The sequence below is a fragment of the Vulpes vulpes genome, chromosome 4 (genome assembly GCF_048418805.1).
Source record: "Vulpes vulpes isolate BD-2025 chromosome 4, VulVul3, whole genome shotgun sequence".
In the NCBI taxonomy this organism is placed as follows: Eukaryota; Metazoa; Chordata; class Mammalia; order Carnivora; family Canidae; genus Vulpes; species Vulpes vulpes.
In genome coordinates, this window is record NC_132783.1 from 125,472,519 (window position 1) to 125,544,607 (window position 72,089).

Here is a 72,089-nt window from a genome sequence, read left to right on the forward strand (position 1 = left end):
GACTAAGCCACCCAGGCATCCCTTATCTCTTCCTTTCACCTTCTTCAATAGACATAAGCGGACTGGGTCTAAAATGAGTTTCTAGAGAAGTGACATCAGCATCATGGTGGAATAAGATTTTCCCTCCTTTTCATCTGCCCCCTCAACAACGTTAATTTAACATCCATCCACAAACAAAAGTGTGGGAGCTGTGGGATGAAGCACCATACACTAATGGACCCAGGAGAAGTCTTGTTCACCTTTGTGTCAGGTAATAGGCGTATATATACCTTGGTCCTGACTGTGAACCCTACAATGGTCCATGAACCAGCTCCAGCCCCTCTCAGCTGTGGTCCTGGAGCCCCTGGAAAACACTGTCTTAGATAATCACCAACAGATGGAAAAGAGCCTCTGTGAAAGTCCAGGTTTCTGAAGATGTTCTAGCGTGATGTGATGCACTGGAGAGAGTAAGAAAACAGCTTGATTTTATCTTCATCTTCCCTCCCCTAGGAGAGCTCAGCTTGGGGAGGAGGCCTTGGCCTGTGAGTTCTCTGGAGTGGGGGTGGGAAGCAAGAGCGAGCAAGCACTGCCCCCCCCCCCCCAGCTGTGCTGGATGCTGACCAGGAGGCCCTCTCCCTACTGTGGAGCAAGAACAAGCCTTGACAGATGGCTAGTGTACATGCACTGAAAGCCCGCCCGAACCTGCAAGCCAGAGACCCTCAACTTGAGCTTTAGTGCCACCTTCACCTTGGGGGGGCGGAGGGGGGAACAAAGGAGAAGCTGTCAGCACTGGGCCAGTTCACTGCAGGATCTGAAGAAGGCATACAAACTTAAGAATCCTGCCACAAGAGGGAGCAAGAAGCATGAAGCAGGTGGACCCTTAGGAGGTTCAGAGAGCTTCAGACTCTCCAGCAGAGCTAACAAGGCATGTTTCTCCCAAGAGCAGGTAGTGAAGACTGGAGAAGGTGAATGCCACTTCAAATGGGAAGACAGCAGTGCAAAACATGAAGGACATGAAAAATAAAGAAAACATGATGTCACCAAAGGATCGCAGTAATCCTTCAATAACTAACCCCATAGACATGGAGATCTGTGATTTACCTGATTAAGAATTCAAAACAGCTATTTTAAGGAAGCTCAATGAGCTACAAGAAAACACAGAGACAATTCAAGGAAATCAGGAAAACGATGCGTGACCAAGCAAGAAGTGTAATAAAGAGATAAAAAACATAAAATAGAACAAAGCAGAAATTCTTGAGGTAAAGAATGTAGCAAATAAAATGAAAAAATGCAACAGAGAGCACCACCAGCAGAATGAATCAAGCAGAGAAGAAAATCTGTGTGGTAGAAAACAGGAGACATTCAGAGGAGGACAGAGGCAGAAGAATTAAAGTGTGAAGAAAGCTTTCTCTTGGTAGAAGAGAAGTAATCTGCAAGTTATTGGAGAACCAGAAGGGGCAGAAAGTTTATTTAAAGAAACAATGGGGGATCACTGGGTGGCGCAGCAGTTTGGCGCCTGCCTTTGGCCCAGGGCGCAATCCTGGAGACCCGGGATCGAATCCCACGTTGGGCTCCCGGTGCATGGAGCCTGCTTCTCCCTCTGCCTATGTCTCTGCCTCTCTCTCTCTCTCTCTCTCTCTCTGTGTGTGACTATCATAAATAAATAAAAAATTTTTTTAAATTTAAAGAAATAATGGCCTAGAACTCCCAAATCTGGAGGAGGGATTTGTCCATCCAAGTTCAAGAAGCTCATAGGAGGGACACCTGGGTGGCTTAGCGGTTGAGCGTCTGCCTTCAGCTCAGGGCATAATCCTGGGGTCTGGGGTTGAGTTCTACATTGGACTCCTTGCTTGGAGCCTGCTTCTCCCTCTGCCTGCCTCTCTCTGTGTGTCTCTCATTAATAAATAAATAAAATGTTAAAAAGAGGAAGCTCATAGGACCCCAAACAAGTTCAACCTAAAAAGATGTTCTCCAAGATGCATTAGAATAAATACACCAAAAATCAAAGACAGAGAATCTTCAAAGCAATAAGAGAAATGAAACATGGCTTACAAGAGAACCCCTGTAGGCTCTTAGCAGATTTCTCAGCAGAAACATTATAGGAGAGAGTGGGATGATATGTTCAAAGTTCTGAAAGAGAAAACTGCCAGTCAAGCATATCTGGTAAAGTTATCCTTTAGAAATGAGAGATAAAGATATTCCCAGGTGAACAAAAGCTGAGGGAGTGCATCGCCACTTGGCCTGCCTTAAAAGAAATGCTGAAAGGAGTTCTTCAAGCCAAAATGAAAGGGTGCTAATGAGTAACATGAAAATGTATGAAAATACACACACACACTGTCAACTTCAGAAAACTCTAAAACTGTAATAGGGTGGTGTGTCAGCATCTTAACTCCAGTGTAGATGCTGAGCATATGAAAAATAACCGTAGCTAAATGCAGGCATGCCGCAGGTTCAGGGCCAGATCGCCACAATCAAGCAAGTATCACAATAAAACAAGTCAAAGTTTTTGGTTTCCCAGCGCATATAAAGGGTATGTTTACACTCTATGGGGGTCTATTAAGTGTGCAATAGCATATATTTAAAAAGCAAAAAAAAAAAAAAAAAATTTTATTGCTAAAAAATGCTACCCATCATCTAAGCTTTCAGCAAATCAGAAAAACTGACCATAGATGACCAGACCATAGAAATGTAATAATAATGAAAAAGTTTGAGATGTTGTGAAGATGTTTTCACACAAAAATGTGAAGTGGGCAAAGCTGTTGGAAAAATGACAACAGACTTGCTCAAGATAGGATTGCCACAAACCTTCAATTTGTAGAAAGCACAGTATCTGTGCAGCACAATAAAGTGAAGTGCAACAACATGAGGTATGGTTGTAATTTGTTAATGAACACAGCATAAAAAGAAGTAAATTGTGACGTCAAAAACATAAAACGGAATAAATGGGTGGAGTTTTTGTATGTGAATAAAGTTAACTTGTCATCATAAAATACTGTTATAGCCATACAACGTCTTACATAAGCCTCATGGTAACCAGAATGCAAAAATCTATAGTAGATTCACAAAAGATAAAGAGAAGGGAGTCCAAGCATAGCACTACAGAAAGTCATCAATTCACGAAGGCAGCAAGAGAGAAAGACGAGAACAAGGGAACTATAAAAATGTCAGAAAACAATTAGATTGCATTGGCAAATTCTTGCCTATCAATTATTACTCATGTAAATGGATCAAATTCTCCAATCAAAAGGTATAGAGAGGGCAGCCCTGGTAGATCAGTGGTTTAGCGCCACCTTCAGCCCAGGGTGTGATCCTGGAGACCAGGGATGGAGTCCCATGTCTTCTTCCCTCTCTCCCCTCCTTTCCCTCCTCCCCACTTCCCTCTGGCTGGCCCACCCCTGCACCCCTTCTCATCGCTGCCACCACCACCATCACCTGTCTCTTCTCCAGCTGACGTGCCCTCTTGCCCCCTGCACAGCACCATCCCTGCATTCCACAGGGGACTTGGGCAAGGGTGCCGAAGGTAGGCGAGAGGCACACAGAAACAAACCAACTGGCAGCCAGGCAGCCCCTGAGGAGAGACATTCAGAGGAAAGTCTCCCTGCCCCCCATTCCTTCCATGATCAGAAAAACTTGTCACCCCACCTCCACAATGATGCTGGGGAGGTGGGAGGAAGAAGTGGGAATTCCCCTTCCCAGTACCCCAAGAATGAGCATTCAATGTTGAATTTTTTTTCTTTATTAAAATGTACTTTTATCTTATAAAATCAACCAATCCAAAATGAAAAAAAAAAAAAACAAAACAAAACTAATTGAGCCTGCTTATCCCTCTGGCTGTGTCTCTGCCTCTCTCTCTGTGTCTCTCATGAATAAATAAAATCTTTAAAACAAAACAAACCACAAAAGGTATAGAGAGGTTGGATGGATAAAAAACAAAACAAAACAAAAAACAAGGCTCAACTATATGCTACCTACCAGAGACTCACTTCAGCTTTAAAGATTCACATAGGCTCAAAGTGAAGGATTGATAAAGATATTCCATGCAAGTGGAAATCAAAAGAGAGCAGGACTAGCTATACTTACATCAGACAAAATAGACTTTAAGCTAAATGGTAACAAGACACAAAGAAGAGCAGTATATAATCTTAAAGGAATCAATTCATCAGGAAGCTATAACAACTATATATCTTATATCCAACATTAAGCACCTAAATATATTAATCAAATACTAACAGATCTAAAGATAGAAACTGACAACAATTCAGTAATAGGAGGGGACTTCAATACTCCACTTTCAACAATGGATCATCCAGACAGAAAATCACTAAGGAAACATTAGACTTCAACTATATTTTTAGACCAAATGAACCTTATACATACAGAGAACATTCCAGCCAACACTCTTCTCAAGCACATGTGGCATGTTTTTCAGGGCAGACCAGATGATATGTCACAAAACAAGTCTTAGCACACTTTAATAAGACTGAAATCATAACTAAATCTCTTTCCCAACCACAATGGTATGAAACTAGAAATCAGTAACAGGATGAAAGCTGGAAAATTAACAAATACGTGGAGGTTAAACCTTACACAACTAAACAACCAATGGATCAAAGAGGAAATTAAGAAGGAAACTTTTTAAAAATCTTGAAACAAACAAAAACGAAACACAACATACAAAAACTTGTAGAATGCAGCAAAAGTAGTTCTAAGGGGAAGTGTGTAAGTCATCAATGCCTACATTAAGAAAAAAGAAATATCTCAGTAAGCAATCTAACTCACACCTTCAGGAAGGAGAAAAACCAACTTAGCTCATGCTAGCAAAGGAAGGAAAGAACAGAACAGAGCAGAAAAAAATGAAACAGAGATCAGAAAAAACAACAAAAGGGATCAATGAAATTGAGAGCTGATCTTGTTTTTAAAGATATGGAACTACAAAAGATCCTACGTAACCAAAGCAATCCTGGGAAAGAAAAACAAAAAGTTAGAGGTATCACACATCCTGGTTTCAAACTATACTACAAAGATAAAGTAATCAAAAATAGTGTGGTACTGGCACAAAAATGGACCAGTGGAGCAGAATTGAGAGCCCAGAAATAAACTCAAGCATATACAGCCAACTAATATTTGAAAAAGCTTCCAGGAATTCTTAATGGGGAAAGGACAGTCTCTTCAATAAACAGTGTTGGGAAAACTGGGTAACCACATTCAGAAGAATGAACTTGGATCTCTCTCTTATGCCACTCACAAAAATTAACTCAAAGTAGATGAAAGACTTAAACATAACACTTGAAGTATTAGCAAATTATATGTCTTATAAGAGGATAATATCCAAATATATAAGAACTCATACAACACAGTAAAAAAAAATTCAATTAAAAAAATGGTCAGGGGGCAGCCCCGGTGGCCCAGCGGTTTAGCGCCACCTTCAGCCTGGGGTGTGATCCTGGAGACCCAGGATCGAGTCCCATGTCAGGCTCCCTGCATGGAGCCTGCTTCTCCCTCTGCCTGTGTCTCTGGCTCTCTCTCTCTCCCTCTCTCTGTCATGAATAAATAAATAAAAAGTTAAAAAAAATGGTCAGAGGAATTCAATAGACATTTTTCTAAAGAAGACACAAATGGCCATTAGGTGTGTGAAAAGATACTCCACTACTAATCATCAGGGAAACGCAAACCAAAACCATAATGAGCTATCCCCTCACACATGTTAGAATGGATATCATCAAAAAACAAGAGGTAAGTGTTGGTGAGGGTTTGGATGTGCACTCTTGGTGGGAATGTAAATTGGTACAGCCACTATAGAAAATGGTATGGAGATTCCTCAAAAAAATCAAAACTAGAAGAACTATCATATGATTTATCAATCTCACTTCTGGGTATATATATCCAAAGGAAGTGAAATCAGGACCTCCAAAAGATATCTGCACTCCTATGTTCACTGCAACATTATTCACAACAGCCGAGCTACAGGAATAACCAAAATGTCCATCAACAGATCAGTGGATAAAGACAAGGTGTATGTATTATGTAGGAATATGATTCAGTCATGAAAAAAAAAAGGGGGGAAATCCTGCCATTTGCAACATGGATGGAGCTCGAGAGGATTATATTAGATGAAATAAGTGAGGTGGAGAAAGATAAATATTGTATGGTCTTACATGTAGAATCTAAAACAAAACCACCAGAGTAGAATGATGATTGCCAGGAGCTGTGGGGCCTCAGAGAAATACAGAGATGGCAGTCAGAAGCTACAAACTTCCAGTTAGAAATGAAAAAGTTCTGGGGATCTAATGTTCAGCATGGGGACTACAGGTAACAGCACTGTACTGTATACTGAAAGTTGCCAAGAGAGTAAATCTTAAATGTTCTCGCCACGAAAAAGAAATGGTAATTATGTGAGGCAATGGGAATGTTAGCTAAAGCTATGGTAGCAATCATTTTGCAATATATAAATCAAAGCAATATCTTGTGCACCTTAAACTCACACAATGTCATAAAGCAATCACAGCTCAATAAAGCTGGAAAAGACAAAAGGAGTTTTCAAATTCCACTCTTCGGGAGGAAGGCAGTGTCGCCTCCTAGTGGCGGTATCTAGAAAGGCGGTGTTGGTCAATCCGCAGGACCGGGTGCAACGTTAGGCACCTGCAGGTTGCAGGCTCGTCTCGGAGCCTCCAGGTCCTGCGGAAGCTCGGCGTGTTGCTGCCCCCCAGCGGTGAGCGAGCCGGCGCGGCTTCCCGGCTTCCCTCCCAGGCTGAAATTGGCGGGTTATTGAAGGGAACGAGGGGCGGTGGAAGGGGAGGGGGGCGGGGGTGGGGGTGAATGGGTGACGGGCACTGAGGGGGGCACTTGACGGGATGAGCACTGGGTGTTATTCTGTATGTTGGCAAGTTGAACACCAATAAAAAATAAATTTATTATTAAAAAAAAAAAAAATGAAACGAGCCGCGGGCTCTCGTCCTGCCTTCCAGCCTCCGGAAATAATGCAGGAGGCAGGAGGGATGTCAGGCCCTGCGCTAGGAGGCCTGCACTGGGATGTCCCTCAGCCGAGAGTCAGGATCCCAGCACTTTCCCCGTCAATGCCATTCCCCTACTGTGGACGCAAAATGAACACAACGAGGAAAAGAGGATAGAGTGGGACTTTCAGCAGCAACCCAGGGCCAAGTTGTCTTTAAAAAATAATAATAATAAATGAGTTTAGGTGACCCATGGTTTGGGGGAGAGGGGTGGGTGTCTAGTAGACAAAGGGTGACATGTCCATCACAGTTGAGTTCCTCTTTTAATTCTACAGGTGTTTTGGTTGGTTGTTTTAGTTTTGGGTGTTTTGCTTGTTTTTTTGTTTCCCAACCCAAGGTTTTGAAAAAGGAGTTCCTCAACCCCCATTTTGGCCTCAGTCTGCACTTTCTAGTTGAGGGAGTTCTTCTTTCCAGCTTATCTCTTAACTCAGACAAAAGACTCTGGAGAAAGCACCCTGTGATAGGAACTGAAATTCTACCCCCAAGCAATAAGGTGTTTTTCCGCCCAATGACCTCTGCCTCACATTTTCCTTATATAAATCTAGAAGTATTTTCAGCACTTTGGACACAGTCTTTGTGATGTTAGTCCACTGTCTTCTCACTGTTGGCTTCACTGATATAATATTCCTTTGGATTTTGTCTGAGGAGAGTAGCCAAATCTGGTCCGTTTGGGACCGCCAGATCCAGATGCTCTTGGACCCCTTTGCCCTGGTTACAGTTTCCTTTTCTCTCTCTCTCTCTCTCTCTCTCTTTTTTTCTCTCTTTCACCTTATTTTTCTCCCTGGATTCACCTGCTCTGATGCTCTAAACCTCTGTGTCATCGGGCAGCCCGGTGGTTCAGTGGTTTAGCGCCGCCTTCAGCCCAGGGCCTGATCCTGGAGACCCGGAATCAAGTCCCATGTCAGGCTCCCTGAATGGAGGGAGCTTCTCTCTCTCTCTCTCTCTCTCTCTCTCTTAAAAATAAAGAAAAATCTTAAAAAAAAAAAAAAAAAAAACCTCTGTGTCATCGTCTTTCCAAGTCTAGAACCAAGACTCATGCAGCCTTGGAGGACTGTGGCATAAATACCAGTGTATTTAAAATGAGCCCATATTGGGGCACCTGGGTGGCTCAGATGGTTGGGCATCTGCCTTTGGCTCAGGTCGAGATCTCAGGGTCCTGGGATCTAGTCCTGTATCAAGCCCCTCAACTTAGCTTCCACCTCAGGCTCCCTGCTCAGCAGAGTCGCTTCTCCCTCTCCCTCTGCTGCTCCCCCTGCATGTGCGCTCACTCTCGCTCGCTCTCTTTCTCTCTCAAATAAATAAAATAAAAAAATCTTTAAAATAAAATGAGCTCATATTCTCCCTTGTTCTTTTCATCATTCCTCTCTGCTTCTCACAGATACACCCAAGTCCATTGTCATGGAAGTGAATAGTTTCAGTGATATAAATGGAGAGGGATGACCAACCAACAGAAGACAAGATTGAGCCTAAAAGCAACTCTGTAGAGTATGGAAGCCATGATGTCTCAAAGGCTATATAAACACCACTATTTGTGATACATATCCTGATTCTCAGTATGTTAAAATAAGAAAAATTTTAGAGTCCCTCTGCATATATATAACCAATGCCCAATCTTCTATGGCACTCCCAGTCCTTCCCAGCCCAGTGGACTTCATATCCTATTGCTCTCCATGAATGGATGTTCTTTTCATATCACTTGGGATTAGAACCTTGCTCATTGGGCAGGAGCCTTTAAAGTGGCCCCTAATCATCACTGCCTTCTAGTATTCATGTCTCTCTTGTAATCTTCTGTTAAGTGCAGGCTGGACCTGGTGATTTCCTTCCAAATATAGCCGGGTGGAGTCAAAAGCTGAGTCAGGCTTTGCTGAAGCTGAGGCCTGGAGGCTGTCAGATAACTATGCTCCTCATAGCTGGGCATCAAGTCCTTTTATTCAAGGGAGAACTAAACGGTTAGTATCAAACAAATCAAATATACCAAAAAGCCAGTGTTCATGCCAAATACTTAAAAACTAACAAAATCTTTATTAATCACCATTGGATGTTGCTAGGGCATACCTTTTCTCTGCAAATTGACAAATGGCAAGAATTAAACATTTATTCAGTCATTGCCATATGAATGCATGGTAGTCTAAGAAAACAATTACCTAAAGTACATACTTATGGTAGACATCTAATGATAAATGAAGAGAAATGGTAGGATGAAGTGATCATCATTTTGCAACCCCCAAATGATATAATGGATCTAGGTGATAATCATTAACAGATGCTAATGCCACCAAGTAATACATTAATGTGAGCAAATGCAACAGAAGAAGGATCAAACCTATATCACTTAAATCCAGTTACAATTTTTTTTTTAAGATTTTGTTTATTTATTCATGAGAGACATAGAGAGAGACAGACAGAGACACAGGCAGAAGGAGAAGCAGGCTCCATGCAGGGAGCCTGATGTGAGACTTGATCCCAGGACTCCAGGATCACGCCCTGGCCTGAAGGTGGCGCTAAACCACTGAGCCACTGGGACTGCCCTCCAGTTACAATGATTAATCTCACCATAAGATATTATGTGCCTTTTAATTAACAGTGAGACACAGCATCACATATGAAGTATTTTTGCCTATAAAATTCAAACTAGGGGATCCCTGGGTGGCTCAGCAGTTTGGTGCCTGCCTTCGGCCTAGGGGGTGATCCTGGAGTCCTGGGATTGAGTCTAACATCAGGCTCCCTGCATGGAGCCTGCTTCTCCCTGGGTCTGTGTCTCTGCCTCTCTTTCTCTCTCTGTGTGTGTCTCTCATGAATAGATTTTTTAAATCTTTAAAAATAAAACAAAATTCAAACTAAATCTAACAAACATCTAGATCCTATGTTCACAGAGCTATGAGTAATGAAAGAATAATTAAACAGCAGGAAGTGATCAGTCAAATCCAAAAAATGGAAAATTCTACAGGGTAAATTACCTACATTTTTCAACAATAAAAGGCAAGAAAAAGGGCCTTGGTAAATTGCTACAAATAAAAGGGATGCTGGGTGGCTCAGTGGCTCAGGGTTTGGGATCCAGTCCCACATGGGGCTCCTTGCATGGAGCCTACTTCTCCCTCTGCCTATGTCTCTGCCTCTCTCTCTCTCTCTATCTCTCATGAATACATAAAATCTTTAAGAAAATTATGAGGCAAATCAACCAGATGCAATGTGTAGATCTTCTCTGAATCCTGATTTTAAAAAATCTACTGAAAAAAGGGCATTTTTAAGACTGGGGGCAATTTGGGACCCCTAGGTGACTTACTGGGTGAGCATCTGCCTTTGGCTCAGGGCCTGATCCCGCCCGGTCTGGGGATCAAGTCCCACATTGGGCTCCTTGCGAGGAGCCTGCTTCTCCCTCTGTCTATGTCTCTGCCTCTCTCTCAATGTCTCTCATGAATAAATAAATAAAATCTTAAAAAAAATAGACTGGGGGCAATTTGAACATATACTTATTATTATTATTATATAATACTAAAATTATTGTTAAAACATAAGATATAATAATGGCAATATGATTATTGGGAAAAGTCCTGGTGTGTTATATAGATGCTGTAGAATTGAGAGTGGATGATACAATGTCTATTATTTGCTTTAGAATACTCTGGGTGGGGCACCTGGGTGGCTCAGTTGGTTAAGCATCTGCCTTGGGTCCTGATCTCAGGGTCCTGGGATCAAGCTCCACAGCAGCATCAGGCTCTCCACTCAGTGGGGAGTCTGTTTCTCCCTATTCCTCTGCTGCAGTTGTGTGTTCTCTCTTTCTCTCTGTCAAATGGGTAAATAAAATCTTAAAAAAAAAAATACTCTGAGGGTAAAAAATAAAAAGGCTAGAAGAAACAAAATTGCCAAATGTTGTAAAGTTAAAATTTGGTGGATGGATACAATAAGGTTCAATAAACTATCTTCCTCTGTGGATACACTTGTATTTTCTTTTCTTTTTTTCTAAAGATTTTATTTACTCATTCATGAGAGACACAGAGAGAGGCAGAGACTTAGGCAGAGGGAGAAGCAGCCTGCCTGCTGGGAGCAGGATGAGGGACTCAATCCCAGGATCCTGGGATCATGACCTGAGCCAAAGGCAGACACTCAACCACTGAGCCACCCAGCCATCCCTAGTTGTATTTTTCCAGAACAAATTTTAAAAATAAAAATAGAACTGAATCAAAAGGTGTCCCACACATATGAATATAAGTCAGTCAAAACTTGATGATAGTTTACCTGTGTATATATAAAATATACATTCCAAATATGTTTAAAAATCAGTTGAGGGGCACCTGGGTTGCTCAGTTGGTTAAGCGTCTGCCTTCAGCTCAGGTCATGATCCCAGGGTCCTGGGATTGAGCTCCATGTTGGCCTCCCTGCTCAGTGGGGAGCCTTCTTCTCCTTCTCCCTCTGCCCCTCCCCTAGCTCATGTGTGCACTCCCACAGCATGCTGTTAAGTAATTAAATCATTTAAAAAAATCAGTTGAGCTCCTAATGTCAGATTCAGCAAATATCTGACATGAAATGTGCTTAATGTCATATGCATTTACTATACATCAGGATTTTCTCTGAACTTCAGAGCCTTAGCTAATCCAAGGGGGAGATTTGGTCAATGTTTACAACCACGTATGAGGGCCGATATACCTCTTTGTTCTCACCCTGAAACATTATCATATATTTTGCCATTGTACCTTGTTGATAATGGATGCTGAGCATCTGCAGATGCACCCCATTGCTGATTTTCCCTGTAGCAACTTCTTTCTGGTGCACCCACAACACAGGCTAGCTGTTCTTCCCCTCTCCCTTAGATTTCAGCTGTGACTAGGTTCAAACAATTCTGAGTTGGCCTCACCCCACTAACAACCCAGGCAGGGCTCTTCTATTTGTGAATCCTTTTCAGATCTTCAATTCAGCTGTGAGAATCCTAAATTGCTCCCATAATACCTTTCTTTTTTTTTTTTTCCATAATACCTTTCAACTAACTAGAGCTTTCAATCATCTGCCATCTTTACTATTGTTCAATTTTTCTATTTTGCTATTTCTCATTTATTATTTCTACTGTAGTCTATTTTTCCCCCTACAGTTAAGCAAATAATAAAAATCTGGCTTTGAAGGGAGGTATCACATTTAAAATATTTCTTTCTGGTCATCAAATCATCTCTGGCAATGCTCACAGCTCGGCTGTGCTCTGAATGGTTGGTCCCTTGACTGTGTCTTTGCTCTCTCCCTAGGACGTAAGGTCTGAAAGCTATAGGCAGTTTCTTCATCTCTGTGTGGCGTGGCTCCCAGTACAACACCTGGAACATGGAAAGGTATCAAGATGTGCTTCCTCAGTGTTGGGGATAACTAGATAAATGTTTAGCGGAGAAAATCCATAACGTATCCACGGGTTCTTCTGTCAATAGGTTGCTTGACACAGATGAGGAGGGATGTATCACAATGCAATACACTATAGATTATGTATTTACTCAGGAAAAAAGATAATTCATTTAGAGAAAAAAACTCCCCCCAAAAGCAGTATTTAACATTTGTTCTCATTAAGATTATCGTTCTATCCATGATAATATTGAGAATAATGATAATCACAGTAACAATTGAGCAAATTAAAGTCATGAAACCTTGGGACGCCTGGGTGGCTCAGCGGTTTAGCGCCTGCCTTCCACCAGGGGCATGATCCTAGGGCCCCGGGATCGAGTCCCACGGGGGGGGGGGGGGGCTCCCTGGGGGGCTCCCTGCATGGAGCCTGCTTCTCCCTCTGCCTGTGTCCCTGCCTCTCTCTCTTTCTCACTCTCTCTCATGAATAAAGTCTTTAAAAATAAATAAATTGACGAAAGCTACCTAGTAATGAGGAAATGATCTGCCCCCCATTTCAGAGACGACATAGAGAGGTGAGATAATCTGCGGAGGGTCACTCATCTAGAAAAGGGTGGGACTTCCCCCTTGACCCAAGCAGTCCCTTTCTGGAGCTTCTGGCAGTAACACACACTGGTTCAAACACTGTCTGAAGTCTTGAATTAAGCAATTCGTCAGGAGAAGGCAACAGCGGGAAAGTGAAAGTCCATTTTAAGAACTGGTCCCCCGGCAGCCCCGGTGGCGCAGCGGTTTAGCGCCACCTGCAGCCCAGGGCCGGTTTAGCGCCACCTGCAGCCCAGGGCCGGTTTAGCGCCACCTGCAGCCCAGGGCCGGTTTAGCGCCACCTGCAGCCCAGGGCCGGTTTAGCGCCACCTGCAGCCCAGGGCCGGTTTAGCGCCACCTGCAGCCCAGGGCCTGATCCTGGAGCCCGAGGATCGAGTCCCACGTCAGGCTCCTGCATGGAGCCTGCTTCTCCCTCCTCCAGGGTCTCTGCCTCTCTCTCTCTATGTCTATCATAAATAAATAAATAAATCTTAAAAAAAAAAAAAAACTGGGTCACCACCCCTGCAACCTCCTTCGTATCACAAATGATCTTTTGTCCCTCCTCCCATTCATCGCTCTGCTTGGAGACCTGGGTTTGTGTTCCCGTTACAACACCACAACCCAGTGTCCCCCAAACAGTTTTCTTTTCCAGATGCACTAATACTTATTATTTTCAATCAACCACGAAGGGAATTTGACCCTGGATATGTTCATCCGAGGTGACTGGTTTTCATTGGCATATCATCGGGTCTTCGGACGCAACTATGGGCGTGAGCTGGCCGCTACACCGCAGCCCTCCCCGGCCGTGGGCAGGGGCCCCGCCGCCGGCCCCGAGCTCCGCGCCTCCGCGGAGGCCGCCCCCTTCGCTCGGGACCCACCGCCCAGACTCCAACTGGGAAAGGCTTTCCCGTCCCGACCGGTGACCGACGCGGGGAGCCTGCAGACCCGAAGCCCGGCGCCCCCCGCATCAGGGGACCCACGAGGCAGCCGAGGCGCCCCCAGGCCAGCGGGACGCCCCTGGGGAGCCTGCAGCCACCTGCCCCCACCCCCGGAGCCTCCCTCCAGGGCCACCGAGGCCGGGGCTCTCCGGAGGGCCGCCACCGCGGGTCCGGGGCGCTGTGGCCCAGACGGCCCTGGCCACCAGGGAGCCCTGCGGTGTCCGCTGAGACCTTCCCGGCGCAGCATCCTCGGCGAGCGACGGCTCTGCGTGTGCACCAGAACCGCGGAAGCAATTTTGTCATCTGAGTCCTTAGACGGTTTCATCCCGCTGCCCGGGGGCCGAGAACAAGGCCCCAGTCCCGTGTTCCCCCGGGCGCCCGCGGTCTGTCTGCCGGGGAAGGGCGCGGCGCGGCGCGGTGGGGGCCGCCGGGGAGCCGCGTGGCCTCCATCCCGGGGGCGCCTCCATCCCGGGGGCACCCCCGCCCGGTCTCCGCCTTCCCCACCCCTCCTCCTCCTCTCCGAGCCCACCCAGAGGTCAGGGCTCCTCGGGCGCTGGCCAAATCCCAGCCAGTGCCCCCCACCTTCCGGCTCTGCGAGCTCCCTGCCCAGCGGGCCCCGCGCAAGGTCTCTAAGGTGCAGGCCCGGGGCGGCCGGACCCGCGCACGGGGCCTGGGACACCAGCTGCCCCGCGGACCCGCGGCGGAGAGCGCGGCCTGGGGTTGCCCGCGGGCTCGCTCGCGCTCCCGAGGGGCCGTGACTGCCGCCACCGAGGGACTCGAATTAGAGTACCCCCTCCCACCCGGTGTGAGAGGGCCTGCCCTTGAGAACGGATCAGGCTCAGCTTTGCGACCCCTTGGGAGTTCCCGAACCAGATGAATTCCTTTTTTTTTTTTTTTTTTTAAGATTTTATTTATTTATGAGAAAGAGAGAGAGGGAGAAGCAGGCTCCACGCAGGGAGCCCGACATGGGACTCGATCTCAGGTCTCCAGGATCACGCCCTGGGCCGAAGGCGGCCCTAAACCGCCGAGCCACGCAGGGATCCCCAACTAGATGAATTCTAAGACTAGAATCAAACGACGCATCTGGCCCCAGTGTTTCTGAGAAGCTATTGCAAACTTGTCGATTTTCTAGTTACAATACATATGCATATAAATACGTAACAGAAATGGAGCAATAGGGCAGCCCGGATGGCTCAGTGGTTTAGTGCCGCCTTCAGTCCAGGGCATGATCCTGGAGACCCCAGATCGAGTCCCACATCCGGCCCCCTGCATGGGGCCTGCTTCTCCCTCTGCCTGTGTCTCTGCCTCTCTCTCTCTCTCTCTCTCTCTGTGTTTCTCATGAATAAATAAATAAAATCTTAAAAAAAAAAAAAAAGGAGCAATAGGGACGCCTGGGTGGCTCAGCGGTTGAGCGTCTGCCTTCGGCTCAGGTCGTGGTCCCGGGATCTCGGAGTTCTGGGATGGAGTCTCCGAGTCTCCGGTCGGGCTCCTTGTGGGGAGCCTGCTTCTCCCTCTGCTTATGTCTCTGTCTCTCATCAATCAATCAATCAATCAATCATCTTTTAAAAAATAAATGCAATCATTTTTTAAATGGAGCAATAATATAATTCCCTTCTGTAGCTAGCTTTTTCATTCATTTCTTGTAGCTACAAAATGAACTTTAAAAAAAACTTTTATTTATCTATTTGACAGAGGGATAAAGCATAAGCTGGGGGAGCCACAAAGAGAGGGAGAAGCAGACCCTCAATAAGCAGGGAGGCCCGCTGTGGGGCTCCATTCCAGGACCACCCCCCCATCATGACTTGCAGAGGAAGTCATGGAAGGCGGAGGCTTAACCCACTGAACAAACGACCTACCTGCCCCCAAAATGAATTTTCTTAATTTCATTTACCCAGTAGGGGTTTGAAATGATTTATTTTAAATTTCCTGTTGTTACACTCTTTCCAGTTCCTAGTTTTGACTGTAAGCATGCTGAACCTGCGGGCATACTATGTGTGTAGGGGGAGATGTGTGCTTGTTTGTGTGCTCTGTGTAAGAGGCTGCCAATTCAGTTTTGTTTTTAGAGAATATGTGCTTTGTAAGTTTCTTTACCCCTTTATCTCACTGTATGACTACCAAATACAGCCCCACTTTTAGTATATGAAGTATATATTACCTTACAATGTGAAGGTCATTGGTAATATCGATGTACAATATCTTCAATTTGGTAGGTGAAAGATACATGCTGTGGTTTCAATTTTTTTAATTTTTAGGAATTTGAACCTTGTTTAATAAACTTAAAGAGAAATGTATGTGATATGAATGGTATTTTGCTTTCAACAAAACCGAGTAGCTAAATTTTACTAGTTTGAGATTCAGTTTAAATTCCCTGACTGATGTTTACTGGGAGCTGCCTCGAGTTCTTTGCCAAGTGGGCTTCTGCAGAGGTCAGCTAGCCGAAGGTATCCTGCATCGGCAAAGCAAGCATGAGAGAAGAGTCAGAGAGAGAGAGTATGAGTAGGCTGAGGCAGGAATCAGGTTAAGCATGAAGTCTTTTTCTTAGACAATTTTCTTGCTTGGTCTAGCTAAGGTGCTATACTTTGGTCTTTAGTTTCAGGGTCCTCTCAACCCTTCACCTCACAGCCAGCACCAGTGTCAGCCCCTAACCAAATCAGATTCTGGATGCCCCAATCTCTGGACTACTTTGTGCCCATAGATTGGAGAAGCTCCTTGCTCTGTCTCAGCAACCCTATTAACACATACAGAAAAGATTCAAATTCTTTATTAAAATGGCTTATTTAGGGGCTCCTGGGTGGCTCAGTGGCTGAGCATCTGCCTTTGGCTCAGGGCATGATCCTGGGATCCTGGGATCAAGTCCTGTTTTGGGCTACCTATGGGGAGCCTGCTTCTCCCTCTGCCTATATCTCTGCCTCTCTCTATGTCTCTCATGAATAAATAAAATCTCAAAAAAAAAAAAAGTGGCTCATTCAATTCTTGATGGGAGGATGTGTAAGAAAGGAAAGATGTAAAATTTCAAGATGGTATATTGAGAGAAATTTTTCCTCTTTTTAAGTTTATGGTCTCATCCAAAAATCATGATTAATATAAAACAAAGATTCTTTTTTAAAAAATTATTTTGTTGGAGTTCAATTTGCCAACATTTAGCATAACACCCAGTGCTCATCCCACCAAGTGCCCCCCTCAGTGCCATTAGTCACCCCACCCCACCCCCCGCCCACCTCCCCTTCCACTACCCCTTGTTCATTTCCCAGAGTTAGGTGTCTCTCATGCTTTGTCACCCTCACTGATATTTTCACTTATTTTCTCTTCTTTCCCTTTATTCCCTTTCACTAATTTTTATATTCCCCAAATGAATGAGACCATGTAATGTTTGCCCTTTTCCAACTGACTTACTTCACTCAGCATAATACCCTCCAGTTCCATCCACATTGAAGCAAATGGTGAGTATTTGTCATTTCTAATGGCTGAGTAATATTCCCTTGTATACATAAACCACATCTTCTTTATCCATTCATCTTTCGGTGGACACTGAGGCTCCTTCCACACTTTGGCTATTGTGGACATTGCTGCTAGAAACATCGGGGTGCAGGTGTTCCCGCGTTTCACTGCATCTGTATCTTTGGGGTAAATCCCCAGCACTGCAATTGCTGGGTCTAGGGCAGATCTATTTTTAACTCTTTGAGGAACCTCCACACAGTTTTCCAGAGTGGCTGCACTGGTTCACATTCCCACCAACAGTGCAAGAGGGTTCCCCTTTCTCCACATCCTCTCCAGCATTTGTGGTTTCCTGCCTGGTTAATTTTCCCCATTCTCACTGGTGTGAGGTGGTATCTCATTGTGGTTTTGATTTGTATTTCCTTGATGGCCAGTGATGCGGAGCATTTTCTCATGTGCTTGTTGGCCATGTCTATGTCTTCCTCTGTGAGATTTCTGTTCATGTCTTTTGCCCATTTCATGATTGGATTGTTTGTTTCTTTGCTGTTGAGTTTAATAAGTTCTTTATAGATCTTGGATACTAGCCCTTTATCTGATAGGTCATTTGCAAATATCTTCTCCCATTCTGTAGGTTATCTTTTAGTTTAAAACAAAGATTCTTAAAATATCCTAAAAACAGAAAGAAAAACTAAATATTTACATATTATTAAGGAAATCTAGATTCATTCTCCTAAGATTGTCAAAGGGACAAGACTGTAATAAGTTAATGTAATGTTGAATGTGATATCACTGTTATATTTCTTTTTTTTAAAGATTATTATTTTAGAGAGGGAGAGGCAGTGGGAGAGGGAGAGAATCTCAAGCAGACTCCCTGCTGAGTGGGAAGGTCTGGAGCTCAACCCTTGGGGCTAGATCTCACAACCCTGTGATCATGACCTGAGCTGAAATCAAGAGTGGAATGCTTAACCGACTGAGTCACCCAGGTGCCTCCCTGTTGTATTTCTTTTTATGCTTTTTTAGGAACAGAAATGAAATATGCTCAAATAGTGTAAGCATAACATTATTTATTAGGGGATAATTTTTTTTTAATTTCATGGAATAATGAGAACACAGATTTTTGCCTGAACATCAGGAATGGCTTTCGGTACCATGCAGCAAAGTGGCTCCCAAAGAGAAAGCAGAAAACACTGAATCCGCAGCTACCACCACTGCTGATCTTTTCAGAATCACCAAGCCCCTGGCAAATGTTAGATTATTGGGTCATTCCAAATACTTGCGGGGAATGTGCACATTGAGTAATCCTTATGCGTTATTGTCGAGGGGTGAATGTTGCATGTATCCTGAAGAAAAATATGGCATTACTCAATAAAGTTAGGCTTTTGTACTTTTTTTATGGAATAATTCTAGTCATGGGTATACAAGGGAAATTCTCTCACAAGGAGTTATCATATGTGGTGAGGGTGGGTAATGAACATTCCAAATGTCCACTGCGGGCAGCAGAGAGGTAAAATGTGGCAGGGTTCATCAGAAGGTAATATGTTAGCATTGGAAACAACATATGAAATGTACATGTAGCAGGGGCACCTGGCTGGCTCAGTCAGAAGAGCATTAGGCTCTTGATCCTGGGTCACGAGTTCGAGCCCCACCTTAGGTGTAGAGATTACTAAAAAATAAACTTTAAAAACATTTTTTAAAAGAAGTGTACAGGGGCATCTGGGTGGCTCAGTCAGTTAAGCATCTGCCTTCAGCTCTGGTCACGATCCCGGGATCCTGGGATCCAGCAGCATCAGGCTCCCTGCTCAGGGGGAGGCTGGCTTCTCCCTCTCCCTCCTGCTACTCTGGCTGCTTGTGCTTTCTTTCTCTCTCCGTCAAATAAAAAAATAAATTCCTGAAAAAAAAAAAAAAGGAATGTAGAGGTAACAATCTTAGAAACTTGCAATTGAATGGAAAATCGTACTAAATTAGATATATAATTTAATAACCATACATGAATTGAAGATATACAGACTTAAAAGAATGTCATACATTACAAGACTGCTACAAAAGCACACAAAAGGGACGCCTGGGTGGCTCAGCAGTTGAGTGTCCGCCTTTGGCTCAGGGTGTGATCCTGGGATACTGGATTCAGTCCCACATCGGGCTCCCTGTGGGGAGCCTGCTTCTCCTGCCTGTGTCTCTGCCTCTCTCTGTCTTATGAATAAATAAATAAATCTTAAAAACAGAAACACAAATAAAAAGTTTGTAATGGGAAGAATTACAATCAAAGTAGGGAGAGCAGAGAGAAAGCAATCACTAATGCCAGAATGCACATAATCACATAAAACAGGGTAGAGGTTCTGAAAAAAAAATCACTAAAAACTGTGGCATTAACTCAATCCACTTATCCAATGCATATGAAAAGCATGGAGTATTTGAAGTCTCTCTTTGACTCTCTGATTCAAATAATCGGATGAAGACAAAAATAGAAAAAATATAATTCTAAGAAAGGTGCAGGGCCTTTCCTTTTCCCATCTATACCTAATTACTTCTTTACTCATTTACCTACTTGATATGTGTACCTGAGGACCTATACTCTCCATTCAGCTCTAGCATAAACCAGTTTGGGGACCTTGTAAGGATCTAACCGTGCTGGTCTCACCTCTAAAAACCCGGCAATCTTCTCTGATGTGCCAAAAGTGTGATCTGTCCACGAGTGCCTGCAAGCACAGCAGTTTTCTCCCTTTCCCTGTCCTTCTTTTTAAGATTTTGTCTCTTTGAGAGACAGAGGTGGGGAGGAGGGAGAGAGAGAAAGCACCAATGGGGGGAGGACTGGAGGGAGAGGAACAAGCACACTCACCCTCTGAGCAGGAGGCCCGACGCCGCGTCAATCAATCCCAGGATCCCAGGACACTGGGATCAGGATCTGAGCCTAAGGCGGACCCTTAACCGACTGAGCCACCCAGGCGCCCGCAGGGGTTTTCTACGGTAAATGGCAACACCAGGAACTGCATCTCTCTCCCCAAAGACCATCTTGTTTCTCCCTGCCCTTCCCTTAATCCACTCTTGGGGAATTCTGCAAACCTTCAGCAGCGGCTCCCGGAATGACGCAATTTTCTCCTTAATCCTACGGGGCTCTGAGGCACTTTGCAAGGCAAATGAGGATCCGCCCCCCGGAATGGGACGGTCCTTCGCACGCCCCGCCCCCCAGAGCAGCGCCCCCCGACCTGAGCCGGGTGCCCCCCTCCCGCCCCCGCCCCCGCCCCAGAGGTCCAGAGCCGCTCCTGCCCCCGGGCGCCCGGGCACTGCCGGGGGCTCAGCCGCCCTCCTGCCGGCGCCCCCAGGCCTGCGGGGACGGGCGCCGCGGTGCGGCCGGGAGCCCCGGGCCCGACCTGCCGGGGCCAGAACCGCGGCCGAGCGCGCGCGTCCAGGCCCGGACGGCCACGGAGCTGCGGGCACCGCGACACAGGGACTTCCAGCACCTTGGCCCGGGCCCTGCAAGGAGCCTGCGACCCGCCCCTGGAAGTTCATCCTGCAATACAGAACGTTCCTTATTTTTCCTCTCCTGGATGACTTACAGATTCTTTTAAGTTAGGAGAAAAACGCTCTTAATGGGATCTATGATATGCCAAGGACTTTTACCTCTACTGATAGTTGTCATGGTTCTCTTACCGCATATGTATACAGCAATTGAACCCTCCTTCCTACTTTCCAGGGTGGGCTTACCTCTCAGAGGGTGGCATCAGGCGCAATAGGAATACAAGTGGCCTTGGGGCAGGAAGAGCTGGAGGTGAACTAGAACACTTTTCCGAAGTCAGAGGTATTATTGGCAGGGAGGGAACAGCAGAGGACACCTGGTCAGGGGTCTGTCTCCCTTGAAGCTGAGTGTGACCCTCCGCTGAGTGCGGAGAGCAGATGTCAGCGTTTCTTGAATGTTTTGGAGGATGCATTAGCAAGGGGGAAGGTTCCGGTTAAGTTTAGGGGGATAAATAGAAAAAGGAAGATCTTAAGCCTTGTGCTATCTGAATTGACAGCTGTGGGGTTCCAGGGCATCAGCCCCGGGTCAGACAATTCTAGCAGCTACAGAATCCGCCTCTCCCGCCTTCTCTTGGGACCTGCCTTGTACCAATATCCATATGGACTCTAGTAAAGATCCAGCAAACGTGAAGGCTCCTGAGTGCAGCCATTTGGCGTGGTGAGGCTGTGGCCTCGGAGTCTTAGGTGCTGCAGAGAGTTACTCTTTCCTGTTGGTGTCCTAAGAGAAAGATTTCTACTTCTTCAATCCTGCAGACTGCACACTACATGAAAATGGCTGGGCTAGGAGATGTGAAAAAGCTTGTAGTAAGGACACGTTTGTCTTTTAAATTTTTCTGTCCCCTCAGATGTTAGAAATCAAGACCCAGAAAATGGGCGCTGGCATTAATTTAGTCTTCCTATGAGGACATTTCTCCTTTCGCACAGACAGTTCTACATTTCAACACAAACCATTCTTGACTATGATGAGGTTATGTCCCAATAAACTTATCATAAGCTGAAAATACCAGAAGATGAAAACGCATTTTATACGTCTAACTTACCGAACATCACAGTGGAGCCAGGCCTACCTTCACTGTGCTCAGAACACTTCCATTAGGCTACAGTTGGGCAAAATCATCTAACACAAAGCCTCTTTTATAACAAAGTGTTGACCCTCTCACATAATTTATTGAATGCTATACTGAAAGTGAAAAACAGAATGCTTGTGTGCAAACACGTATGAGGACAGAATGGTTGGAAGCACATGGGTTCCTGACCCTCGTGATCATGGGAGCTGTGGGGGTCACTGCCCAGCATCACAAGAGAGAATTGTACCATGTATCACTAGCCTGGGGAGAAAATTCAAATTCATAACTCAAAGTACAATCGCTATGGAATGTGTATCACTTTAGCACCACCATAAAGTCAGAAGATCATAAGTCAAACCACCGTAAACCACAGATATCTGTGTAGAAGAGCTGAAGTCTTGCAATTGCTTCAAAAACTAAGACAAAGCCACATTTGCCTTGCCCGCCTTACAGAACTGAGTGAGCACACTCGGTCATTGGGATCAGAGAATGGAAGTAGGTGGTCAGGGGCACCTGGGTGGCTCAGTGGTTGAGTGTCTGACTTGGCTCAGGTCGTGATCATTGGGGCCTGGGATAGTCTCACATCAGGCTCCTGCTGGAGCCCTCTGCCTGTGTCTCTGCCTCTCTCTTTCTGGTGTCTCATGAATCAATAAAATCTTAAAAAAAATAGTAGATGGTCAGAGAGGAGTTGGAGTGGTTTTGTGGTTTGGATGTAAAGGGAGCTTCCCCATCTGATTGGCCTCCCTTCCTGTCCAAAAGTCTCTCTGTATGCTCTTCTTCCCCTCCCTCTCGTTCAGATTTCTTTTAACGAAAAGGAGGCAGGTTGGCCTCCACAGTATGGAAAGACATGAGTCCCATAGGGGAGGAGTGGCTTTTACCCTGCATCAGCCCTGGGACTGCCAGGTTTGAGGGCCCAACAGAATCAAGTTGTGGACAAGGATGGGAAAGATCAAAGAGGACATGAGCTCGGAAGACAGTGAAGCATGGGAATCCAGGCGCAAGAACTAGAAATTGCAAAGAAAAGAAAATCTCAGGGAAAAAAAATTGAGATGAGAGAGGAAATGATTCAGGTATAGAACAGTTTCAGAATATGACGGAGAAAGGCTGACAGAAAACAATAGAATGAGGGAAAGAAAAAACAGCACCATAAAAGGGCTATTGTTGAAAGAAATTCAACAACAGGAACTGGATCCCGTGCGTCTCTGGGATTGTAATTGTTGAAAATTAGAGTTGTATAGATCTTGTTCCCCTGCTACACCTGCTGAATTTCTGAGTTTCCACTGCCCCAGACTCGTCTACCTGACTATGTATCCCAGGGCCCAGAGCAGCTATCTGCCTTGGGCACTGAGGAAATCCCAGCCAAGGGAGCATGGGTGGCTCAGCGGTTTAGCGCCACCTTTGGCCCACGGCGTGATCCTGGGGTCCCCGGATCAAGTCCCACGTCGGGCTCCCTGCATGGAGCCTGCTTCTCCCTCTGCCTGTGTCTCTGCCTCTCTCTGTGTGTTTCTCATGAATAAATAAGTAAAATCTTTATTAAAAGAAAAAAAAAGAAATCCCAGCCAGTGTCCCTTCAGCCTCTAGCTATGGAGAACCCCAATTCCCAGTGGCCACAAGCAAGGTGACCTGCTATCAGAGCACTGAGGTGAAGTGGAAGGCAGTTGTGGCCTGGACACAGGAACACCACATCACCAAGCCTGGAAAATGTGGACGTTATGGGCTGCGATTCCAGAATTGGCATGCTTGCTTACAATCCCTATTTCCACTCTGATGAATTGTCCTCTCCACAGTGGCAATGGTGAAAGCAAGCAACTTACAACAGCGTCCAGTTCTGTGTACATGTTCTTGGGAGAGCCAGCATTTCAACTGGAATGCTTTCCAGTTTCTGCAAGCTGCCACACTGGTGCCCACACAGGAACATTTGCAGAGTGCCCAGAACACTGGAAGAGAGGACAGACATGCCAAAACCAGACAGATGACTCCAACTCCCATGGACCTCAAATCACTACCTGGAGAGTTGGCAAAGCACAGGAATCCGACAGACTCACTTCCAGGTATACTTTCCTGGCCAACCTGCTCCAGCTGGTCTACAGACAGCTTGAGAGAGTCCTCAGAACCGGGACCTTATGAGCACCTCCTTCCTCTGGGGCCAGCTAGAAGAAGACACTGCCAAGATTCCTCCATCTGCTTGGAATGGGTTGACTCCTCCTTGTCTTCCTGCTTGTGGGCAGCTGCCACCTGTCATTTGACAAACAGGCACTTTGAGATCTCAGCTTGGAAATCTTGATTGCATCTTCTTTAAAAATATTCTCAATAAAAGCTCTATTATTCTTCTTATTGGATCTTCCTCTTAAAAAATTATGGCTCAGGGCAGCCCCGGTGGCTCAGTGGTTTAGCGCCGCCTGCAGCCCAGGGCGTGATCCTGGAGACCCTGGATCGAGTCCCACGTTGGGCTCTCTGTATGATGCCTGCTTCTCCCTCTGCCTGTGTCTCTGCCTCTCTCTCTCTGTCTTTATGAATAAATAAATAAAATATTTTAAAAAATTATGGTTCAATTAAGATATCTCCAATTTGCTCAGTAATGATGTAAGAAGTTTTTGTCTTTGTTGTCTTTATAAAATTTTTGTTCTTTTTTCAATAAAACTGTACACAAATGCCAGCATCTTTTTGTGTGAGTGAGTGAGTGTGTGTGTGTGTGTGTGTGTGTGTGTGTGTGTGTGTAGGGGAACTGGACAGCTGTTGGAAAGGGATGCAATTTAGGGTCAGTGTGTAGCTCAATGGAGGTCTTATCTGGGGTCCATGACACTCTGGGTTTGAGCAGCAGGAACAACCAAAAATCACCTTTGGATAGGGACTATCAGTGAGTGATCCTGGTCATTAACTGGAGCAGCTGCCACCTTGCTGGCCTCAAAGACAGCTCTGAGATTTGGCAGATAGGACAATAGATGAGAAAAGGCGGTATTGGAAAAATACAATTAAGAGGTAGTCCTTGGGCAGCCCGGGTGACTCAGTGGTTTAGCACTGCCTTCTGACCAGGGGGTGATCCTGGAGACCTGGGATTGAGTCCCACGTCGGGCTCCCGGTGCATGGAGCCTGCTTTTCCGTCTGCCTGTGTCTCTGCCTCTCTCTCTCTCTCTCTCTCTCTGTGTGTGTGTGACTATCATAAATAAATAAAAATTAAAAAAAAATTTAAGTAATCTCTATACCAACATGGGGCTCAAACTCACAACCCCAAGAGTAAGACTCCCATGCTCCACCGACTGAGCCAGCCAGGCACCCCCTTCTTTATTTTCTAAGATATCACACCATGTTTCCCCCTGTTACAAGATTCTCTGCACCACCCTTCCTGGAGACAAGGCTATAACTTACCCAGGAAGTACTGTTTACTTGATCTTTCCACGGAGAATTGAAAAAGCGTTGTTTGTATCCACCTATTAAACCCAGGATGATATTATTTCAGTCCTGTTACTTCAGTCAATTCCAATTCCTTCGATTAGGGCTAGCCTGTAAAACATAAATCATATTACTTTGAGCAGTTGATATATGCTGGAGACACTGGTGTGCCTTTCCTTAAATACTTCAATTTTTTTGGTTTAATTTTTACTTCTAAGAAGTGCAAGTTAAAAAAAAGACAATTGTTGAAGATAAAAGATTGCCAGAAATTCCATCTTTACTTTTCACTTTTAACCTTACTGTTTATTTTCTTCTTTCCAAATTAATAACTGATCACCAGGAAAGGGGAATGAAATGTGGATAAATAGTCCCTGAATGGACGATGGTAGATAGTCTACAATCCTCCTTGCCAATGACCACAGACAGAGATGGGAGCACAACTTCTTATTAGCAGCTCTAAGGTCAAAAACTTCTTAAAACCTAGTCTTTTTATTTCACAATTCGGTCTACTAACTATGAGGCAACAAAACAGATCTGAAGTAAATATATATCAAGCTCTTTATTACAATCATCGTGAATATTTTTTTAACATCATGAATAGTAATGCTACGGTACAGAATGCTACCCCAGACCAGGATGGTCACAGTTATAATATCTCAGAATATGCACCTTCTAGTCCATCTAAAATCCTCTGCATTCTGAATCCTAAAGCAAATCTGTCCCTAATATTTCACAAATACTATTGAGGTACTATGTTTTTCCTAGTTATATATAAATTTGAAATTATATTATACATTAGGATTTTAAGATTAATCAATTTAGCTATACGTATGACTTGTTTTTCCAATTGCTACACACCGTGTTCTAGAATGAATACAGGACATTTTACAGAAATCTCACAGTTGCCTCCAACCCCCTTCCCTCACAAACAATATCAAGATGAGCAGCATCTTGTAGGAATCCTCAGGGACCCAGACGAGACCCTTTCTGTGATACGGGTCCAGGAATGGGGTTTAGAGAAACAAAGGACACGACCTTCCACAAACACTGCCATCATGCCTTTCAGACTTAACAGCAATACCACCCTTTTGACAGGCCTATTCACTTCAAATCCTTACCACCAGAGCAATGAGTCACCCACGTTTCTAACTTGTGTCTACTTGATAGTTTCATAGTTTTATTTAGTGTGTTACCTTCTCAAGAATGATTTGCAGCTTCTCTCCATGTTCACTTTAGCTATTCTATATTAGCCTTCTATTTAGTGTCATCTATCACTTTTCATGTATCCTTCAATGAATGGAAGCTTTTCTTCTTTCGATAAACTGTCCCTTTTCCCAGCCATTGTCCATAGTGAAGCATGTTGGGATTTCCACATTAAGCTACCAACCTTCTTCTCATCCTTTAGTCTTAGCTGTAGGAGGTTCTCCTACTGAAGCCGATCCTGAAGCACGGTTCTCACCCAGGAGCTTCTCTAATAATTTCTGACTCTCACTAATAGTGGGACCCACGAACAGGGGGATAGAATACAGGCTACATGGCCCCTAATTAAAAGGAAACACAGCACCACTTATGAAGTATTCTTGTCCCTAAAAATTCAGTCTAAATGCAATCACACCGCTAAATCTAACAATATACAAGAGTTATGAGGGGGACGCCTCGGTGGCTCAGTAGGTGAGTATCTGCCTTCAGCTCAGGTCATGATCTGGGATCCAGGATGGAGTCCGGCTTTGGGTTCCCCATGGGGAGCCTACTTCTCTCTCTGCCTATGTCTCTACATCTCTCTCTGTGTCTTTCATCAGTAAATAAATAAAATCTTAAAAAAAAAGAGAAAGAGTTATGAGGAATAAAAGAATAAGCAACACATAGCAATCAATCAGCCAAATCCAGAATGTGGACAATTGTACAGGATATATTACCCTGCTTTTTCAGAAATGAAAGGCAAGGGGGAAAAAAGGTGGACTGGGGATAATAAATCAAGAGTTTGAAGAGACATATATTAACTATATGCAGTGCACGAACCTCCTTTGAACCCTCATGTAAAGAACTCAAGTACAAAAAGATACTTTTGAGGCAACTGGGGAGAATTTAATGAGTACTGACTACTAGGTGATATTAAAGAATTCCTGTTAAAATTATAAGATAATGGCATTATGAACAAGGTCTGATCTGTTTTACGTGAATGCTACAGTATTGATGAGTTCAATGAAATGATGTCTCTGATCTGCTTTAAAGCATTCTACCTGAAATCTGGGACACGTGAATCAAACAAGATTGCCACAGGTTGAAAGTGGTTAAAGACTGTAGCAGCTGTATGGGCCAAGACCTATACCTACTACTTCACTGCCTTTCCTGGAAACCATGGCTCAGAGACTTGCATCATCTATATTTACAAAACTGCCCAGAAAGTAACAAACGGTGAGATAGAAGAAATAGAACACCCAGATGCCTGTGATATTTATATGCTTGCTTTGAATCAATACATCGTATTACGCCCAGCACACACTTGCCAAATTCTTTAAGCCCTCCATTCCATTATTTTTTCCTGATCCATAAATGTTCCATCCCCCAGGGTTTGAGACTTACAACCCGGGGTATTCACTCTTCAGCACTACACATGGCTAAGGGGTCTTTCATGGCTTCAGGAAAAGCAGAATACCCACCAATACCCATATTTGATGGAGTATTGTCAACATGGATAGAACTCTCCAGCACAGCGTTTCTGAAATCAGGTGGTCCCTGTAGGTTCATAACTTGGAATAAATATTCCACGCTGATGAAGGCCCTTGATATTAGGGGTAGCTATGCTAGTGTGAAGGGAGGAATACATGGGAACTCTCCCTCTTTTCTGCTTAATTTTGCTGTGCCCTAAAACGACTTTAAAGAAGAAAGTCGGGGTGCCCAGATAACTCAGTGGGTTAAGTGTCTGCTTTGGCTCAGGTCATGATCCCAGGGTCCCAGGATCAAGGTCCCCATGGGGCTCCCTGCTCAGTGAGGAGTCTGCTTCTCCCTCTCTCTATTCCTCCCCTCTCTTGCAGTCTTTCTCTCTCTGTCTCAAACAAATAAAGATAATATATTTTTTTTGAAAAGAAGATCTATCAAAATGAACAAACGTGTTTTACAGGAAAGAGTTGGGGAAAATTATGGTACATCTGAAAACCCAAAACTGTGGAGCCCTTCAAATAAAATGAAGTAAATGATTTTGAAAAGCTGTCCTCCAGTACCACGAACCCAGCACTGGGTGGGCTGCCGGCGCCAACAGCAGGGCTTGGAAGAAGTGGAAAAGCCAGGCTGGAGAGCAAAGCGCTGTGGCTAAGCCACCAGGTTCAGGTAAAAGGGGGCAAAGTTCCAGGATCCCTGCCTGAATGGACATCAGGTCACAGGACTCTCAGCTTCCACCAGCAATGACCTGTCTCAGCGTTTCTGGGTCCCATTCAGCCACATGGTCTAGAGAACTCCCTTCCCCTGGATCTGCTATGGCCCAGTTGGAAACTCAGTATCAACTCCCAGGTAAGCTTATCTAGGTGGCTTTTCAAACTGCTGGTAGTACAAAGAAAGTCTCCAGATCTCCCTTATTCTCAGCAGTCTGAGGTCTTTGGCTGAGCCTCTTCTCAGTACCTGGATGCTGCAGGCCCATGCTTCTATCATGTGCAGTGCGACAGTAACCAGGGTTCCCACCTCTTGCAGGCAGACAACCAAACCCTCTCAGCAAAACAGATGAAGCTGTCATCCATCAGGCTCCTGGATGGCAAAACAGTGTCTGGGCCAAGAGAGACAAGGAAGGAGCGGTCCTCCAGTCTAGCACTTTTAATGAGCAAAAACCCAATGCTGAAAACTGGATTGCTTCAGAAAGCCTGGCGTGGTGAGAGGTAGCAGGTAAATATGCTCTTTCTGCATGACATTAATCAGAGCAAGTTCAGGAAAGCTTTACAGGTCTAACTGATTGGGTTATAGCATTACATGGTCATAGCAAGTTTCCTTGCATCTTCTGAGAAGCAAAATGAAACAAAGGGGGATCCCTGGGTGGCGCAGCGGTTTGGCGCCTGCCTTTGGCCCAGGGCGTGATCCTGGAGACCCTGGATTGAATCCCACGTCAGGCTCCTGGTGCATGGAGCCTGCTTCTCCCTCGGCCTATGTTTCTGCCTCTCTCTCTCTCTCTTTGTGTGACTACCATAAATAAGTAAAAATTTTAAAAAAATTAAAAAAAAAAATGAAACAAAGGAACCAAGGCTTCCAAGGAAGATATCTACACCTGCCCTTCCTCTGTTGAGCCAATGCCTGGAGATTATTTTGCATACACTCCTTCCTTTTTCATTCATGAATACCTGTAAGTGCCTATATTATGCTACATGGTGATCAAGGCCCTGGAGATACAGTGATTGATAACACAGATGTGAATTATGTGCGATGTGCCTGACACATTCATGGGAGGAAACAAGCAGGAAACATGCTCACACATTAAAAAAATATATATGTGTGTATGATAAGTACTATCAAGAATATTATACAAGATAATTGGAAAGACTGTAGCTGGAGGGTGCTATCTAAGCTAGGGCAGTCAAGGAATTGTCAGATATGGCGGTGTCCTTTCAACTGAGATCTGAATAATGTAATGGAGGAAGCCATGCAGAGTCTGAGAGAGGTGTTATCAGCAAGAGGGAATATAAAGTACAAGGGCTCTGAGTCTAGAACAAGTTTAATACAATCATGAACAGATAGAAAGCAACTGGTGACCCAAGTGGGAGGTATCTGGACTGGAACCATCCTGCCCAAGAGGGCCTCTTGGCCTCCAGGCAGCCATAAGATGTGATTTGGATGAAAGATGGAAATTTCAATTCAGTTTCAATTGATTGCTGACAATAAGACTACTGAGATATATGATATTGATCCAGTAAATTATGAGATTGGCCAGAGATGTACCCAAGAGATTGGTAAGGGAGATCCAACCAATTTTGTGTAAGGGTGTGTTTTTGCGGGATCCCTGGGTGGTGCAGCGGTTTGGCGCCTGCCTTTGGCCCAGGGCGCGATCCTGGAGACCCGGGATCGAATCCCACGTCGGGCTCCCGGTGCATGGAGCCTGTTTCTCCCTCTGCCTGTGTCTCTGCCTCTCTCTCTATCTCTCTGTGACTATCATAAATAAATAAAAATTAAAAAAAAAAAAGAGTGTGTTTTTGCATTTTCTTCCTAAGTGTATCAGAATATATTACCCCATATCATTTGGGCTGCTTAGTTTCTAAATTATGACACACTAATGTCTTCCAGGACAGAATAGAAAAGAAAAAATGTGTAAGAGCAAAACATTGTAAGTGATCTTTCAAGGAAACTTTAACACTCACTGGAGACCAGTAACATTTTGATTTAAGAATAAGTGTAACTTTAGATTGTATAAATCAAGATTCCCTAATAAAATCTCCTGTCACAGTGAGTAGTTTCTGGTTTGGGGAGTTAAATGAAACCAAGGCTGCTCAGCAGGTTTCTGCATTGGTAATGTGAGTCCCCACTGCGAAACCCCACTGCTCTGGGTGTGACAGCCCCCCAGGGACCACCCACTCTGTACAATGCAAGTGAAATACACTGTTCACGCCTGGGAGATACATTTCTGCTCCTTAGCCCAGGAAATGCTGAAGCCACTTTCCTGGGGTCACCACTGGAATCCTCAGAGATCCCTTGCCATTTGGGCTTACTCTTGCTCTCAGGGTCCATCCTCCAGACACCTAGAGACCACCCCTAGGAATTCACATTGCTCAAGAGAGTTCCCATTCTTGTTTTTAGGGAAGGCTTCACACGTGCCAATGTAAGTATTTTTTGTCTCTTCTTTCTCTAGACTTGACGTGGCAGTCAATTGTGGAGGTTCATTTCTCTGATTTAGCACTCCAGGGGGTGCCTCTTTTGTTCCTGGGTTTGTTTGTGGGGGGTTTCCGGTGGAAAAAGGTGGTTTTAAAGCATGGGGCAGTGTCCTCGGGCAGAAAGAGCTGCTGCCATTGAACTCTTCTGAGGCCACATTATTTTTCCCCATATCTTACCAAAAATGTACATCAGTTTTTAATCTTCCTTAAGAGCAAATTGAATAGGTTATATATCCACTAGTAGCCACGTGATTTTGGATAAGTCTCTCCAGGTGGGAAAGTATTGGGGGTTTTTTTTGATTGTTTGTTTGTTTTTTTGTTTTTTAGATTTTATGTATTTACTTCGGCAGCCCCGGTGGCAGCGCAGCGGTTTAGCCCCGCCTGCAGCCGGGGGTGTGATCCTGGAGACCCGGATCGAGTCCCACATCGGGCTTCCTGCATGGAGCCTGCTTCTCCCTCCGCTGTGTCTCTGCCTCTCTCACACTCTCTCTGAATGAATGAATAAATAAAATCTTTGAAAAAAAAAAGATTTTATGTATTTACTTATTTGAGAGAGAGTAAGTAAGAGTGAGAGAGAGAACAGTGGGGAGAGGAGCACAGGGAGAGGGAGAAGCAGACTCCCCACTGAGCAGGGAGCCTCACGGGGCTCGATCCTGGGGCTCAATCCTCAGACTCCATCCTCAGACCCGATCCTAAGACTCCAGGATCATGACTTGAACCAAAGGCAGATGCTTAAGGGACTGAGCCACCGGAGAGCCCCTCCAGTGGGAAAGTGAATGCTTGGCCGTGGTGACTAAAACACACAGAGGTGTGGGGTGTCCCAATGGGGAGCTACATTACCAGACTAAACACTTGCTAAGCAGCCCCTCATGCAAACAAATTACTCAGATTCTGCAAAGCTACATTTCTTTACCAGTAAATTGTACATAATAATAGCTAAATAATAAATACATAAATAAGATATTTTTAAAAACTTATAATATAGTACCTATCATATATCAATTCTTCATAAATATCAGAATTCTTTAAAGTGAATAGCATTAGAATTCTTTCATTTTTTAGTTATCCTTAATATTCTATCATCAAAATAATACATATTTCTTTCCAAATGAAATAAAACAAGGGGATCCCTGGGTGGCTCAACGGTTTAGGACCTGCTTTCGGCCCAGGGCACGATCCTGGAGACCCGGGATCGAGTCCCACATCAGGCTCCCTGCATGGAGCCTGCTTCTCCCTCTGCCTATGTCTCTGCCTCTCTCTCTCTCTCTCTGTGTGTGTGTGTGTGTGTGTGTCATGAATAAATAAATAAAATATTTTAAAAAAAGAAATAAAACAGTAAAGTATAAAGTGAAAGCAGAAGTTCCATCCTCACTTTTCCTACCTCCCAAATGACAAGCAACCACAATGGATATATTTTGGAGGCTCTCTATAATTTTACACAAATGTAAACATACTATTTTTACTTCCCTCCAAAGAAATCCTATTATAACAGGAATCAACAACTTGTCACTTATCAATATTTTGGATATCTTTCTTTCTTTATTCAAAAATACTGTCTCTGGGCACAAGGTGGCTCCATAGTTGAGCATCTGCCTTTGGCTCAGGTCATGATCTCGGGGTCCTGAGATCGAGTCCTGCATCAGGCTCCCAGCAGGGAGACTGCTTCTCCCTCTGCCTGTGTTTCTGCCTCTCTCTGTGTCTCATGAATAAATAATAAATAACTTTTTTTAAAAAAAAATTGTGTCTTCTACTTAAAGCAGCATGGTAACCCAATTTATAAACTGTACTCTAAAAGACTTTCCTAGATGTAAACTGATCTAGAGAAAACAAACCTCTTTAAAATTAATTTACTTATAGGGCACAATAATGGTTCAAATTAGAACCAGAATATTTACAGGAGATTTGCTGTATGCACCACATTACACCCTTCCTGTCAGCCAGGTGGAACCACAGCTGCCACCTACTTGTGCTACCAGGGTGAGAAAAACAACTGTGGTTTTCCTCTTATGAAACCTGCATTTTATCTGATCTCTTTCTCAAAAACAAAAGATTAGCAGTAAGAAGGCTGTCAGTCAGCAAGACCTTCTCACCAAAGCTGTCACCTAAGATCCGAGAGATAGGACAACATGATGGGAAGAGCAAGAGGGGCAAAAAGTCAATCAAGAAACAAATGTTCATATGGTTTCATTCATATGCAGAATATAAGAAATAGTGAAGAGGACTATCAGGGAAAGGAGGGAAACTCAGTAGGGAACAATTAGAAAAGGAGACAAATCATGAGAGACTCCTAACTCTGGGAAACAAACTGAGGGTTGCAGAAGGGGAGGCAGGTGGAAGGATGGGGTGACTGGGTGATGGGCATTGAGGGCATTTGATGAGATGAGCTCTGGATGTTATACTGTATGTTGGCAAATTGAATTTAAATTAAAAAAAGAAAGAATTAAAATTTAAAAATTAAATAAAGTTTACTTAGAACAGAACCACAAAGGCAGCCCGGGTGGCTCAGCGGTTTAGCGCCGCCTTCGGCCAAGGGCCTGATCCTGGAGACCCAGGATCGAGTCCCACGTCAGGCTCTGTGCATGGAGCCTGCTTCTCCCTCTGCCTGTGTCTCTGCCTCTCCCTCTCTCTCTTTCTCTCTGTGTCTCTCATGAATAAATAAAATTAAAAAAAAAAAAAAGGAACAGAGCCACAGAAAAGAAAGAAAAATAAACGTTCTGCTGCTAGGCCTAGGATATTTTCCCTCAGAGTCTGTCTTGAGGTACCTCCTGGTATCTTCAGATAGCTTGTCATCTGCACCAGTGTTTCTTGAATTTCCTCTCTCCCACCAAACACACAAACCAGATGAGGGCTTGTTTGGTATCTGTCACCTTGGGAACTCAGAGGAGGTCCAAGGAAGAGGAGTCTCTGCATTCGCAGGATGGGGCAGCAGGCAGGTGGGAGGGAGTCCAGTGACCATGGAGGCCCAGACAGCTGGGCTATGTAGGCTGATGGTTTTAGAATTAGAAGTCTGCTGTAGTCATTCTTCAAATTTCTCACCTCTTGACTTTCAAAACTTACTTTATCCCTTCCGCTTCTTTGTCCTCATTAAGGAAAACAGGGTTTGGTTTGGTTTGGTTTTAAATGATTTTATGTGTTCATTTGTGAGAGAGCACATGCACACAAGTGGGAGGAGGGGCAGAGGGAGACAGAGAGAGAGAAGCAGATTCCCCACTGAGCAGGGAGCCCGATACCGGGCTCAATCCCAGGACCCCCGGGATCACGACCTGAGCAGAAGGCAGACGATTAACTGACTGAGCCCCCCAGGGACCCCGGGAACAGGGTTTAATTATAGTTCCCACCCTAGCGATGTGTTTAGTGGGTGCACTCCCTTAGGCATACATGCAGCACCATGTAAAGTCAATACATGCTAACTGGGAGTTGATGCCAGTTGCTCTTTTCCAGCAATTTTGGAAGGGCAAAGTGTCCAACTCTATTAGCTCTGTAGTACTTGAATGCTCCGGGCTTTCTTCCCCAAGAGCTATTTCCAAAACCCTTTTCATCATTCCTTTCTTTTCTGATATATCCATCCCACCCTTTCCATCTTTCCCTGTCACCGAGAATCACCGCGTCAACCTCACTGGTCTGAGGCTGTCGCTTATCCTGTCACTGTTGGCCTTTCTTGGAGAATTGGAAAACATTGTTTACGTCCATCTGTTTGACTACAGGTTGATATTCCTGTTACTACAGGTTCAATTCTGATTTCTCCAACACAGTTAGCTGTGAAACATACATTCTAGCACCTGAGGAATTGAAGACATTGAGGTATGTTGGAGGTGCTGGGTGCCTTCATTTAAATACAATAATTTTTGGTTCCAAGGATTGTATGTAAGAAAAGTGACAATCACTGAAGATAAGAGTTTGCCAGAAATTACAGTTTCTTTTTCCTCTACCCTTTCTGTTGTTGTTTCCAAAACACTGACTAATCAATGGGGGTTGGAGAAAGGGATAAATAGCTCCTGTATAGGGGTTGCCAGGGTGGCTCAGGGGTTTAGCACCTGATCCTGGAGACCCGGGAGTCCCATGTCGGGTCCCTGCATGGAGACTGCTTCTCTCTCTGGCTCTTTCTCTTTTTTTCTCTTTCTCTCTGTGTCTCTCATGAGTAAATAAATAAAATCTTTAAAATAAAATAGCTGCTGTATAGACTGAGAAAAGAAAGTATTCAACAATCCCGCTTGCCAATAACCACTGATAGCCTGTGAAGTACAGTTCTATAATGTCTCACTAGAGATTCTAAAGTCCAAAATTTCATAAAGCCTAAATTCGCCCCCACCCCACACACAATTGGACCCCAGACTATTTTGCATCAAAGTAGATCTGAAGCCAAGTGAAGGTGTATTATGCTCTTTATTTCTCCCAATTAACAGAAATAGTGATACTTTCCACAATGGAAATACCATGTTACAGACTGGTACCCCAGGCAAAGGTGCTCAGGGTTCTATCAGGATGGGCACTCACTTGCCTGTCTAAAATTTTCTACATTCTGAATTTTACGCCAAACATGCCCTAAGTATTTCTTAAAAACTGTAGAGCTTCCTGTATTTTTTCTAGTTATATACAAATACTTTATCATGATCTGGGATGCCTGGGTGGCTCAGTGGTTGAGTCTCTCTTCGGCCCAGGACATGATCCTGGAATCCCAGGTTTGAGTCCCGCATTGGGCTCCCTGCATGGAGCCTGCTCCTCCCTCTGCCTGTGTCTCTGCCCTCCCTTCTCTCTCTCTCTGGCTCTCATGAATAAATAAATAAAATCTTCAAAAATAAAAGGAAGACTGGGCAATACATAAGGATTCCTTGTACTTTTTTCTCTATTTGTACGTAGAGTGTGTACTTGAATTTTTCCAAATAACATTTGGAGGGGCACCTGGGTGGCTCCATGGTTGAGCACCTGCCTTCGCCCAGGGCATGATGCTGGGGTCCAGTCCCCACATTGGGCTCCCCGCAGGGAGCCTGCTTCTCCCTCTGCCTATGTCTCTACCACTCTCTCTGTGCCTCTCATGAATAAATAAATAAAATCTTGACAAATAAAAATAAACAAATAATAAAATAAAATTTTGAAATAAAGAAAGGACCACATCCAAAGGTGTCTGACACATACCAGGATAAATTCATTCAAACTTGAGCATTCAGACAGTGTGTTTATGATGTATAAATCATGTGCAAAATAGATACATATGCAAAATATTTTCAAAAATCTGTTTGAGCTGCCAATGTCAATTCAGTAAATTTTAGCATGAACATGCTAGGATTACCCAGGATTCTCCCAGAACTTTAGAGCCGAAGGTAATCCAAGGAGACATTCTGTCAATATTTACACTCAAGTCTATTGCCTCCTTGGCTCTGATCTGCTGTTCCTGTTATGTACTTTTACTAATGCACTTTCTCGGTACTTGATGCTGATCATCCTTTTTTACTGTTTCATTATTCCTCATCTATTATTCAATAACTGCCTATTTTTCTCAATCCGTGAAAAAAAAAACATATTCAGTACCATTTCTTTCTGGTCTTTAAACACATAGCCTGATGCACATGGAGGTGGCTGTACTCAAGAGAGCAAGGTCTCTCCACGATGTCTTTGCACTCTCACTAGTTTGCAAGGTCTGTGAAGGCTTTGGCACTTTTTCATCTTTGTGTGTGTGGCTCCCATCACAGCACCTACAACATGGAAGACTATCCCAACTTGCCTGTTAAATGTTGAGAACCATCAAATTTCATTACGGTAAACGCTAATATCTGAACGAGAAATTCCATTTGTGTCCATCAATGTTGTGTACACTGACTCAGATGAAGAACGTATTACAACACAATCTCATCACGGTTAAGAGAAGTAAAAATAACGCGCTTAAGGACGAGTACATCAAAAAAGTTGCCATTTTACATTTGGTCCCATTGAGATCATCATTCTGTGCGTTGTAAAATCAGTAATAATGATATTAGGAACAACTGAGCAAATTATTTTTTGCCAGACACGGCCTAAAATTTAACGAGTACTATCGAATGCATTCATGAAAGCTACCTTGTAAAACAAGAACAAATTTGGCTTCCTTTTCAAATATTATACAATAAGGCCTAGAGAAATCAGAAAACTTGCTGAGGGTCACTTGTTTAGAAAGACACAGAACTCATCTTAACTCGGCCTTCCTCTGGAGCCTGAGATCTCGGCTTCTGGCTGTTACACACATGCACACCTCCTGAAGGCCTTTCAATTTAGCAACTCAGACATAGAAGTCAAAGCTGGGAGAGTGAAAGACCCCGCTAGGACCTGGGCAACTGCCCCTTCCCTGCTCCTCACTGACAGATCATCCCTGAGGGGCTACCGGCCAGCATTGCTCTGCTGGCAGAAGAGGGATCTAGTCTCTGCTCCAGGATGACCAGTAGAATTCCGAGCTGTAATAATCTCTGTATAAACCAGGGTCCCCTTAAATAGTCCTCTCCCCCAAGCCCAAAGTACTTATTTTCAGCCACTATGCCAGTCTATCAGCCACAGAGTTTGACTCAGGATAATTTCAACCAACATGATAGGATTTTATGCTAATATCTCTAATTCCATCTTAAGTTGCACTTTGCTCCTAAGCTTCTTGTCACCATCCTGCTTCTTTCTATCCATTTAGGACTGTTCAAGAGGCCAGGAAATCACTAAACCCCATGGACTGGCAGCTTCTGAAGCCACCGCCAAGACTTCAACTGGGAAATGCTTTCCCATCTGTGGGCTGCTATGCTGACACTGCCCAGTAACAGACGTGGAGAGCCTAGAAGACCCGAAGCGGGGCACCCCCACCCATCAGGGGACCCATGAGGAGGGGCACCCGGGTGGCTCAGTGGTTGGCCATATGCCTTCAGCTCAGGTTGCCATCCCAGAGTCCTGGGATTGAGTCCCACATCCGGCTCCCTGCGAGGAGCCTCCTTCTCCATCTGCCTATGTCTGCCTTTCTCTCTGTGTCTCTCATGAATAAATAAAATTTTAAAAAAAGGAAACCCACGAGTAACCCAAGGCACCCCCAGACCATCCAGACCCACTGAGGAGCCTGTAGCCACCTGCCCCTTTGCGGGAGGGGGGGAGGGGGGTTCCTTGAGACTGCTTTGTACATTTTCCTCTTTTTCTCAATTCCCACAGAAGGGAAATTCTTCCTCCCATATGTTCCTGGTTTGTCTATTGGAGAAGGACCAGGTTTAGGGGTGGCTGTGGGGATGCTGTTTCTAGGCAGGACTCTTGGTCACCTGGCTTTGCTGGTGGGGGGGCACCCAGCCATCAGAGCCACAGAGGTCAAAACGACCCTGGTCAAACTTGCTCTCAAGTACTGGGCCTCCAAGAGGTCCAGCAGCCAGCAGCCCCAAGGACTCCATTTAGCCAGGGAACTTTCCTGCTCCACTGTGCTGGCCCTTCTCTCCAACTTCATCTCAGGGGCCCACTGATCACTTCAAGTTGTTATGCTGCGTCTATAGTATCTATAGCATCTCTCACTTTCTTTTTTTTTAAAGAGATAAATTAAGGGAAGAACTTTCTTTTTTAAGATTATTTATTTATTCAGAGAGAAGGGAGAGAGAGAGGAGCAGAGACACAGGCAGAGGGAGAAGCAGGCTCCATGCAGAGAGCCTGACTTGGGACTGGATCCCAGGTCTCCAGGATCACACCCTGCAGGTGGCGCTAAACCGCTGCACCACCAGGGCTGCCCATCTCTCACTTTCTAAAAGCCCCAGGTAAGCTTTGGCTTCTCAGGGCCAGGGTTCTGTCTCTCTCTCAGGTGCAGACAAAAATCCCAAGAAGTGCTCCTTCGGTCTCACACTCTCCAGATCTGGATTTGTAATGTGGGCAATGGAGTTCACAGACAGGAAGAACCCTGGGGTGGTGTGGGAAGGCAGATGTGGCCTGGGCAAGGAGAAATAAATCACAAGCCACCACCCTTGACAGTGTTGCCTTTATGCCCTAAGGTAAGGAGTGGGTGTGCTGGCTTCAAATCCCCACTCTGGACTGCTGGTCTTCCAAAGCACTCCACCTCTTTATAGGAAAGAGAATGGGATTAGTTTATTGGCACCTTTCTGGGGTTCAAAGAGAACTGTGACTTAACAATTCCCAGCACGGTCATCAGTGTTATGTGTGTGCTTAAGTACAATAACTCTTGAAATCCTTCTTCTGCCATTTCTCTAGAACAAGAAAATTCACTGGGATTTTGTGCTGTGTGGTATGAAAGTTCGGACTCTCCTGCCTTGGGTTAATTCTCTGCTTCCTTCACCTCACCTCTTCAGTTCCAGGATCCCACCCTGTGCCCACCCTTCCCTCCTCTCTGTCAGGATTTCCTGGGCCACCATGGCTGATGTGGATGCTGTTGCTAGACCCCTGTGAACATCACGTCTGCAGGGAACTGCAAAGTACCTGCTTATCCATGTCTCTTGGGCCATAGGGTGATATTTTGGCCTTTTCAGTCTCAAAAAAATATATATATTTAAGGGGATTTTTTTCAGTAAGAGCTAGCTCACCTAGGAACTGTTAGTGAGATGTGTGTTGGAGACATTAATTACTCAAAGTCTTTCATTTTCTTTTTTGGCCTTTTTTTCTTAGGAAATGTGTTTAAGGAAAAAAACGAGTAAAGATGGGATATAAATTATTGTTCAGAATTGTTTCTTTATCTCATCCGCAACTTTTTCTGGAGTGATTCCAATAGAAACACTTAGTAGAGGGGAGGGGGTTAATAAGTAAAACACATCTTGAATTCATTGAGAGAATAATAGTCCCCTAAAAACTCTCTTATCAGTAGCTGGTCAAATTCAGAGTATAATCCACATTTCAGCAAGGCGAAAATCCTAACAGTTAAGCCAACCTACAGTGCAAAATGTAAACGGGACTGCAAAATTCACAGGGCAGCAAATCTACCCTGAATGAAGTTCATTCTTTTGCTAATGCCGGCTTGCACAAATATACTTAGGAAGAATCGGTTACCTGATGCTGTCCATCTATTTCATTCAGAAGAAAAGTTTTTAATGTGAAAACTTCACAACTTGCCTCCTTCGGGGCAGAATGGGATTGGGATCAGGATGAGAAACCTAAAGTTGAGCTATTGTTGAATCCTTTGCCTTATCACTCTCCATAGGGGAGCTCTGCAGGAACTGTGGTAGGGCAGCCTCTGGGACTTGCAGTTCTGCATAGGGTAAAGCCCCAAAGGGGCCATCACTCAATAGGAGAGACCCTCCACTCCCTCAACCCCTGGCGCTGCTGAACCCTCAGGGCAGGGCTGGATGCGATACAAAGTCCCTGCTCTCTGGGGCCCTGGGAGGGAGGGGGATAGAGACAGAGACAGAGCCAAGCCCAGAAGAGGCCCCAGCTCCTGCCTGGACCTGCTAGGGTTCCAGTCCAGGAGGGGCAGGAGCCTGAAGCACCAAGGGGAGGGCTGGTTCTGTCCCAGCAGGCTATGGGAATTACAGAGGCCACCTTTGTGCAGCACAGCCTGGCGGCCCCAGGGGTCTCCCAAGACTGGGGTGCCAGTGGACCCTGGCTGGCTGCAGGGGGCCCCGGGACTCTAGCTCCAATCTGCCAGGACCTCCTGCAGCCAGGGACCCTTGAGGGCTCGCAAACCCAACCTGCCTTCTGGACTCTTCCTAAATTTATTTTTATTTTATTCGGTTTAGTTGTATGTTATTTAAATCGAATTAATTAACATAGAGTGTATTATTAGCTTCAGAGGTAGAGTTCAGGGGTTCATCAGATTCATAGAACACCCAGGGCTCATTACACCCCCAGTTACCGCGGCTCCCCTCCCCCCTCCCCACCCCTCCGGCAACCTTCGGTTTGTTCCCTGGGTTCAGAGTCTCTTATGGTTCGTCTCCCTCTCTGATTTCCTCTTGTTTTATTTTCCCTCCCCAGCGAGGCGAAATCACCTCCGTTTGCAGTAAAGAGAATTTTCCAGGATTCATCTTTACAATTCATTGTCGCTCAGGGAATTGAAGAACTGTTTCTCCATTCCTTCTGCAAAATATCAGAGTCTGAAAAATCATTCTTACCGAGGGGCCTGGGTGGCGCGGTGGGATCAGCGTCTGCCTTCGCCTCGGTCACCATCTGGGGGGCCTGAGGTCCAGCGCCTTCACCCCGGGTCACCGTCTGGGGGGCCTGAGGTCCAGCTCCTTCACCCCGGGTCACCGTCTGGGGGGGGGGCTGAGGTCCAGCGCCTTCACCCGGGTCACCGTCTGGGGGGCCTGAGGTCCAGCTCCTTCACCCCGGGTCACCGTCGGGGGGGGGGGCTGAGGTCCAGCGCCTTCACCCGGGTCACCGTCTGGGGGGGCCTGAGGTCCAGCGACTTCATCCCGGGTCACCGTCTGGAGGGCCTGAGGTCCAGCGCCTTCATCCCGGGTCACCGTCTGGGGGGCCTGAGGTCCAGCGCATTCGCCTCGGTCACCGTCTGGAGGGCCTGAGGTCCAGCGCCTTCATCCCGGGTCACCGTCTGGGGGGGCCTGAGGTCCAGCGACTTCACCCGGGTCACCGTCTGGTGGGGCGTGAGGTCCAGCGCCTTCACCCCGGGTCACCGTCTGAGGGGCCTGAGGTCCAGCGCCTTCACCCCGGGTCACCGTCTGGGGGGCCTGAGGTCCAGCGACTTCACCCCGGGTCACCGTCTGGGGGGCCTGAGGCCCAGCGCCCAGGCTCCGGCTCAGCCCTGCTCTTTCCTCACCTTCCCCTTCTCCGTCACTCCCTCTCTCCCAGTAAATGACGTCTTAAAACCTTCTGGCCCAGGCGAAGGCAGGCGCTTTTGCTCACGTTGGGCTGGGGGCTGCGGGGTGGCCCCACGGAGCTGGGGAGGAAAGGAGTCTGGGGGCGGAGGGGCCCGAGGACCGGGGGAGGCGGGAGGGGGCATCGCTGCCTCCTGGAGGGATCTGGCGGACGTAGGAATCCTAAACGATCCCTTACTGGTCTATTTTTTAACGGGGGAGGGGGGGGGGGGACCCAGAAAACAGGTTATCTGAGTCGGGCGAAATTGCCCAGCCCGGGCGCCCCTTGCGCGCACCCCGAACCTGGGACCTGGGCGGGGTGGGGGTGGGGGGCCCAGCTAGCGCTGGGGGAGCCCCCTCGCCTCATGGCCCCTCTTTCCACTTGCTGAGTGCTGGGAATGTACTTTTTAAAGGTCACCCACGGTCCCTGGGCGGCATCAGAGGTGCCTCTTCCGCCTCCGTCCTTGACACCTGTGAGCACTTTGCCCCACCGCTCCGAGCAGCCGGCAGGCCCGCAGGACGGACGGCGGTTCTAGCGGTTTCCTGCGGATGTGTGAGGCGGGTAGCTCATTCCCGCTCTCTCCCAGCTGGTGCAGCAGGTAAATTACATCTTCTAAAGCCAAAAGTGTTGTGAAGTGGCCATGTCTTCCAGCACGTTCTTTGTACAACAGCACTCATCCTGCTGTTGTCTTGTAGGGTGCTAGCCTGGGAGCGCTTCCCCATCCACTGTGGTCTCCCTTTCACCTGCCAGCGCCCACCCTTTGTACATGGGCGGCGGGTCACGCCACCTTCTCAATTACCACTTGGGAGCGCGCCTTTGTCGTGTCTGGCCACGCTGATTCTCATAGGCCCCAGGATTCCAGAAGCAGAGCATAGAAACAGGGTTCCTGCCCAGCCAACTGAGAACGGGTGTCTGCTGAAGTAAGAGGAAAACAAAGAGCATGGGATATCCTGGAAGCCAAGGAAACAGGCTCCCTAGGAGGACCGTGAGGATAGAGAAGTCTAATGGTGGAAATGAAAATCCCATTGTAGAGGTTTAGGAGAGGCTGGGAAGGGAAAGGGGGAGATGATGAGTATAGGTAGCTAAAGTGACTTTTTAAATATAAATTTATGTTTTATTGCTGTTCAATTTGCCAACATATAGAATAACACACAGTGCTCAGCCCATCAAGTGCCCCCCTCAGTGCCCCTCACCCAGTCACCCCCATCCCCCGCCCACCTCCCCTTCCAACACCCCTAGTTCCTTTCCCAGAGTTAGGAGTTAAGGTGACTTTTCTGTAAAAAAAAAAATCATATTCAGGGATCCCTGAATAAGCAAATTTTAAAAAGTATTCCAACATACTGAAAATGGTCATAATTTAGAGTGTGGAATATCAACAATTTTTAAAAATTGATAAAAAAACACTATACATAGCCTCATCACATAGCAGGTCAAGCTTTCTTTACCAATGAGTTTATTTGTTTATATATTTGAGAGAGAGAGAGAGTAAGGGAAAGTACAAGGTGGGGAGGGGGGAGGAGGAACAGAGGGAGAGGGAGAAGCAGACTCCCAGCAAGACCCTGGGGGCATGACCTCAGCCAAAAGCAGATGCTCAACCAACTGAGCCACTCGGGTACCCCTACCAATGAGTTTAAATACATAATGTATATTCCCCAAAGAATAAAAGTATTATTCTTAAAACCTAGGAGGAAAGGTCAAAATAAAAACAAATTCCTGGCAATGCGTCCACTTCAACTTTAGGCCTTTCCTTTCTTATATGCTTTCATTTGAAATAAAAGCCAATCAAAAAGATCAAACTACTTAAATAAAGAACCGCTAATGTCCTTGGTATATACTGATTTCATTAATTCCTTAAGCCCTTGGTATATATTGATTTCATTAATTCCTTAATTGTCAATGTGCTCCAGGCAAAGACCACCAGGAATACACGTGCAGTTGAATGAGTTGGTTTATTACTCATTACACAAGATGAACATATGCCATGGGGGAACCATGAGGTGCCTCAATATGAGGGTTTTGACATGTTATAGGATGTGATGGGGCTTGTTTACTGACCCTGTAGAGGGTTTCAGCAAGCAACTTTTTCTCTGCATTATATCCCTGTGTGGAGTCAGGGGTAATTTTATGATTTAATATATTTTTAAAGATTTATTTGAGACAGGGAGAGAGAGAGAGAGAGAGAGAGAGAATCCTCAAGCAAACTCCCCACTGAGTAGGGAGCCTTATGTGGGGCTCAGTCCCAGGACTCTGAGATCATTATCTGAGCAGAAATCAAGAGTCAGATGGTAGGCCAACTGAGCCATCCAGGTGCCCCTGATGATTCAATATCTTAATTAATCTCTCTGGAATGATCAAAGTCCAGACAGAGAGCATGCCTAAAACTGGTAAAAAATTAAATTAAATTAAAAAAAGACAGTCCACTTGGTATCATCGAAGACAGGCATCTTTGTTTCTTTTTGTGGTTAGGATAATATTCACATTTTTACCTCTGATCAGATATGAATAGAGGGTATTTTTGTCTTGATTATTGGCACAGGATGACCCTGTGTGATGGTGATGTTCTAGGAAACTGTTTATATTCAACCTAAGAACACCAGTGCCTACCTGTGATTCTCAGGCTAACTCATGGCAACACAGGCATCATACACAGCAACATCGAGCTCTTGGATGTCAGGGCTGCTTTTGTCTTTCGAGGTGCTAAAATATAATAAAATAGAGACTAGGTTTGAAAATCTCCCAAGCAAACCTAACAATTAGCCACATAAGCAAATTAAACTAACTGATGCCATGAACATGAGCAAAACTTAGGTTATTTCTTATAAATGTGTCTGGTTTTCATAAATGAAGCATATCTTTCCAATACGGTCTCAGAGTCACTTAATCAACCCCCAGCCACCTGGAAACCTCCACTGTAAGAACCAATCATTGTAAAGGGCAGGTTCCTCACTATCATTTTAGAAACCACCCTGTAACAGTAAAGCCCTGAAGCTCAGACCACCTTTGCCCTTGAATTTTCCTTCATTATGAACAGTTTGCTTCTTACGAAAATATTTATATTGACTTTTTGGTAAAAATTTGTGTGCAGCGACTGGCGCCAGAAGTGGGATTTGGAAAAGACCCCGAGGAACCCGGAGTCCAATGAGTAACTGAGTGCTGTACCTGTGGAGTCCATAGGACTCACTGCTTCCTTGCTGATCCTGGAGTTCCAGGTGATCTCTCCCAAATCCAGGCTCCATTCCCTGTATGGTGACCTCTGCAACTGACTGAGCAACTTCCTTGCTTTTTGGTAAGTCACACTCCTGTCTGTAAGGAGAGAATGCCCTTGCTTTCCTGGGTTTAGGGGCAGTGGAATATTCCTGGGTTCCCCACTGATTTGTTGTCTTAGGAAATGGGTTCCACCTAATCCAAACCTTGGAGCAGGATCTTGTGCCTTTTTGGAAAATGGGTAAACTTGTGGATAGTTTGAAGTTGCAGCAGCCACTTGGGGGAACCATTAACTTTGATAAGTAAGTCTGTTTCAGGGATATTCTTAAAAAGAGAGAATCCAGGGGCACCTGGGTGGCTCAGTGGTTGAGCATCTGTCTTTGGGTCAAGTCAAGATCCCGGGGTCCTGGGATTGAGTCCCACATCTGGCTCCATGCAGGGAGCCTGTTTCTCCCTCTGCCTAAGTCTCTGCATCTCTGTGTCTCTTATGAATAAATAAATAAAATCTAAAAGAAAGAGAAAGAGAATCCCAAACCTCTCCAAGACAAATGAATGCATTCTCTTATTAGTATACAAAAATTTCTAAAAAAACAAAAGCTCCGAAAATAAGTTCCTCGAAAAATATAACAGGATATTAAAAAGCTTTAATGAAGGGACACATGGGTGGCTCAGTGGTTGAATGTCTGCCTTTGGCTCAGGGCATGATCCTGGGGGTCTAGATGGAGTCCTGGATCCAGTGCCGCATGGAGTCCCAAGTCCTGCATTGGGCTCCTTGCTGGGTGGAGGGGTAGGGGCTGAGGGGGGCTACTTCTCCCTCTGCCTATGTCTCTGCCCCTCCCCCTCGCGTGTGTGTGTGTGTGTGTGTGTGTGTGTGTGTGTGTCTCATGAATAAATAAATAAAATCTAAAAAAAAAAATAAAAGCTTTAATGAAAACCTGTACCCATCCCAGCAGTTAAGCTTAACTTATACCATCTGCCAAAAACACAGTTTGGACCCAGCTATATTTTTTTTAAAGAATTTATTTATTTATTCATGACAGGCAGAGAGAGAGACAGAGACATAGGAAGAGGGAGGAGAAGCAGGCTCCATGCAGGGAGCCTGATAGGGGACTGGATTCCAAGACTCCAGGATCATGCCCTGAGCCAAAGGCAGCCACTCAACCACCTAGCCACCCAGGCGTCCCCAGCTATTTTTTTGAACTTTGAATTATTATACCTGACACATGGCTAACATTTGTAGATGGTTGCTTTAATATTTGCATTTGGGCATTTATGTATACCTATGTATGGATATATATTATGGTGCACTAAAACTGCTGATGGTAGCCTTCTGTGGGCCATTTCAGGTGATCTCCAGGAGATATTGAAAACAAACTGGGAAAGCAGTTAAGTAGAGGCATACAAGCAATATTTTTGAAAATCAGATATGACAGAAACATATGTTAAAATGATCTGAAGGTCTCTCACATGTCTCCGTGAAACTTAGTAAGCCTTCATCTCTACAACCAAACAAATTGCAGCTTGTATGCGCAAGTATTGGGAGACAGCTTGCAAGTACCACTATCCCTTTGCCCTCCTCCTATGTATAATCTGCAACAGCGAACAAGCTGCGGAGCAGTTCTTCAGAGCATTTGAAATAGGGTCTCTGGGTGCCTGGGTGGCTCAGGGATTGAGCATCTGCCTCATCTCAGGTCTTGCTCCTGGGATGGAGTCCCCCATCAGGCTGCCCTCGGGGGCGCCTGTTTCTCCCTCTGCCTACGTCTCTGCCTCTCTCTGTGCGTCTCTCATGAATAAATAAATAAAATCTTAAGGTAAGAAAAGCCGATCTCCGGGGCTAGAGTCCTCAGTAAGACGGGATCAAAGCATTTCCTAAGATATTTGCAGGTTGGCTTTCTCTCGGCTGGCATTATGTACATGTGATGTTGTTTAAAGAGCTCTATTTAATAATCGAAGAGGGGGAATGTCTGTATAAATTATATCTCGGAGACGCCCGGGTGGCGCAGTGGTTGAGCATCTGCCTTTGGCTCAGAGGGTGATCCCAGGGTCCTGGGATGGAGTCCCGCATGGGGCTCCCTGCACGGCAGCTTCTCCCTCCCGCCTATGTGTCTGTCTCTGTCTCTCTTTCTGTCTCTCCTGAGTAAACAAACAAGTAAATAATCCTTTAAATAAATGAATTCTTTCTCTGTCAGAACTTTAGACGCAAACCCAGATGTATTTCAGGTATGCAAGACCCGAGATAATGTGTAACTACAAGCCGCGAGTTCTCTGGATCCCTAACGCCGGGAGCGCGAGCCCAGCGGCGGGGCGGGGGCAGCACAGCGCCGGTCGCGGAGCCAGACCCCTCCGGCGCGCGCCCGCCTCGGTGCTCGGTGCTCGGTGCTCGGTGCTCCGTGCTCGGTGCTTGATGCTCGGTGCCGGCCCTGCTGCCCCCCGCGCGGTGCGCTGCCCCCTGTTGGCTCGCGTCCGCCTCGGCGCCCCCCCCCCCCCGCCCCCGCCTTCACGGCCGCGTAGCGCGGTCGCAGGTTCCAGCGAGCAGAGCCCGGCTGGCGCGTCCCGGCCGCGGGGACTCGGTGGCGCAGAGCCGCGGTGTTCCCTGCGGGCTTCGGCCCTCTTCGCTCAGCGGGGCGGGGTGTTTGGTTCGCGGCCCCAGCGGAGCCCGAAACCCGGGGACCGCGGGTGGGGCCGGCCGGGGCCCTGGGGGTTCCTCGGCGCCACTTTCGCTAGCAGCGTCCAGGTGGGGCCTGCGGGGCGCCCCCTCCAGCCAGCCCAGGGCACCGTCGGCCTCGTGGCGCCCGCACCTCCCAGCCCTCCCGAGCAGCCCTCAGCCCTCCGGCCGGGACGCGAGCCGCCGGCGCCAGTCACAGCTCGGACCCGGGCCCGTGTCGCCGCCTCGCCGCGCGTTTGCCAGCGGGGACCGCTTCTCGGCCGCAGCACCGCCGGCCGCAGAGCGCGGGTTCTCGCGGCCAGCACCGCCGCTCTGGCCCCGCTGGCATCTCTCCAGCCACGCCGACCGGGCCTTGTCAAGGTGCAGTCTCCCTCCTGTCCCCGACCGGCTCTCTCGGTGGCGGCTGCGCGGCGCTCGGTCCCCGAGCCGGGCGACACGAGCCCGCGCGCTCCCTTTCCCGGCGAGGACGGCGACGTCCCCGCCTCCCCCGACCCCCGCCCCGAGGACGGGCACTGCTGGAGCCGCGGGGCTCGGTCTCGGGGGCTCCGGATCTCGCCGTCCTCGTCGACTTGTTCCCTTTCGCAAATGTGGACTGAGCGGTGCGGGGCGTGGGATTTCTTGGTTGCCGCAAGTCGGGTTCGGTCGGTCCACAGCTTGTACAAATCGGGGAAACCGGCGAAGGACATTTCTCAGCCGCAGCAGATCCCGCTTAGGGAGATCAAGGGCTTTGCCCGGCCTGCAACACCTTAGTAAAAGGAGTCCACGGGGACTCTGGGCAAATCGCTATTTAATCCTGCCTTGCAGAGTTCTCCCTCCCGCCAAATCCCAGTTTAGAGATTAGCATGAGGCTAGGAGCTTCAGCTGAGCCCAACTTTTCCAGGTGCAGTGAGTCCCAATAAACCGTGCCTGGGATAGCTGAGATCCCGGGAATTCAATTCAAGAGACAATATGTCCAGATTTTCCAGGACACTGTGCCTGTTTATGAGGCCTGTCGTTACTCAAAGGTAGCAAATTGTGGTTTGGAAACAAGTACCCTTGTCATTGGGTCCCACAGAAGGAGGAGTCTATCGGCAAAACCCATTTTCTTGTCCTGTTTAGCTGGTTTTGAATGGTTTTGTTTAGAATTTCTTGCTATAGAAAGTCCACCTTGGCCATGCTTTTTCTTACTGAATCCAGAAGCCCACATCAACAGACTACAAAAACTTCACCTTCATAGGAACTTTTGGAAAATTCGGACTTTGCTGTTTCTGATTGTCAGGCTCACAGAAGTCGATGTGTATTTGCTAAAGCCCTTTGTGATTTGCAGCAAGCTCTGGGGTGTTCCGCCTGAGTTATGGTTGCATCCTTAAGCTCTTAGAAGTCGATGTGTGCTGGCAAAGCGATTTTTAAATCCTGCCAATGCTGGATTTGCCATAGGACAGACCCTGCCCCCGTTTACTAAGTCCCCTCGCTGGAAGTTGATATAAAATGGGGAAAATATTGTCTTCTTCGTAGCTACTTCTGTAAATCTAGATTTATCTGCATCTCTGTTTCGTATGCCATCAAAGTCGGTGTATATGGACAAAATCTATTTCTTAATCATAATAAGTGAGGAGTTAGAAACGAGAGGTCGGTCAACCATTTATTACACGAAATCCCGTAAAATCGGGATATACCGCTGAAAACAGCTGCTTCATCGTGAGAAGTTTCGGCGGTGCAACAGAGCCCGCCTTGTCTAGTCATTCCTAGCAGTAGGAGTTATGTTTTTGTAACAGGAAGTTTGAACTTCTTTGTGTTTTTTATTACAGAGTCCAGTAGAAGACAGCGTCCACTGCCCGAAAAGATTCCTTGTGCACAAATTGCTCCAGGAAATCTTGATTGAGCTATGCTCTTGTTTAACGAGCCTGTAGAAGACGATTTGTTAATCGTGGCGATGCTGTCTGCCTGTGGAGATACCTTTAGGTGGAACAAACACCGGTTTGGTTTAGTCGTTGCAGCCTGCTCTCAGATCGACTTCCTCTCGGTTTGCGGGTAAGAAGACCGGATTGTCGTAGGCCGGCACGATTTAGACCTACTTTCTTTCGGTTTAGAACTTTGGCTTGAAAACTATCCTCTTTATGCCTTTAACACATTATACTTATTTTTCAGTTTAATTTCGTTTTTTTTTTTTTTTAATGTCCGTTTCCGCTTTGATTTGATCAGGGGGCGGGTTCTAGGTATCCTCTACCACCTTATCTGTTTCGTTGTGTCTTCTGATTAGTTAGCACTGAGCGTCACCTTGTCCCTGGCCCCGCCCACAAGCCCAGGGGGCGATAAGTACCCGGGCCGTGGTAGCGCGGCCGGCTTTGCCAGTTTAATCTGTGCAAAGCTGAAGACCTCCTGATCTGAGGCCTTTTTGATGAAAGAGCATTTTCTTGGCTGGGTGAAAAAAATTACATGAAAAAACGATAAAATTAAAAATTAAAAAAATGAATATCACATGGACTTATTTATTTTTTGTCACATTCAACAAGTCGGTATACCCTGTGGAAAAAGGACTTCTAAAAAACAAAGTGAGAGAGAGAAGAGAAAAACGACTTCTTTGTCCTTCCACTTATGTGATATCGAGATTTAACTTTACATTTGTCACCTCACTGAAAATTGTTGTATACTATTGAATTCGGTATCTTTCTGTTAATGTCATATAAAAAATCATATAAGAACATGTATTTTCTCTCAAACATTCAACAAGTTGGTATACACTGCGGAAAAACGACTTTTAGCAAAAAAAGAACTATAAGTAAAAAATTAAATTAAATTAAAAAGGAGAGAGATGGAAAAGGGAACGTTTTTTTCGTAGCCAGTTCTGTGAAATCATGATTAAATCGTGTATTTGCCACCAGTCTGAAAGTTGTTGTATACTAATGAACTTGGAAAATTTCTGCCAATTATGCCGAAAAATATCATATGGAAAAATATATCTATATTAAAAATAAATAAATAAATAAATAAAATAGTCATGAAATTCTTTTTTTTTTCTCATTCAACAAGTCGGTATACCCTGTGGAAAAAACGGCATCTAAATTACAAAGTGAGAGAGATTAGAGAAAAACGACTTCTTTGTCCTTCCACTTATGTGATATCGAGATTTAACTTTACATTTGCCACCTCACTGAAAATTGTTGTATACTATTGAATTCGGTATCTTTCTGTTAATGTCATTTAAAAAATCATATAAAACCGTGTATTTTCCTTCAAACATTCAACCAGTTGGTATACACTGCGGAAAAATGACTTTTAGCAAAAAAAGAACTATAAGTAAAAAATTAAATTAAATTAAAAAGGAGAGAGATGGAAAAGGGAAACGTTTTTTTCGTAGCCAGTTCTGTGAAATCATGATTAAATCGTGTAATTGCCACGTCTCTGGAAGTTGTTGTATATCTGTGAACTTGCGAAATTTCTGCCAATAATGTCGAGAAAATCACATGAGAAAAATATAAATAATAAAAATATAAAAAAAAATAATAAAAATATAAGAAATAAAATATAAAAAAAGAAAAAATAAGTAATATAAATAAATAAAAAAATAAAATAAATATTACAAGAACTTGTTTATTTTTTCTCACATTCAACAAGTCAGTATACACTGTGGAAAAACGACTTTAGCATAAAGAAGAGAGTGAGAGGGATATAGATAAACTGTCTCCTTGCCAGTTCTGTGAAATCATGATTAAATCGTGTAATTGCCACCACTCTGGAAGTGGTTTTATACTAATGAACTTGGAAAATTTCTGCCAATTATGCCGAAAAATATCATATGAAAAAAAATATCAATTTTAAAAATAAATAAATAAATAAAATATACATGAAATTCTTTATTTTTTTTCACATTCAACAAGTCGGTATACCCTGTGGAAAAATGGCATCTAAATTACAAAGTGAGACAGAGAAAAACGACTTCTTTGTCCTTCCACTTATGTGATATCGAGATTTAACTTTACATTTGCCACCTCAGTGAAAATTGTTGTATACTATTGAATTCGGTATCTTTCTGTTAATGTCATTTAAAAAATCATATAAAACCGTGTATTTTCCTTCAAACATTCAACAAGTTGGTATACACTGCGGAAAAACGACTTTCAGCAAAAAAAGAACTATAAGTAAAAAATTAAATTACATTAAAAAGGAGAGAGATGGAAAAGGGAAACGTCTTATTCTAAGCCAGTTCTATGAAATCATGATTAAATCGTGTAATTGCCACGTCTCTGGAAGTTGTTGTATATATGTGAACTTGGGAGATTTCTGCCAATAATGTCAAAAAAATCAAATGAGAAAAATATAAATAATAAAAATATAATATAAGAAATAAAAATAGAAAAAATAGAAAAACGAAAGTAATATAAATAAATAAATAAATAAAATAAATATTACAAGAACTTGTTTATTTTTCTCACATTCAACAAGTCAGTATACACTGTAGAAAAACGACTTTAGAATGAAGAAGAGAGTGAGAGGGATATAGATAAACTGTCTCCTTGCCAGTTCTGTGAAATCATGATTAAATCGTGTAATTGCCACCAGTCTGAAAGTTGTTGTATACTAATGAACTTGGAAAATTTCTGCCAATTATGCCGAAAAATATCATATGAAAAAAAATATCAATATTAAAAATAAATAAATAAATAAATAAAATATTCATGAAATTCTTTTTTTTTTCTCATTCAACAAGTCGGTATACCCTGTGGAAAAAACGGCATCTAAATTACAAAGTGAGAGAGATTAGAGAAAAACGACTTCTTTGTCCTTCCACTTATGTGATATCGAGATTTAACTTTACATTTGCCACCTCACTGAAAATTGTTGTATACTATTGAATTCGGTATCTTTCTGTTAATGTCATTTAAAAAATCATATAAAACCGTGTATTTTCCTTCAAACATTCAACCAGTTGGTATACACTGCGGAAAAATGACTTTTAGCAAAAAAAGAACTATAAGTAAAAAATTAAATTAAATTAAAAAGGAGAGAGATGGAAAAGGGAAACGTTTTTTTCCTAGCCAGTTCTGTGAAATCATGATTAAATCGTGTAATTGTCACGTCTCTGGAAGTTGCTGTATATCTGTGAACTTGCGAAATTTCTGCCAATAATGTCGAGAAAATCACATGAGAAAAATATAAATAATAAAAATATAATATAAGAAATAAAATATAAAAAAAAGAAAAAATAAGTAATATAAATAACTAAATAAATAAAATAAATATTACAAGAACTTGTTTATTTTTCTCACATTCAACAAGTCAGTATACACTGTGGAAAAACGACTTTAGCATAAAGAAGAGAGTGAGAGGGATATAGATAAACTGTCTCCTTGCCAGTTCTGTGAAATCATGATTAAATCGTGTAATTGCCACCACTCTGGAAGTGGTTTTATACTAATGAACTTGGAAAATTTCTGCCAATTATGCCGAAAAATATCATATGAAAAAAAATATCAATTTTAAAAATAAATAAATAAATAAAATATACATGAAATTCTTTATTTTTTTTCACATTCAACAAGTCGGTATACCCTGTGGAAAAATGGCATCTAAATTACAAAGTGAGACAGAGAAAAACGACTTCTTTGTCCTTCCACTTATGTGATATCGAGATTTAACTTTACATTTGCCACCTCACTGAAAATTGTTGTATACTATTGAATTCGGTATCTTTCTGTTAATGTCATTTAAAAAATCATATAAAACCGTGTATTTTCCTTCAAACATTCAACAAGTTGGTATACACTGCGGAAAAACGACTTTCAGCAAAAAAAGAACTATAAGTAAAAAATTAAATTACATTAAAAAGGAGAGAGATGGAAAAGGGAAACGTCTTATTCTAAGCCAGTTCTATGAAATCATGATTAAATCGTGTAATTGCCACGTCTCTGGAAGTTGTTGTATATATGTGAACTTGGGAGATTTCTGCCAATAATGTCAAAAAAATCAAATGAGAAAAATATAAATAATAAAACTATAATATAAGAAATAAAAATAGAAAAAATAGAAAAACGAAAGTAATATAAATAAATAAATAAATAAAATAAATATTACAAGAACTTGTTTATTTTTCTCACATTCAACAAGTCAGTATACACTGTAGAAAAACGACTTTAGCATAAAGAAGAGAGTGAGAGGGATATAGATAAACTGTCTCCTTGCCAGTTCTGTGAAATCATGATTAAATCGTGTAATTGCCACCAGTCTGAAAGTTGTTGTATACTAATGAACTTGGAAAATTTCTGCCAATTATGCCGAAAAATATCATATGAAAAAATATATCAATATTAAAAATAAATAAATAAATAAATAAAATATTCATGAAATTCTTTTTTTTCACATTCAACAAGTCGGTATACCCTGTGGAAAAACGGCATCTAAATTACAAAGTGAGACAGAGAAAAACGACTTCTTTGTCCTTCCACTTATGTGATATCGAGATTTAACTTTACATTTGCCACCTCACTGAAAATTGTTGTATACTATTGAATTCGGTATCTTTCTGTTAATGTCATTTAAAAAATCATATAGAACCGTGTATTTTCCTTCAAACATTCAACCAGTTGGTATACACTGCGGAAAAATGACTTTTAGCAAAAAAAGAACTATAAGTAAAAAATTAAATTAAATTAAAAAGGAGAGAGATGGAAAAGGGAAACGTTTTTTTCGTAGCCAGTTCTGTGAAATCATGATTAAATCGTGTAATTGCCACGTCTCTGGAAGTTGTTGTATATCTGTGAACTTGCGAAATTTCTGCCAATAATGTCGAGAAAATCACATGAGAAAAATATAAATAATAAAAATATAAGAAATAAAATATAAAAAAAGAAAAAATAAGTAATATAAATAAATAAAAAAATAAAATAAATATTACAAGAACTTGTTTATTTTTTCTCACATTCAACAAGTCAGTATACACTGTGGAAAAACGACTTTAGCATAAAGAAGAGAGTGAGAGGGATATAGATAAACTGTCTCCTTGCCAGTTCTGTGAAATCATGATTAAATCGTGTAATTGCCACCACTCTGGAAGTGGTTTTATACTAATGAACTTGGAAAATTTCTGCCAATTATGCCGAAAAATATCATATGAAAAAATATATCAATATTAAAAATAAATAAATAAATAAATAAAATATTCATGAAATTCTTTTTTTTCACATTCAACAAGTCGGTATACCCTGTGGAAAAACGGCATCTAAATTACAAAGTGAGACAGAGAAAAACGACTTCTTTGTCCTTCCACTTATGTGATATCGAGATTTAACTTTACATTTGCCACCTCACTGAAAATTGTTGTATACTATTGAATTCGGTATCTTTCTGTTAATGTCATTTAAAAAATCATATAAAAAAACGTGTATTTTCCTTCATTCAACAAGTTGGTATACACTGCGGAAAAACGACTTTCAGCAAAAAAAGAACTATAAGTAAAAAATTAAATTACATTAAAAAGGAGAGAGATGGAAAAGGGAAACGTCTTATTCTAAGCCAGTTCTATGAAATCATGATTAAATCGTGTAATTGCCACGTCTCTGGAAGTTGTTGTATATATGTGAACTTGGGAGATTTCTGCGAATAATGTCAAAAAAATCAAATGAGAAAAATATAAATAATAAAACTATAATATAAGAAATAAAAATAGAAAAAATAGAAAAAAGAAAGTAATATAAATAAATAAATAAATAAAATAAATATTACAAGAACTTGTTTATTTTTCTCACATTCAACAAGTCAGTATACACTGTGGAAAAACGACTTTAGCACAAAGAAGAGAGTGAGAGGGATATAGATAAACTGTCTCCTTGCCAGTTCTGTGAAATCATGATTAAATCGTGTAATTGCCACCACTCTGGAAGTGGTTTTATACTAATGAACTTGGAAAATTTCTGCCAATTATGCCGAAAAATATCATATGAAAAAAAATATCAATTTTAAAAATAAATAAATAAATAAAATATACATGAAATTCTTTATTTTTTTTCACATTCAACAAGTCGGTATACCCTGTGGAAAAATGGCATCTAAATTACAAAGTGAGACAGAGAAAAACGACTTCTTTGTCCTTCCACTTATGTGATATCGAGATTTAACTTTACATTTGCCACCTCACTGAAAATTGTTGTATACTATTGAATTCGGTATCTTTCTGTTAATGTCATTTAAAAAATCATATAAAACCGTGTATTTTCCTTCAAACATTCAACAAGTTGGTATACACTGCGGAAAAACGACTTTCAGCAAAAAAAGAACTATAAGTAAAAAATTAAATTACATTAAAAAGGAGAGAGATGGAAAAGGGAAACGTCTTATTCTAAGCCAGTTCTATGAAATCATGATTAAATCGTGTAATTGCCACGTCTCTGGAAGTTGTTGTATATATGTGAACTTGGGAGATTTCTGCCAATAATGTCAAAAAAATCAAATGAGAAAAATATAAATAATAAAACTATAATATAAGAAATAAAAATAGAAATAATAGAAAAACGAAAGTAATATAAATAAATAAATAAATAAAATAAATATTACAAGAACTTGTTTATTTTTCTCACATTCAACAAGTCAGTATACACTGTAGAAAAACGACTTTAGAATGAAGAAGAGAGTGAGAGGGATATAGATAAACTGTCTCCTTGCCAGTTCTGTGAAATCATGATTAAATCGTGTAATTGCCACCAGTCTGAAAGTTGTTGTATACTAATGAACTTGGAAAATTTCTGCCAATTATGCCGAAAAATATCATATGAAAAAATATATCAATATTAAAAATAAATAAATAAATAAATAAAATATTCATGAAATTCTTTTTTTTCACATTCAACAAGTCGGTATACCCTGTGGAAAAACGGCATCTAAATTACAAAGTGAGACAGAGAAAAACGACTTCTTTGTCCTTCCACTTATGTGATATCGAGATTTAACTTTACATTTGCCACCTCACTGAAAATTGTTGTATACTATTTATTCGGTATCTTTCTGTTAATGTCATTTAAAAAATAATATAAAACCGTGTATTTTCCTTCAAACATTCAACAAGTTGGTATACACTGTGGAAAAACGTCTTTAGCAAAAAAAGAACTATAAGTAAAAAATTAAATTACATTAAAAAGGAGAGAGATGGAAAAGGGAAACGTTTTTTTCCTAGCCAGTTCTGTGAAATCATGATTAAATCGTGTAATTGTCACGTCTCTGGAAGTTGCTGTATATCTGTGAACTTGCGAAATTTCTGCCAATAATGTCGAGAAAATCACATGAGAAAAATATAAATAATAAAAATATAATATAAGAAATAAAATATAAAAAAAAGAAAAAATAAGTAATATAAATAAATAAATAAATAAAATAAATATTACAAGAACTTGTTTATTTTTCTCACATTCAACAAGTCAGTATACACTGTGGAAAAACGACTTTAGCACAAAGAAGAGAGTGAGAGGGATATAGATAAACTGTCTCCTTGCCAGTTCTGTGAAATCATGATTAAATCGTGTAATTGCCACCACTCTGGAAGTGGTTTTATACTAATGAACTTGGAAAATTTCTGCCAATTATGCCGAAAAATATCATATGAAAAAAAATATCAATATTAAAAATAAATAAATAAATAAAATATACATGAAATTCTTTATTTTTTTTCACATTCAACAAGTCGGTATACCCTGTGGAAAAATGGCATCTAAATTACAAAGTGAGACAGAGAAAAACGACTTCTTTGTCCTTCCACTTATGTGATATCGAGATTTAACTTTACATTTGCCACCTCACTGAAAATTGTTGTATACTATTGAACTCGGTATCTTTCTGTTAATGTCATTTAAAAAATCATATAAAACCGTGTATTTTCCTTCAAACATTCAACAAGTTGGTATACACTGCGGAAAAACGACTTTCAGCAAAAAAAGAACTATAAGTAAAAAATTAAATTACATTAAAAAGGAGAGAGATGGAAAAGGGAAACGTCTTATTCTAAGCCAGTTCTATGAAATCATGATTAAATCGTGTAATTGCCACGTCTCTGGAAGTTGTTGTATATATGTGAACTTGGGAGATTTCTGCCAATAATGTCAAAAAAATCAAATGAGAAAAATATAAATAATAAAACTATAATATAAGAAATAAAAATAGAAAAAATAGAAAAACGAAAGTAATATAAATAAATAAATAAATAAAATAAATATTACAAGAACTTGTTTATTTTTCTCACATTCAACAAGTCAGTATACACTGTGGAAAAACGACTTTAGCATAAAGAAGAGAGTGAGAGGGATATAGATAAACTGTCTCCTTGCCAGTTCTGTGAAATCATGATTAAATCGTGTATTTGCCACCAGTCTGAAAGTTGTTGTATACTAATGAACTTGGAAAATTTCTGCCAATTATGCCGAATAATATCATATGAAAAAATATATCAATATTAAAAATAAATAAATAAATAAATAAAATATTCATGAAATTCTTTTTTTTCACATTCAACAAGTTGGTCTACCCTGTGGAAAAAACGGCATCTAAATTACAAAGTGAGAGAGATTAGAGAAAAACGACTTCTTTGTCCTTCCACTTATGTGATATCGAGATTTAACTTTACATTTGCCACCTCACTGAAAATTGTTTTATACTATTGAACTCGGTATCTTTCTGTTAATGTGACTTAAAAAAATCATATAAAACCGTGTATTTTCCTTCAAACATTCAACAAGTTGGTATACACTGTGGAAAAACGACTTTTAGCAAAAAAAGAACTATAAGTAAAAAATTAAATTACATTAAAAAGGAGAGAGATGGGTAAGGGAAACGGTTTTTTCCTAGCCAGTTCTGTGAAATCATGATTAAATCGTGTAATTGCCACCACTCTGGAAGTTTTTGTATACTAATGAACTTGGAAAATTTCTACCAATTATGCCGAAAAATATCATATGAAAAAATATAGATCAATATTAAAAATAAATAAATAAATAAATAAATAAATAAAATATACATGAAATTCTTTATTTTTTTTCACATTCAACAAGTCGGTATACCCTGTGGAAAAACGGCATCTAAATTACAAAGTGAGAGAGATTAGAGAAAAACGACTTCTTTGTCCTTCCACTTATGTGATACCGAGATTTAACTTTACATTTGCCACCTCACTGAAAATTGTTGTATACTATTGAACTCGGTATCTTTCTGTTAATGTCACTTAAAAAATCATATAAAACCGTGTATTTTCCTTCAAACATTCAACAAGTTGGTATACCCTGTGGAAAAGCGACTTTTAGCAAAAAAAAGAAAAAAAAAGAATTATAATAAAAAATTAAATTAAATTAAATTAAAATGGAGAGAGATAGATGGAAAAGGAAAACGTCTTTTTCCTAGCCAGTTTTGTGAAATCATGATTAAATCGTGTAATTGCCACCACTCTAGAAATTGTTGTATATCTTGGAATTTGAGAAATTTCTTCCAATAATGTCAAAAAAATCATATGAAAAAAAATAAAAATATAAATAATATAAAAAATAAATAAAATAAATATTACATGTACTCGTTTAAATTTTCTCACATTCAACAAGTCGGTATACACTGTGGAAAAACGACTTTAGCATAAAGAAGAGAGTGAGAGAGACTTAGATAAACTGTGTCCTTGCCAGTTCTGTGAAATTATGATTAAATCGTGTAATTGCCACCACTCTGGAAGTTGTTGTAGACTAATGAACTTGGAAAATTTCTGCCAATTATGCCAAAAAAAATCATATGAAAAAAATATATAAATATTAAAAATAAATAAATAAATAAAATATTACATGAAATTATTTTTTTTCACATTCAACAAGTCTGTATACACTGTCAAAAAACGACTTTTAGCAAAAAAAAAAGGAGAGAGACATAGAATGCGGGGGCGTTAATCCACGCAGACCGAACCGGCCGCCGATGGGTGTCGCAGGCTCCTTGCAGGGCCCGGGGCAAGGTGCTGGAAGTCCCCGTGTCCGGGCCCGCCGCCGCCGCCTCGGGTCGCGGTGCCCGCAGCTCCGTGGCCGTCCGGGCCTGGACGGGCGCGCTCGGCCGCGGTTCTGGCCCCGGCAGGTCGGGCCCGGGGCTCCCGCCCGCACCGCGGCGCCGGTCCCCGCAGGCCTGGGGGCGCCGGCAGGAGGGCGGCTGAGCCCCCGGCAGTGCCCGGGCGCCCGGGGCAGGAGCGGCTCTGGACCTGCCCCCGCGAGGCAGCTCCCCCAGCCGGGGCCGACCGGGATCCCTCGCCTCGGCCTCCGGAGCGGCCCGGGCGGGGGGTAGGGGGTGGATCAGCCAGTGCTGGAGACCACGCGGCGACGGGGCCGGTTCGGTCTACGTGGACTAACGCCCCCGCATTCTGGGCTGGCCCCGAACCGATTTGCGCCTTGGGGTCTTTATGGTGCAGAGCCTTCCTGGACGCTTCCTTTCCTTAATTACCTACAGGTTTTTCAGTTAGCAAACACTCGTCGTGTAATCCGTATCTTTAAAAACTTTTCTTCTAGATCTACTGAGAATTTACACAACTTTTTTTTTTTTAATTTTTATTTAATTATGATAGTCACACACACACACACACACAGAGAGACAGGCAGAGGGAGAAGCAGGCTCCATGCACCGGGAGCCTGACGTGGGATTCGATCCTGGGTCTCCAGGATTGCGCGCTGGGCTAAAGGCAGGCGCCAAACCGCTGCGCCACCCAGGGATCCCTTAAAAATTCTTTACAAACTTCTCAAAGTCAAATTGTAAATGAAGTCTTTTTGACATGCAGCATTTCAAAGTGTTTGCTAAACAATGCTTATGTGAAATGTAAATAAATGGAAGGTATATGTTAAATTAGGCTTATTTGATATGTCAATTCCACAGGAAGTATTGTCAAATAAGTAATACTAAGACTTCTTTATATTGTACTTGTAAGATTGTGGTACATGTGGATAACTACATTCTCTTGCAAGAAATGGCCCCTCATTGCCCGGCTTTTGCCTTCTTGATGTCTTTGTAATGTGGCAACACTGCTCCTAAATCAGAGAAATTCAAATGGATGAACAATAGTTGTAAATTAAATGAACAGGGCAGCCTGGGTAGCTCAGTGGTTTAGCACTGTCTTTAGCCCAGGGTGTGATCCTGGAGACCAAGGATCGAGTCCCATGTTGGGCTCCTTGCATGGAGCCTGCTTCTCCCTGTAACTGTGTCTCTGCCTCTTTCTCTCTGTGTGTCTCTCATGAATAAAAAAAATCTTTAAAAGAAATTAAAAACAAAATTAAATGAACAGTCAGGGCTATGGGAAACCCAAGACACCAGCTTGGTTCTTCCCAACTCCCTGGCAAACCCCATTTTTTGGTTTTTGCATTCCTTCTTCTACCCTAGTCCATTCAAAGTGACTCAAATTGTGAATAGACATTGGTGGGAAAACTTCCATAACTTTGCAAAAACAGTCTACCAGCAATAATCCTGGGACATAGTCCGTAATCCTGTAAATTTTTATTCCAGAGGCTTCAGACCTCCTTCTGGACCTTTTGAACCTGCCACTTCTTATGGGTTATGAATATGTTATTGTGTGTGGTTTTCCAGATAGGCTGAAAGTTCCCCCTGCTGCCAGGCTGATGTCCTCGTGGCAGCAAAGAAATTCTTAGAAAATGTGTTTACCATTTGGTATATCTTTCCCAGTCTCAAGTAATCATAGAACCCACCTTCACCAGGCAAATCATATGAACCTTAACGAAAACCTTGCAAACTTCTTGGAATGATCCTTGTCCCTATTCTCCTCAAACTTCAGGCAAGGTTGAGAGAACTAATGGGATCCTCAAACTTAAAACCTGTAAATTTGCCAAAACAATCGGACTTGCCTGATGTATGTATGGTTTTGTTTTTGCTGACTGTTCATGGTATCCCTTTTGGGAAACATAAACTCATTCCACATTAGATTGTCACCAGCGGACCAATGTCAACTGGTATACAACTTTCTTCTGACCCTTTATTATCTCTTGCTAATATGACTGGCTACTGTTTAAGTTTTTAATGTGTTGTGCTAAAGTCTTTCATCAACAGGTTAAAGAAGCCTCCCCAGATTCCAATTTATTTATTTTTATTTTTTAAAAGATTTTATTTATTTATTCATGAGAGACACACAGAGAGAAGCAGAGACACAGGCAGAGGGAGAAGCAGGCTCCCTGCAGGGAGCCTGATGCAGGACTCTATTCCAGGACCAGGGATCACGACCTGAGCCAATGGCAAACCACTGAAGGCTCAACCACTGAAGCCACCCAGGTGCCCCACGGCTTGATACTTTAAACATGAAATACTTTCTCCATCTTTTCCTTTCCTTTCCTTTGGCATTGGCCTGGAAAGAACACCCTCATTCATATCTCCCAGACCATTTCTAAGGGGAGTAAGCCTTCAAATTGTTGGATTTGTCATCAAAGATTCTGATCTATCCATGATGCTTGAGATCCATTCTCTCATCCTCCCTGTGACCAATTTCTCTTCTTTTCCTAAGGTCAACGCAAAATACAATCAAGTACAATCAAAATACAATCAATTAGAAGTCTCTTACTAAGTTCAACTTTTATGGCCAGAATGTCCAGGGTCTTGTTTTTACCTTTCTCCAATAATAACTGTATTTACCCAGTGTGTAAACCAGACTAACACTCTCTTGGACAAACCCACTATGATGACCGGTCCATGACCTGAAGGTTTCTTGAGCATAGCACCCTCTCCATTTTTTCTTTCTGTTTAGTAACACACTTAGGTAGTCTTGAGGCATAATATTCTTGATCTCTCCTGGAGATATGACTCTGATTCTCAAACATTTCCTCCTGGGTGGTCTCCCTTTAGGACTATATTTCGTGTATCTGCACTCTCTATACCATTTGGTTAAAAAAAAAAAAAAAAAAGGAGTGACTTGGCATTGGGTAGAAGAACATCAAGCTACCTTTGACCAAACTAAGATATTAGTTGTAAAAGAACAGGCCGTAGGACACCTCTACCTGGTATCCCTGAGCCCTAGATGTGGCTGCTACACCAGATTAGATGAATTAGGCATTCCGGCAGGAACAGCATGGGAAGTTATCTCCATTGGGCTTTTGGTCACAATGCTGGCAGAGATCTGATATTCTCCTACTGAACAAGTGTTGAATCTATAAGGACCTTTAACAGGGAGAGCCCTTCATGACCACTCTTCTGGTAAATGACTGGACTGGTTCGCCTATAAAGGGGTAGTTAAATGGTTCGTTGGCAAGACTGGCAATTGCCATAGCACAAGCCTCTATGATGCTTACTTACAACAATGGAGTGTTCTTTCCACTAGTTCACTGGGAGCTGAATTACATGCTATCTTTGGGCCAGTAGAATATAAAACCTTTAATGCCCCCCCCCCCCAGCCTCCTATGGAGACCCCCTCACAAATAAAGGAAGGCATATACCCTATTCCTAAAGATGCTTGGTATATAGATGGCTCTAATAGAGAAAATTCTAGTCACTGGACTGCAGTAGTAATCCAACCCCAGACTGATACAATCTGGTTTGAGACTGGGAATAGTAAAAGCAGCCACTGGGCTGAATTGAGGGCAGCCTGGATGGTATAAGTATACATGAACCTTGGCTCTTTTCCTTTGCATTGTCAGTTGGGCTATCTGCAAGGCTTTGACAACCTGGGTGGCCCAATAGGCTAGGGACAACTAGAAAGTTTTACAGAAACCATTATAGAGAACAGAATCATGGGAAAATATATCAGAAAGGATAGAGGACCCCACTGCCTCATTTACTGTTTTCCATGTCTCAGAGCATAGGCCTACCTTGCCCCCTTACAACATTGAGACAGACACCTTAGCAAAGATCAGGGCCTTTACCTCCAACAAAGTTCAGAATTGGTTGCATGGGATTGATAAGCCCAGTGGGCATCGCAGTGCTCGGGTGAACTGGAACATACTGAAGGGAGCTGGCATCCCACTTGACTGTACTGAAGTCCTAGCGGCCGTCAGCAACTTGCCTGATCTCCTACCATCTGAGACCTAGGAAGTTTCCATACACCATGCATTCACCTTGGGATCCAACCAGTTTTCAACTGGCAAATTGATTCTATTGGTCCTCTACATGAGTCAGGGAAAACAGTACATCCTAACTTGTGTTGATACAGCCACTGGGCTGACACAAGTCTTCCCCTGTAAAAGGGCTAATCAAAATGCCAACCTCGATGGCCTAGAACAACTTAGTGTCATGTATAGATAACCTCAAAGGATAGACAGGGATAGGAAATACATTTTACTGGTGATGATGTGCAGGGCTGGGCTCATAAGCAGGACGTACATTGGCAGTTTCATTTACCCTATAATCCACAAGCTGCTGGACTCACTGAAAGGAAGAATGACATTCTTAAAACTCAACTGAGAGCCCTCTTAGGTACATCACAGTTGCATATCTTGCCAGAGGCCATACACTTGTTAAATTTGACAGCCTGTGGCCACATCCTATAGGCAGTTAGGTGCCAAAACCAGCATGCCTCTGACTGTTGCTGTCTGGGAAAAGAGGCCTGAGGCCCTGGTTCCTGAGCTCAAAGCAGGCTCTGCAGAAATAACCATGGTTCTGTGCTCCTCAGTCCATTGTCCATGGGGGAGGGGACACTCGAATGGGTTGGAATGGCAACTTCCCCCAAGTTGGACAGGCCATGTCTTGCCAGAGTGTGAGAGGTGTCCTGGACAGCTAAAGTGGTCCCGGTTGATCCTGCTGGAGTTGGAGCCAAACAGTCAACATGTATGTTCAAGACAGTCACCTCTTCTATAAGGCACTGTATGGTTGATCTGCTTCTCTTTCTGTCTCTCATTAAAAAAAACCGGGGGGGGGGGGGGTGGATCCCTGGGTAGCTCAGTGGTGTAATGCCGGCCTTTGGCCCAGGGCGTGATCCTGGAGTCCCGGATCCAGCCCCACGTCGGGCTCCCAGCATGGAGCCTGCTTCTCCCTCTGCCTGTGTCTCATGGAGCCTCTCTCTCTCTCTCTCTCTCTCTCTCTGTCTATCATGAATAAACAAATAAAATCTTTTAAAAAAATAAATAAAAAATAAATAAAAAGCGCGGGGGGGGGGGCGCCTGGGTGGCTCAGAACATGATCCTGGAGACCCGGGATCCAGTCCCATGGGATCGAGTCCCATGTCCGGCTCCCTGTATGGAGCCTGCTTCTCCCTCTGCCTATGACTCTCTCTCTCTCTCTGTCTCTCTCTCTCTCTCTGTCTCTCATGAATAAATAAATATTAAAAAAAAAAAAAAAGAAAGAAAGAAGGACTTGAGCATTTTCGTATACTTTTGGTAAGGAAGCTGAGAGAAAGTCTCCGGGGTCTATGAAGGACAAACGTAAACTGCTCAGTTATAAGGGGCTGCTGGGCGGGTCGCTGTCCCCGCAGCATCCTGGCTCCAGGAGAAGCGGCGGCTCCGAGGGGCGGGCGCAGGGGCCCCGGGCGCTCCAGGCGGCGGCGGTGGCGGCGGCGGCGACAGCTCCGAGGCCCCAACCCGGGCAGCCTCGGAAAGGCGAGGGGCGATCCCCCGGGCAGGAGGACGGTGACGCTCTGAGAGTCCGGGGGCGACCCGCGGCAAGGGCGGCGGCCTCCGGGTGCTCTGCTCCGGGGGCAGGTCTCGGCAGCGTCGGCGCAGAAGCCCCCGGGACACTGGGCGGCTCCGGAGCGGGTCCCTGTCGCTCCGAGGGGCGGCGAGCTCGGGCTGGAAAGCGAGCGGCCGGGAGCGCGGGCTGCGGGGCCCCCTGGCCGCGGTGGGTCCCCCCGGGGCGCTAGGGCCACCCGAGGGCGCTAGGCTGCGTGGGGTCCCGAGATGCAAAGTGCTTCAGGAGACGCGAACCTGGTGAAATTAAGGGAAAATTCAATCATCTCCTGTGGAGTTAAACTTTGTTCACTGGTAAGATTAAATTTGTTTTAGGGGATCCCTGGGTGGCGCAGCGGTTTGGCGCCTGCCTTTGACCCAGGGCGCGATCCTGGAGTCCCGGGATCGAGTCCCACGTCGGGATCCCGGCATGGAGCCTGCTTCTCCCTCCTGCTCTGTCTCTGCCTCTCTCTCTTTCTCTCTAGGTCTATCATAAATAAATAAATCTTAATAAAGTAAAATTTGTTTTAAAAGAAACTTTGGGTAGAGGGGCTTGGTCAATACATGCTATTCAGGAGGTTATTCTTCTATTTTAAAAATCCTATATGCTACGCAACTTTACATCCATTGATTCTCATGGCCCTTCTGCTTGGAACACACCAGCAGATTTTACCAGATGACCAGAGTGGGAAGTGGCCATCTCTGCATGAAATCACACTGCTGGCCAGTGACAGATGTCAGACTCACACCCTGGTCTTGTATTTGTCTAAGTTAAAATAGCTTCAGAATTTCAGTCAACGCGTATGATGGGGAGGGGTCAAGGTCTAGATGCACAGTTTCTGTTCAACTTTGGTCCATCATATTTTTTTTGAGATTTTATTTATGTATTTGAGAGACAGCAGGAGTGGAGGGGAGGGACAGAGAGAGATGGAGAAGCCGACTCCCGGCTGAGCAGAGAGGCAGAAGTGGGATGGGCTCCAATCCAAGAGTGACCAGAGCTAAAGTCAGATGCTTAACTGACTGAGCCACCCAGGCACCCCTCCCTCATTTCCATATATGTGACACTCAGTTCCTAGCCTCTCTTGTCCACATATTTTCATCTGTGGATTGCAGTTAAAAGGTAATATTTTATGAGCTAGGCTTTATGATTAAATTGATAACAAAGGCTAAGTAATTAGACATCCCTGGTCGAAATAAGTTTGTTCTGTTACAATTATTATTTTTATTGTCATTATTGGTGATATGGCCATGGGTATAAACATGACATCAATGAAAAAATATATAATGTCTTTTTGTGTGTGTTTTCTCTTGGTGGATTGCTTTTTCCTCCTTGTATCATATCTATAGTGAAATCGCATCCTATTACAGGTAGGATGTAGGATGTATCCTTTTCAAAAGTTTCAGATCTTCTCTTGGTAAATTTGTCAATACATCCAAGCCTACATTTCCTTGATCAGACATTTATCTTCAATATAACACAGTCAGTTTAATTTAAAGAGCTTCACAAGCATGTTTTGATCACCTGTCATGAGCAAGGTGCTCATGATTGGTGCTACACAGGGAGAGTTAAAGAACTGGCTCCTGCTTCTGCAAAGGTCACATTTTAGGGGGAGAACAGAGGTGCTCTGCTCCATGGTATTCTCAAGAAACCATGAGGATACAGTCAACTTCTATTACCTATAGTGGTTGATTTCATGCTAGGAAAGAAAATTTCTAATGTTTGAGATGGCTCCCACCAAAGACAGTCTTTCTGCATGAGCTGAGGAAAAAAAGACAATGGTAGAGGTAAAATGAGAAATAAATAGGAAAAAAAGAGAGAGAGAGAACAGGCACTCAAAGCTGAGAGAGAGAGAGAGAGAGAGAGAGAGAGAGAGATATTTGGTTGGGGGAGAAATAAGGAAATAATGAAAGAAGATAAAAGTGTGCACAACAGAAGAAGCAGGGGATTGGAAACTGGTCAAGGGAGCCAACAATGCTAAGCTGAAGGAGTTCACTGGAGCAACGTGGAATCTTTGCATCTAAGGGCATGGGATAAAGATACTCAAGACAGAATGCTCTACTGAGCTGAGTATGAGTGGGACAAACATAGGCTCCAGATCCATGCTCCCCTTGAGGGCTCAGCATGGAGCAGACTGAATTTAGTGGTGTAGAACCTTCCCCAAGAGTTGCCTGAACCACAGTGACAGCTGATTTCGACCAGAGGTTAGGGGCAGCTAGTCAGTGTTGTAGATGCATGAGAAAGAAGCCACTACAGTGAGACCCAGCAGTGTGACCAGACTGCAGATGATTAGCATCAGTCTCAAGGTAGGGATCACCTGGATTCAGACCAGATCTATTCACTACATATAGTCGAGATGTCTTAAAATCTCTTTTAATTTATGAGATCCCCATCTCTTTTAATTTTTCCTTTTATTTTGTGAAGGAAAGCACATGTCAATTACAGCATCTCACCTATTTTTAAAAGTTTCATTAGTAAACAACCTTTCTGAACATCAAAAATGGGAATGTTCCACCAATTCTGTGTGTCGGGATGGAGCAAGTTCATCCTTCAGTCTTGTGCATGTGAAACAGCAAGGAATTATCTAGGCAGTTATTTTCTCAAGACAATAATGAGGAGCTTTCAAAAAGAAGGAAGAAGGAATATTTTATAGAGTTCATAAATGATCATTGAAATTGATGTGCAATAAATGTAGAAGGATTTTAGAATAAAATAAGCTCCATTTCAGGCCACCTGGGTGGCTCAGTCGGTTAAGCATCTGACTTTGGCCCAGGTCATGATCCCAAAGTGGTGGGTTCCAGCCCCTGCAACTGGCTTCCTGCTTCTCCCTCTCCCTCTGCCTGCCACTCCCCGCTGCTTGTGGGTGTGCTCTCTCTTTCAAATAAATAAATAAATAAATAAATAAATAAATAAATAAATAAATAAAATCTTTCTTTTTTTTTCTTTCTTGTATATTTTTTATTGGAGTTCGATTTGCCAACGTATAGCATAACACCCAGTGCTCATCCCGTCAAGTGCCCCCCTCTCAGTGCCTGTCACCTAGTCACCCCAACCACCCCCCCAGCTCCCCTTCCATTTCCCCTTGTTCGTTTTCCAGAGTTAGGAGCCTCTCATGTTCCATCACTCTCTCTGATTTTTCCCAGTCATTTTCTCTCCTTTCCCCTATAATCCCTTTCACTATTTCTTATATTCCCCGAATGAATGAGACCATATAATGTTTGTCCCTCCCGATTGATTTACTTCACTCAGCATAACACGCTCCAGTTCCATCCATATTGAAGTAAATGGTGGGTATTCATCCTTTCTGATAGCTGAGTAATAGGATAGCTTTTCCTTTTTAGATTTTATTCATTTATTCATGAGAGACACAGAGAGGCAGCGACATAGGCAGAGGGAGAAGCAGGCTCCATGCAGGAAGCCATGTGGGACTTGATCCCAGGACTCTGGGATCACGCCAGAACCAAAGGCAGCCGCTCAACTGCTGAGCCACCCAGGAGTCCCAGGATAGCTTTTCAAAATCCCACCTTCCATTTTATTTCCTAGGGCTGCATAGTTTGGGGATTGTACAGCTATACAATGATTCTTTTTTTCTAATTTTTTTTTTTTTTTACTGAAAAGCATGCTTGTTTTTAAAGTTATAATTTCTTGCTTGTAAGAGGTGGAATTTCTGGACCCACAGAATGCTCACATTGGAATGTTTACTAGCCAGATTGCCTTTCCAAAGAGCTCTTCAAATCCATTCCCAAAACTGCTGAGAGTTACAACTTTCTATATGTTTAGCAACATTGGATAAAATGAAAAATGTTAATGTGTGCCACTGTAGTAGTCGAGCTATATCCCATTGTTTTCATAGATTTTTAAATTTTGTTTTAATTCCAGTATAATTAACGTGGTGTTATATTATTTCAGGTGTGTAACAGTGATTCAACAAAGTGTAGGATACTCAGTGCTCATCACTCTTAAGTGTGCTCTCATTCTTCACTGTTTCCCCACCTCCCCCCACTCACACCGACCTCACACGAGGTAATCATTGTTTTCATTTGCATTTCTTTGATTTTACGACCTGAGTCTCCTGCGTGCCTTTCAGCCCCAAACCTACCAATACTCGTCCAGACAGCGCCTGCCCCAAATCAAAGCCACAGCTGAGAATAAGGAAAAAAGGCTTTAATCGTCCTGTGCAATTAGGATAAGATAAGAATTGGGGATCCCTGGGTGGCTCAGCGGTTTGGCGCCTGCCTTTGGCCCAGGGCGCGATACTGGGGTCCCAGGATCCAGTCCCGCGTCGGGCTCCCGGTGCATGGAGCCTGCTTCTCCCTCTGCCTGTCTCTCTCTGTGTGTGTGTGTGACTATCATAATTAAATAAAAATTAAAAAAAAAAAGTTGTGTAAATTCTCAGTAGATCTAGAAGAAAAGTTTTTAAAGATACGGATTACACGACGAGTGTTTGCTAACTGAAAAACCTGTAGGTAATTAAGGAAAGGAAGCGTCGAGGAAGGCTCTGCACCATAAAGACCCCAAGGCGCAAATCGGTTCCGGGCCAGCCCAGAATGCGGGGGCGTTAGTCCACGTAGACCGAACCGGCCCCGTCGCCGCGTGGTCTCCAGCGCTGGCTGCTCCCCTCCCACCCCCCGCCCGGGCCGCTCCGGAGGCCGAGGCGAGGGATCCCGGTCGGCCCCGGCTGGGGGAGCTGCCTCGCGGGGCGCAGGTCCAGAGCCGCTCCTGCCCCGGGCGCCCGGGCACTGCCGGGGGCTCAGCCGCCCTCCTGCCGGCGCCCCCAGGCCTGCGGGGACCGGCGCCGCGGTGCGGGCGGGAGCCCCGGGCCCGACCTGCCGGGGCCAGAACCGCGGCCGAGCGCGCCCGTCCAGGCCCGGACGGCCACGGAGCTGCGGTCACCGCGACCCGAGGCGGCGGCGGCGGGCCCGGACACGGGGACTTCCAGCACCTTGCCCCGGGCCCTGCAAGGAGCCTGCGACACCCATCGGCGGCCGGTTCGGTCTGCGTGGATTAACGCCCCCGCATTCTATGTCTCTCTCCTTTTTTTTTTGCTAAAAGTCGTTTTTCGACAGTGTATACAGACTTGTTGAATGTGAAAAAAAATAATTTCATGTAATATTTTATTTATTTATTTATTTTTAATATTTTTATATATTTTTTTTCATATAATATTTTTTGGCATAATTGGCAAAAATTTTCCAAGTTCATTAGTCTACAACAACTTCCAGAGTGGTGGCAATTACACGATTTAATCATAATTTCACAGAACTGGCAAGGAGACAGTTTATCTATGTCTCTCTCACTCTCTTCTTTATGCTAAAGTCGTTTTTCCACAGTGTATACCGACTTGTTGAATGTGAGAAAAAATAAACAAGTACATGTAATATTTACTTTATTTATTTTTTATATTATTTATATTTTTATTTTTTTTCATATGATTTTTTTGACATTATTGGAAGAAATTTCTCAAATTCACAGATATACAACAATTTCTAGAGTGGTGGCAATTACACGATTTAATCATGATTTCACAGAACTGGCAAGGAGACAGTTTATCTATATCCCTCTCACTCTCTTCTTTATGCTAAAGTCGTTTTTCCACAGTGTATACTGACTTGTTGAATGTGAGAAAAAATAAACAAGTTCTTGTAATATTTATTTTATTTTTTTATTTATTTATATTACTTATTTTTTCTTTTTTTATATTTTATTTCTTATATTATATTTTTATTATTTATATTTTTCTCATGTGATTTTCTCGACATTATTGGCAGAAATTTCGCAAGTTCACAGATATACAACAACTTCCAGAGACGTGGCAATTACACGATATAATCATGATTTCACAGAACTGGCTACGAAAAAAACGTTTCCCTTTTCCATCTCTCTCCTTTTTAATTTAATTTTTTACTTATAGTTCTTTTTTTGCTAAAAGTCATTTTTCTGCAGTGTATACCAACTGGTTGAATGTTTGAAGGAAAATACACGGTTTTATATGATTTTTTAAATGACATTAACAGAAAGATACCGAATTCAATAGTATACAACAATTTTCAGTGAGGTGGCAAATGTAAAGTTAAATCTCGATATCACATAAGTGGAAGGACAAAGAAGTCGTTTTTCTCTAATCTCTCTCACTTTGTAATTTAGATGCCGTTTTTTCCACAGGGTATACCGACTTGTTGAATGAGAAAAAAAAGAATTTCATGAATATTTTATTTATTTATTTATTTATTTATTTTTAATATTGATATATTTTTCCATATGATATTTTTCGGCATAATTGGCAGAAAATTTCCAAGTTCATTAGTATACAACAACTTTCAGACTGGTGGCAAATACACGATTTAATCATGATTTCACAGAACTGGCTACGAAAAAAACGTTTCCCTTTTCCATCTCTCTCCTTTTTAATTTAATTTAATTTTTTACTTATAGTTCTTTTTTTGCTAAAAGTCGTTTTTCCGCAGTGTATACCAACTTGTTGAATGTTTGAAAGAAAATACATGTTCTTATATGATTTTTAAAATGACATTAACAGAAAGATACCGAATTCAATAGTATACAACAATTTTCAGTGAGGTGACAAATGTAAAGTTAAATCTCGATATCACATAAGTGGAAGGACAAAGAAGTCGTTTTTCTCTTCTCTCTCTCACTTTGTTTTTTAGAAGTCCTTTTTCCACAGGGTATACCGACTTGTTGAATGTGACAAAAAATAAATAAGTCCATGTGATATTCATTTTTTTAATTTTTAATTTTATCGTTTTTTCATGTAATTTTTTTCACCCAGCCAAGAAAATGCTCTTTCATCAAAAAGGCCTCAGATCAGGAGGTCTTCAGCTTTGCACAGATTAAACTGGCAAAGCCGG

The 72,089-nt window shown here is 43.4% G+C and overlaps 2 long non-coding RNA genes across 2 annotated transcripts in view; one reads left to right on the plus strand and one right to left on the minus strand.

Annotated features, from left to right (window-relative positions):
* Nucleotides 1-44,722: 44,722 nt before the first annotated feature.
* On the plus strand, nucleotides 44,723-50,643 carry LOC140598681 (uncharacterized). The gene is made up of 2 exons (XR_012001264.1): nucleotides 44,723-45,084; nucleotides 49,455-50,643. It is a non-coding gene; the product is annotated as an uncharacterized lncRNA (long non-coding RNA).
* A 20,787-nt stretch (nucleotides 50,644-71,430) lies between these two features.
* LOC140598682 (uncharacterized) overlaps nucleotides 71,431-72,089 on the minus strand; it is a 4,588-nt gene continuing 3,929 nt past the window's right edge. The window contains exon 2 of the long non-coding RNA XR_012001265.1: nucleotides 71,431-72,089. This exon is cut by the window's right edge and continues 533 nt beyond it. This is a non-coding gene — a long non-coding RNA (uncharacterized lncRNA).